Source organism: Ruditapes philippinarum, unplaced genomic scaffold (genome assembly GCF_026571515.1).
Source record: "Ruditapes philippinarum isolate M1 unplaced genomic scaffold, ASM2657151v2 ctg373_1_1_1_1, whole genome shotgun sequence".
In the NCBI taxonomy this organism is placed as follows: Eukaryota; Metazoa; Mollusca; class Bivalvia; order Venerida; family Veneridae; genus Ruditapes; species Ruditapes philippinarum.
Window position 1 is genome coordinate 228,058 of NW_026855566.1, and position 72,089 is coordinate 300,146.

Below are 72,089 nucleotides of genomic sequence, written 5' to 3' on the forward strand. Positions count from 1 at the left end.
CCTCGAGATAATTGTTTAGCTAGAACATAAAAGATTGATTTATATTTTTTACACCGTACCTATGCAAATGTCAAAAGCATATAGACATAGTTTAAATTATATTGGACTTGTCTGAGAAAAGAAATCTGATTAAATGTTTTGTCTTGCACCTGGTTTAAAGTCACAAAAACACCGTAGAGGTCAAACACGACTCTTTCAGAGACCTCAGATGCCCCCAATTGTCCGATGACCTCTACAGGCACTGTAAATCAGGGGTTCGAAATCCGGACGGTGCGGGTCACTTTCGTTGTCATTGATCATGAAAAGTGAGACTCTTCTTTGATAAACTGCTTGTTAGCCTGACCGCACGATGCATTGGCTAAAATGTGCTCTGGTGAATTCATAGAAACTCACTGCCGTGATCCTGAGTGAAAACTACCGACACCACGAACATCACAGACCTCAGGTACCAATTCTGACAATATTCAGGTACAATATCCAACCACTGACCTTCCACAATCCTGATGAATAGCGGAAACCAGAGATCATCGTACATACACGTGTAACTACATTTGTTAACATTTAAAGAATTTTAAATATGTATCTTGTTCCAGTACAATATTTAATAAGATGATGGACAATGACTATCATTCGAAAATGATGTTAACAACAATAAACTACAAGGGTTGACAACAATAAACTACAAGGGTTGACAACAATAAACTACAAGGGTTGACAACAATAAACTACAAGGGTTGACAACAATAAACTACAAGGGTTGACAACAATAAACTACAAGGGTTGACAACAATAAACTACAAGGGTTGACAACAATAAACTACAAGGGTTGACAACAATAAACTACAAGGGTTGACAACAATAAACTACAAGGGTTGACAACAATAAACTACAAGGGTTGACAACAATAAACTACAAGGTTGACAACAATAAACTACAAGGGTTGACAACAATAAACTACAAGGATTGGACAACAATAAACTACAAGGGTTGACAACAATAAACTACAAGGGTTGACAACAATAAACTACAAGGGTTGACAACAATAAACTACAAGGGTTGACAACAATAAAACTACAAGGGTTGACAACAATAAACTACAAGGGTTGACAACAATAAACTACAAGGGTTGACAACAATAAACTACAAGGGTTGACAACAATAACTACAAGGGTTGACAACAATAAACTACAAGGGTTGACAACAATAAACTACAAGGGATTGATAAACAATAAACTACAAGGGGTTGACAACAATAAACTACAAGGGTTGACAACAATAAACTACAAGGGTTGACAACAATTAAAACTACAAGGGTTGACAACAATAAACTACAAGGGTTGACAAACAATAAAACTACAAGGGTTGACAACAATAAACTACAAGGGTTGACAACAATAAAACTACAAGGGTTGACAACCAATAAAACTACTAAGGGTTGACAACAATAAAAACTACAAGGGTTTGACAACAATAAACTACAAGGGTTGACAACAATAAACTACAAGGGATTGACAACAATAAACTACAAGGGTTGACAACAATAAACTACAAGGGATTGACAACAATAAACTACAAGGGTTGACAACAATAAACTACAAGGGATTGAGTTGTGCTCAGTTCTGCGACTCACTAAAGAATGTACTATCCTTAATTTACTATGGCGTTGGAGTTGACATTTTAAGAAACAACGCCGTCTCCTTTGATCTTAACTAGTTGTTCCGATGTGGACAAAACGTTAATTCAAAATCTTTCGTTTTTGAGATGCGGCCAGTCCTTTTTTTCCCAAAGGGGAAACGGAAAAATTTTTTCTTTTTTGGGTAAATTTAAAACTTTTTAACCCCAGTTTTTTTTTAAAAAATTGTTTTTGGGCCTTTTCCCCGGGAGGTTTTTAGGAATTTTTAAACTTTGCCAAAAAAAGGGGGCAAAAATTAAAACGGAGTTTTAAATTTTTTTCCTTCAAAAAAGGTTAACCCAATTATTAATTTTATTAACGGGTATTTTTTACTACTAATTTTAGTTTTTCCAGCGAAAAGGGTTTTCAAAAAGCGGGACAATTTTAAAATTTTATTGCTGAGAAAATTTTTTCTTTTGGAAAGATAGGGGGTTTTAAGATACGAAAAATTTTCTTTTTTAAAATGAAAAAAAAACCCCATATTTTTAGCAGTTTACGAAATGAATGTAAAAACCCAATAGTAGCATTTCTAAGCTATTAAAACGGTAGAACCAAAGATTCATCAAGCACATATCTTTACATTGCAGATATAGCAAGCACCGTCTGGAACGGCGCAACACTTCTAATACAAATATTTTATATTTCCCAGAAGAAAACACAACTGTTTAATAAATAGTCAATTGTGAATAAAAATAACAGAACACAGAAAATGATTGGAATAAGGCCGTGACTTTATTGTGCGCTTTTTTTGTGAAAACAAATATCATCGTCAAAAAATATGAAATGAATGAGAAAAATATGAAAGACAGCTCCCAGCTAAATGCATGGAAAGCTACAATTAGCAACGCAAAGTGCTGAAAAACCTAATGAAAATTTAAGTTTCTGAAAATGCTAAAACCCCCCTTTTTGGCCCCCCAAAAAAAAAAAAAAAAAAGGGGGGGGGGAAAAAAAAAAAAAAAATAAAAAGGAAAAGGGGGGGAAAATTTTCCTTTTTAAAAATTTTTTTAAAAATTTTAAAAAAAAAAATTTTTTTTAAAAAAAAAATTCCCCTTTTTTTTTGGGGGCCCAAAAAAACCCCAAAAAATTTTTAAAAAAAAAAATTTTTTTTTTTAAAAAAAATTTTTTGGGAAAAAAAAATTAAAAAAGTTTTTTTTTTAAAAAAAATTTTTTTTTTTTTTTCCCTTCCCCGCCCTTTTGGGGGGCCCCGGGGGAAAAAAAAAAATTTTTGGGGGAAAAAAAACCCCCTACATAGCAACCAAATTTTAAAGGGGCCAAAAAAAAAAAAAGGGGGGAAAAAATTTTTTTTGGGGCAAAAAGGGGAAAAGGGGGGGGGGAAAAAATTTTTGGGGGTTTTTTTAAAAAAAACCCCCAAAAAAACCCCCAAAAAAATTTTTCCCCCCGGGGGAAAAAAAAAAATTAAAAAATTTTTGGGGGGGGGGGAAAATTTTTGGAAGGGCCCCCCAAAAAATTTTTTTTTTCCCCCAAAAAAGGGGGGGAAAAAATTTCCCAAAAAAAAAATAACCTTTTTAAATTTTTTTTTTTTTTTTGGGGGGTTTTAAAACTTTTCCCCTTTTTTTTTTTTTTGGGTTTTTTTTTTTAAAAAGGGGGTTTTTTTTTTTAAAAAAATTTTTTTTTCCCCTTTTAAATTTGGGTTTTTGCCGGTTTTTTTCAGGCCCTTTCCGGGGGGGAAATTTTTTTTTAAAAAAAACCCAAAAAAAAAAATTTTAAAAAAAGGGGAAAAAAAAAAAATTTTTTTTTAAAAAAAACCCCCCAAAAAAAAAAAAAAAAAAGATTAAAAAACCCTTTGGAAGGGAAAAAAAAAAAAAATTTTAAAACCCCCAAAAAACCCCCCCAAAAAAAAACCCCCAAAAAATTTAAAAAAAAAAATTTTAAAAAAAGGGGTTTTTTTTTTAAAAAAATTTTTTTTTTTTAAAAAAAAAATTTGGGGGGAAAAAAAAAAAAAATTTTTTTTTTTAAAAAAAAACCCTTGGGTTTTTTTTTTAAAAAAAAAAAAAATTTAAAAATTTCAAAAAAAAACCAAAAAAATTTTTTAAAAAAGGGGTTTTTTAAAAAAAAAAACCCCCTTTTTTAAAAAAAATTTTTTTTAAAAAATTTTAAAAAAAAATTTTTGCGGGAAAAATTTTTTTTAAAAAAAGGGAAACAATTTTTTAAACCCCAAAAAAAAAAGATTCCCCCCGGTTTCCCTTTAAAAAAAAGGGAAAAAAAAAAATTTTTTTATTTTTTTGGGTTTTTTTTTATTTTTTTTTTTTTTTTTTTTTTTTTTTTAAAAGCTGCATGCCTCCAGATGAGTCAAAATATTTCAATAAAATCTAACTTTGAGAAATATGTACTATGATTTTAGGAAAAGTAGAATGATTCAAAGATTCAAGTAATATTTTACATTTTAATGTGCGATAAATGACTGATTTTCCAATACTTTACAACTACATTTCTACTGCGTTACATTTTCTAATGCAGTAAGGACTATTTATGCATATTTTTGACAACTTTTTGGTAATTTGCTTGGGTTGTTAGATGCTATTGATAATGTGCAAATTGCTTCCTTTTGGTTAAGTTATTCGAAATATTATACATTCAAATACATTTAAAAAAAAAAAAAATCATCGAAAAATTAGCGTGAATTTGGAGGCGCGCTGCTTTAATATCAAGAATTGTCAAAAGAACTTCACAATGCGCCGTTTTTATTGTTTTTATAAAATTTCTACAACTGTAAAATTTTTTAGGTTGCCAGGCTATTTCTTTATGAATATGCATTTTTTTCCTTTCTTTCTTTTATGTAACTTTAAAATGACTTCAAAATTAACTACGAGTCGACAAACTTCTACAAACTTAAGTTCAGGCCACTGGGCCGCCAACTTCACGCCGCCAGACCGCTGAGCCGCTACTAGGCCACTGGGCCGCTAGGCTGCCAACTTCAGACTCAATTACTTTTACATCTCGTGCATGAAAAGAAATATTTCTACTTGATAATCTATCGAACAAATAAAGTTAATATTAAAGATCAATGCAAGTAATTACCTTTTTACATGAATAGCGTGAATTAAGGAGTCATTTCCATCAGCACATTGAACCATGCCATGCCGCTATCCATCAGCCCATAACATCAACCGGTTCCTTCCTTGATATACCTTTGCTCTGGAAGTATTACAGCACGATTCGAGTTTTCACGTGTTCGTCTATATGTCTATAGACATAGCTGCACACATCAGTCTGTATCAGTAATACTACAAAATAAATCAAAAAACATGTACAATCTGTACACGAATAAATATATTTTCCAAGCTCTGTGTTAAGTTTGTTTTTTTTGTTTGTATTACTTTTTTTAACAATGACTTAGTATCTGTATTTTTAAATCGAATTGTAAAACTTTATTTAACATATAAAATAATGATTAGTCATGTGGAGATAGCCGAGTCATTGTACTTATGCATATACATGTATAAAATTTACACATAAGACACGTGTTCGCGCCCACGCCTTGTGTCGCAACTGAAGATTTGAAATAAGCAATCTTTGCAATTTTTCATGACCAAATAGCAAAATGTCAGTGGTAGTAAACATAAAAAACAACAACATTTGATATCTATATTATATATACCATATCGAACCAAGTTAGCAAATTTTGTGTAAGTTATATCTACACTGTGAAATGCATATTGAAAATCACTGCCATACTAAATTCAAAATACACATCTTTATAAAACCAAAATTAATTAAAATAACATGAAATACTTATCTGAAAGACGAATTGGTGAACACTTGAAACCAAGCTGTGTTGAACTTTTTGAAGCATTTCAAATAACGACAGCAATTTTAATAAGCGATGTTTCCACGTCAAATTTTAAACTTTAAATGCGCAGCCTTTACAATGTACGCACGAAAAACTCGTGCTTGGTAAACTTACGATAACCAGTTTTATCGGAATGTTTTACCGTTTCACACGGATGGGTTTTGAGGCAATTACACATATGCACCAGTCAAAAATTAAACGGGATTTATTTCTCAAAAGAAGATAAATCTACTTAATATCATAACCATTTATTCATACAAATGTATTCTGTAACTCAAGTGTAGATACTACAGGGACATTTACATTTCTGCACATCTAAATGAAACGGCATCATTGATTGGTGCTTATTTTAGAACTTTTTTGAATATTTGTTTTAGAAACATTAGTAGTATTGAAGAATACAAATGTATTAATTTGCAAAGACGGAACTCTGACACATACATGTTCATTTCATACTTTTTATTAAAGTTAAATACTGGAAATATATTCAGACCTAAACGAACTGTAAACAAAGAGTTTGTCTAGTTGTAGTTGTAGCTGTAACAAATCGTGGTATTTATGTACGAATTAAATACTAAATATTTTCCACCGATTTTACATACCATAGTGAAGTGAAACCTTGTTCCATTCAAAACTCACGAACATTTTAAAGTAACGGAAATTACGTTATTCAAAACAACGTGGTGTTTTGAAAACAGGAATTCCAAATGGGCTTCAGATGTTCGGATCAAACCTGCAGCACGCCGAGTTACAAAATAAAGCACATCATCTCAGTCTTCTTGGAGCGAGAAGATTAATGTTTGTTTGTCATATTTAACTTCAAAACTGATTCAAGGAAAATACCAGTTTCTATAGCTTTTTCTCTTGGTAATTAATATATATGTTCCATGAATGATGGATGGTTGTTTTTCTTTCTACGCAGCAGAGAGTGTTTCCTATTTATATACGAAAATATAGAAGGTACTTTAGTTCGGAATGAATTATCAAATCAAACATAAGATTATCTATGACACATAGAGTTTATAAATGATAAATGAAACACAGAAATTACAATGAAAAGCATTTTTTTGTAGGAAGTTGATGTCAATGTATTAGAAGTTACCCTAGAGGGGTCCATTAAATGTTGGAATCACGCGAGAATTCCGAGCCGCGTTATCAATCTGCGACCGCCATTTTCAATATACGATGATATATTAGCTGTGAGTGACAGTCAAGTTGATTGCATTGTCAAACGGTAACATCAATTGTTATATTTGTGTTGTCACACGCCAAGATATCATCTATAATGTCACTTGTGGAATTGAGTCTTGTATATCAACGGTGACACATGTGCCCCCATATAGTCTGCTGCTATAAATCATCTATGAACTGGAATTGTGTTCTAACAACTCCTAGACAATATACACTAAATATTATACGTTCATAACACGTTCCCGTACAATCACGCATTCAGAACGAGATTTTAAGCACAATCCTAGTATCACATTAAATATCATTGATAATTTAAAGGATTAAAAAGAAAAAGAAAAAAAGAAACAACAACAAAGAGTACAAAATAGAGCAAAACAGCCCGGTCAGAATAGGCAGATAAGCAGGTTGGTCGTCTGGCATAAGTTGGTCTTTATCAAAAGGGGTTTATGACATATAATCAGTTTCAATTCTAGAACTGCCAAAAACGTCAAAGAGATTCTATAAATAGATATACATATAATTACGTATGATAGGCTATAAAAAGAACTCATAAATAAAGTGTTTTCATTTAAACTTATTTTTTCATATCTATACAAAATTTTCAAATATGTCAGTTTTTTACGGTTTACATTTTTCCTCAATTTTTCTTATCGTGAGTTGTCTGCCATACAAATTTTGCGCATGCTTAAGAAAATTAGAAAAACAACAACATCCGGTCAAAGTAAAAGGAACCCGATAGTATCACGCACGCACACACGCGTGTTTTGTACCTGATGGAAGTGGTTAGAATCATTTTATTTATTTTATTCTGAAACTAAAATATAATTATGTAATTAAATCCACTACGAGGGAAGACTTTTTTAAACGAACTCCACCGAGGTCTGAAAACCTAAAATATTAAATTGAAAAAAAAAATCTTTCATAACTGGGGCATTTTAAACAGAAAAAATACGAAAATATAATATAGAAATATACATGTACATATAATACATGCACTTTATATGAATTAAATTGCAAATCGATATATAGTGCGACTCTAAGCCCGGCATGTCTGAAGCGTTTTAACGATTTTTCATTTTTAGGTCATTTTGCCCAATAAAAATGATTATTCTTGAGACGCAGAATGAACAAATGTTCTGAAATTTTGCACGCAAATGACCTAAATCAAAAGCAAAAAGTATAAAAAGAAATCTTGAAAAAAATATTTCCAGTTATATCATACCTAAAAACCTTAGTGGGACCAAATAGAAATTTTGAAGACGCGATTTGCATTGCAGTTGACAAAAATAAGTACAATTCTTCAAATCAGCTATACTCCAGATTCTATATCAGCATCCGTGACTAGTTACTTTATGGTTATTCAAGAAAAAACAAAACTGCAATTTTGAAGTACTGAAAATAAACCGCACGATGCAATGTAGCATAAATCAAGAAAAGGGGATATAAAAATGAAATTTATGCTTAAACTGGCATTAAATTCTGCTCTATATCCGATCCTCGACGTAATTTAGATAATTATGACTCTAAGATGGAATTAAATGTTGCATTTGATTTTAAACTGCGCCAGATAGCTCAATGTGAAATCGTGCTTTTGATATTTATGAGCTAAAAATGGTGATTAAAAAGTAAAATTATGGGCAATAAATCCTTCAAACGTTTTTATTGTCATAAACGGAACACACAAGCTTCTGATGTAGTCAAATGATACACTTGATAGGGTATATACTTGTAAAATATAATTTCGCAACAACTTTAGATTTATATCGATTTGAAAGCGTTTTTGTTTTAATTATGCTGTTTTCTAAAGTGGTTTAGAAACAATTATTTCCTCATAATAAGGAATATTTAAACAGGTAAAATACTTGCAGCTGTTACGAGAATAATATTGATGTTTTAAGTTTAGATTTGGAGAAAAAAATGACGATAATAAGTAGGTATAAAATTGAATTATAACATATTACTGTTATACAAATTTATGATGTAAATTTGTTTAAAATGAGCCCCCAACGCTTCCCCCTACTTCAAGTATAATTTTCGAAATATGTATTATTTAATTAATACAAATAATGGAGAGAAACTATAAATAACATATATATAATTTCATTATTTATTATACATTTTATGCATATATTATACGAAGCTATTAGGCGTAGGGTATTTACTGCCGTGTTTGTGTTACATAAAGTACTTTTCGTTACCAACATAATCATTTATTACACGGTGTCACCCGACACCGTTAACTTTATGCATATAATTAAACGTGTATAACTAGTTTAACACATGTTATATTTCTGTCACTAAGTATATGCGAAAACAAATTGCTTATGTTGAAAAGTTTCATACCTCCAGCGTGATGAATGCCGCGGCAGTTGACGTTTAAACAGCGCCGCTGACATACGCTACGTTGATTTAGTTTCTCTCTCAGTCTACGATGACAGCTTGATGAAAGATAACTGCGCGCGCATGATATACGTGTGCCAGCTGCCCGTATTACAACTTCTCTAGCAAAAACACCAATCCATCATGTTCTATGATAATACACAACTAATGTTTTTTCCAAGAATTAAGCATTTTAAACAACCTCAGCTATGGTGTCGACCATAACTCATTCTGCTCGCAGTAAGATGTACAGATGCAACATTCTACATAATGACGTGCCTGTACCGTCTTGTTTGTCTAGCATGTAAATAGATGATGTACTTACTTGACCTCTGCTGTAAAATAACATTAAACAAAGTGCGGAAATCAGTAGAAAATAGACTGTATTTTCAAAGAAGTTGTGCAAGATACCTTTAGTGTTTTATCTCTTTAGAAATAACTTGCACGCCTGTGGTACCAGTACAGAGTCGTAAAAAGTTAGACATGCCTACAGTGCACCTTGACCAGACGACAACATTATGATATCAATGTTGAGGTCCTTTAAAAATAATAATGGAAAGTCCCAAATTCAAAGTAGGGCAAGTCTATCATACAAAATTAGGTGTGAAAGGTAGTTCGTTAGTTAGTTAGTCAGCTAAAGTTAGTTAGTTAGTAAGTTAGTTAGTTAGTTTGTAAGTTAGTTTGTTAGTTAGTTAGTTAGTTAGTTAGTTAGTTAGTTAGTTAGTTAGTTAGTTATAGTTTTTGTTAGTTAGTTTGTTAGTTAGTTAGTTATGTCATTTCCTAATCTAGATCTGTATGTTAGCGTAAAACTCAACTTCCTATTGAAAAAAAGCTAGTAATAATAGTGTAAAACTAATAATTTGATCATGCTACAATAAGAGTGCAGTACAGATAAAGGATAATTTTACCAAAAGTGCATTTATAAATAAACTTTTGTTGTGAAAAAATGGGTTTAAACGTATTAAGGTTATGGTTTGTAATGGGACTTTTGGTTTAACATATTTCATTCGATATATTTACATTATGATGAACAATATTTACATTGGGCAGAAAGCTATGAAAGCTTATGAGTGTCCTGTCCCAGTTTAAACAATTTACATATATACAGTTCATGGCATTATCATGCATGAAAATATATCAAAGACATATTTTTTGTATTTTGCAATTAATAAATAAATATTAATTAAATTAATAAATAATGGGACTTTTTGTTGTTATTCTCCATTATTAAGATCATTATTGTGCATTAAAAATGAAATTTCTGCTCACAATCTTTCATTCATGTTCCAATGTATAAAATTTAAATTAAATTTTTCCAACACTTATGGGTTACATCAACATGTATTACTGATAACTACTTTTTCTATAAATACAATGTAAATTTTCAATTCAAATAATCACAAGCGTCGGTGGTGTAAAGGTTAGCATGGTTGCCTTCCAAGCAGTCGATCCGGGTTCGATTCCCGGCCGACGCACATCTTTTTTATTTTTTTTTATTATTATTCATTATTATTATTATTTATTCAGAGAATATAAAATGAAATTAAAACATTTTGACCAATGACAAAATTTCATAGTAAATGTCTAAAAACTCACTTCACTCAACATTTGAATATATAATTAGAGGAATTTTCTCATGTAACAAGCAATGATTAATTCTTAACAGCAGCCATAAACGGGTATTATACATTTAAAATGAAATGTTTTGTTGACTTTTGCTATACGCAAAGTATTCTTTTTTGGTTTTGTAAGTGGCGTTTTCAGTTATAGCTATTTTGGGAAAAATATTACATGCTATATTCTTCCTATCAAAATAGTATTCTATTTCATCAACCAATCGAAATACAAAAACACATTTGATTTAACCTATGTTCAGCGTTTAAAAGCGTATTTGTATTCAAATTTACCATATAGAATGATTGATTTAAATGTCAGTCAAAAACATATTACTCTACTGCCGGTAGGAGGCGAAAAACAACTTATGACGACGGTGTACCGCGGTTTTACAAATGTCTTTTCGTTCAAACCGGACATTTCAATGTTTTCTAAAGGGGCATCAGATTTCTCGAATAACTTAATTTATCACTGATTATAATATTTATTGCTGATTTATTAGTGTCCTTATTTGTTTGTGTTTGCATTCATCGAGGATATAAAATAAATTACGTATTATATGACGTATCATTAATGTGTCCATAATCATAAATTATACTTGAAATAAATCATGAAGATAGGCTTTTGAGAGTTGGTAGAACAGTCATATTTCATAGACTTGTAATTATACCGTCGGATAATTCATATACACAAATAGCATAAGTTAGGGATAAATGTCCTTAAAGAAGTACTATATCAAGCGAATATTGGATCGGCTGACACTCGTTTCTAAATTATCCCTGCCATGCTCACATAAATAATCTTAATGGGCAATGCTCAATAAGACACAAGTATATATTTGAAATTGATGAAAACTTAAAATGTCTGCTATACAATACCACCATAAAACATTTTCAAATTAAAGTCTGTAAACAGGAAAAGTGTGTGTATGGAAAAAATATAATGTTTATTGGGTCTTTCCATTGAATTGTTTTATGGTTTCCGGAGTGAGTCTGTGCAATTTACTCATTTGTGAAAAGAAATACATGATTGTATAACCATAAATTACATTATAATTATTACGAACTCTTTAAGTCCACATTGAATTTCAGTTCAAACAGAACAAATATATTTCATATATCACTTGCTGATATACAGTTATTATTAATCCGGAGATCACATTTTTATTGTTTCGGGTTCTATCTCTAGAATATTTGTCGAATCACCATTTAAAGTGTATCAGGTGTAATAATCATAGATATAAAAGTGCTATTACCAGCCATGACGTGCTATTACCAGACAATGATGTGATATTACCAACCATTGACTCGCTTTTACTAGCTATTGACGCTATATTACCTGTCATTGACGTGCTATTGACGCGCTATTACCAGACATTGATGTGCTATTACCAATCATTGACTCGCTATTACAAGCTATTGGCGCTTTCTTACCAGCCATTGACGTGCTCTTGACGCACTATTACCAGACATTGATGTGATATTACCAACCATTGACTCGCTTTTACTGGCTATTGACGCTCTATTACCAGCCATTGACGTGCTCTTGACGCGCTATTACCAGACATTGTTGTGCTATTACCAGCCATTGACGCTCTATTACCAGCCATTAACGCACTATTGACGTGCAATTACCAGACATCGATGCGCTATTACCAACCATTGACTCGCTATTATTAGCTATTGACACTCTATTACCAGCTATCGACGCTATATTGCCAGCTATTAGTAGCTATTGACGCTGTATTACCAGCTATTGGCGAGCTATCATCAGATAGTGCCGTGCTTATACATTGACGTGCTATTGCCAACAAGTCCATCAGTCTTAATATTTGAATATATTATAGTAACTGAGGCGTCATTTCGAATGGTCATTACCAAAATCATGTATTGTTGACAATAGCTTCAGTGTACATGGTAAATCACATGCTTAACATTTAGATATTCAACCAAGTATTTCATAGTTTCGTGTTTCGAAAATTTTTGATATCAGATGCTTATATTTTATACAATTTTTATCATCACTTTGTAGAAGACATTTTGTTGTTATTATCAGCCAAAAATTAGATAAATCATCAAATATAGGAACTTTGGTTATCTGACGATAGTCGACTTCCTTGAACAATATCTGTACAGTGACGTGTAAACATCATTATATCTGTACTATAGGTAATCTTTTAGAATATGTAAAACATTTATTTCAATCCTTATGATTATTATCAAAAGAGAACTCGATCCATCACCTACAGGCAATGCGCTTATTTACATTATCTTAGGGATCAGAACGTCATAATATGAACTATTAATGTAGCAAAAAGGTTAGAAAGGCGCCGGCAGATATTGTTAATGTTTCATTTCTCTTCAACATAATACAAGTTAAATTACGCCGTGCACGTGAATTATGCATAAATAAACGTTTGATGTATGGCTCGTTTTTACCTAAAGGTTCATTAATACCCTCTTTAAAAGTCCCATTCGTTCTCCAAAAAAATTGGTATATCTATCAAAATATGTGTACAAGCATTAATGGAATGTGCACGATAATTCATTCCCATGTAATTAAACTCGAATATAAAATAAATAATAACGATAAATGGGTATGGATTTTTTTTTATCCCTATTAAAATGAAAATATTGTTAAATATGTTTTATATTTCCTCATCGTGTAATTATTGCTATCTCCAGGAATGACATAAATTACAAATATAATCTTGAATAAAAAGAAAAAACAGTTTTTTTCCTGTTTAGAACGTTTATATTTTTTCTTATTAATGTATGTTTATTACATAATTCATACAATATTGACAGTTTAAGATGGAAAGAATATATAAAATCTTACGAAAATACACAAAAAATTTAAGGAAGTGAAAACAAATTGTGTTAATGTTGTAAATGTACAATTCTAAATTGTGTCAATGTTTTAAATGAACAAATATTTTATCGTGGTCGTTAAAAAACAAAATGCGTATTTGTTGTTAACATTTTAATTGGTTGTGTCAATGTTGTAAATATACAAATTGTGTCAATGTTGTAAATGTAAAAAAAATTGTGTCAATGTTGTAAATGTAAAAAAAAAAATGTGTCAATGTTGTAAATGTAAAAAAAATGTGTCAATGTTGTAAATGTAAAAAAAATTGTGTCAATGTTGTTAATGTAAAAAAAATTGTGTCAATGTTGAAAATACATGTATACAAAATGTGTCAATATTGTAAATATACAAATTGTGTCAAGGTTGGAAATATACAAATTATGTCAATGTTGTAAACATACAAATTGTGTCAATGCTGTAAACATACAAATTGTGTCAATGCTGTAAACATATAAAATTGTGTTACTGATGTGAAGGAAAAAAGTGTGCCAAGGTTGGAAATATACACACTATGTCTTGGTTGCGAATAGGAAATAAACGGTGTACAGATTGTAAATATACAAATTGTTTCAAGGTCGCAAAGTATACAATCTATGTCAAGTGTGTGAACGTACGAATTGAACAAAATATTGTATTTTTGCAGTTTATTCATAATGTTGGCGTTATTTTTTGTAGTAGATATGTTTACATTGATGAGAAAATGTATTTGTACATGAATTTAAATCATTATTAAGTTTTATATATGTCAAATAATTTCGCTTACATACTCTATAACAAGTAGAGAAATTGATAGCGAACAGCATGGATCCTGATCAGACTGCGCGGATGCGCAGGCTGGTCTGGATCCATGCTGGTCGCAAACCCATTATGTTGGTTTTGTCATGGCGCGGCTCATATATTCTTTTTGACAAAGCATGCATGCATGCATCTATGTATGTTGTTTATTTGTGCGGCATTATTTAGTAATGCTGTTTTAACAATATTTTAACAATATTCTCACGGAAGGCGGTGCGAGGAGGGAGATGAAAGGCCATGTATTAATTAATATTAGATAACTGTAATGATGCGGAGGTAATTTTATCTCGTGTGATCATGATAACATCATAATGAGTTCATCAATCATGAATTTGAAAATGTCAGGTAATGTTTTTTAAAAACTTTTTTTTAATGGATATAGAAAAAAATTATACCCTAAAAACCGCAGCCTGTGTGTTCCATCGTAAAATATTCTTATACCCATACAAAAAGGAATTTTGATTGCACCGTGCCTTTGAGCCACGGGGGTTTCATAATGAGTTAAACGCATTTATGTTACATTTATTAACTTTGTAAAAAACGTAAATGATGAGTATAATCCGTCTGGGAGTTTATCGGGTAACATTATCAAGTGTTATAAAATAGCTTTGTTGATGAGTTACAAAATAACTTATTCCTATGTTTATTACGTTAAATTCTGACTTGAAAAGAAATCATCGTAGCAAAGTACGTATTAAGTGAGAATTGTTAATAAAGATCTTGGATGATCAGCGGTTTTTGATATTTAAACAATTTCCGAAATACCGATTGTTTCGCCTCTATTTTTTCTCGTTTTATTCTAAATATACGTAAACAATTATAATATATTATGTATACATTTTATGATAAAGGCCTATTTAAAATAAGGAGAGTTTTCTTTCAGATTTTACATCAATTCATACTTTAGGAGATCTACAACTTGACCTTCACCAATTATGATTATTCATCACCATCGCAATCTTGATTATCACCATTATATACATCATCATAGCCATCATCGTCGTCGCCGTTTTCATCCTTCTCCTCATTATCACCATCCATCTTCTCTTTAACCTCATTATCACAATCTCCATTATCCACAATAATATCACCACTACCACCATCAGCATCAACATCGTCGTCGTCGTCATAATCATCTTCTTCTTTTTATCATCATCACCATCATCGTCATCGTCATTGTCGTCGTCGTCATCGTCATCATCATCATCGTCGTCATCATCATCATCATAATCACCACCATAATCATCATCACATCGTCAGTACTATCATCAACATCATCATCACCATTATATTCACATCGTCATCGTCAGCATTATCATTAACATCTTCTTCTTCTTCTTCTTCTCGTCATCCTTATTATCGTCATCGTGATCATCATTGTCATCATAATCATCGTCAGTGAGCCTTATAAGGACAAAAAATCAATTGATACTTTCAACGTCAAAATAATTGAAAATAACAAATTAACACGTTAAAAAGATGTCTCCGTGATATCTCACATACAAAGTATCGAATGTATTATGTAGTGTTTTATGTGTGGTCTGTTTGTAACCAGAGGAAACCCTAAACCCTGTAATAATTTCCACCTTGTTGGCGCCACTTATTCTTAGAGCTGTCATTTATTACATTACAAATGTGAAGCTTTCCTTATTTTCTTATTTAGTACCGTTTAATGCTAAATTAGCTGAGTTTTATGGGGATATACTATTAAATTAAAGAAAAGCTAAGATGGTTTATTAGCATGGTTTAAGCTAACTGCCGGGCTGATGTATCGTAAAACACGGGCCGACGATCAAAACCAACCGTAATATATTGCATTTTAGCATGTAGTAATGGAAATACGGCTCATCCAAAGTGCAGAGGAGGATTTAGTTAAGTTTTATTTGATGCATGCGTCAAGTTATATTATTTCGCGGAAAATTGAATGTTGCTACCATAAATGCACTACTTTAATCATATGTAGGTGTATTTCTGCTTTGAACATTTTTAACTTTTGTAATATTGTGTTAATTACGAAACAGCATATCTAAGGCATTGTATTTGATAAAACACTTAATTTAATGATTTAACCCTTATCATGCTAAATATCTTTAATGGACTTGTCCATCTTTCAATCCGGAAAGGACCGTTCATTATTTTTAGGGGAAATTACAAAGTATATACTGAGTAAATAACGAATAGTGCTGACCATTTCATTTAATGGTTTAACCCTTGCCACGCTATATATCTTAAATGGACTTGTCTGGACAGAACCGTTCATTATATTTTGGAAACTTACAAAATATATGAGCCTCGTCATGACAAAACCAACATAGTGGGTTTGCGACCAGCATGGATCCAGTCCAGCCTGCGCATCTGCGCAGTCTGATCAGGATCCATGCTGTTCGCTTACAAACCCTATTACAAGTAGAGAAACTGATAGCGAACAACATGGATCCTGATCAGACTGCGCGGATGCGCAGGCTGGTCTGGATCCATGCTGGTCGCAAACCCATTATGTTGGTTTTGTCATGACGCGGCTCATATACTGACTGAATAAACGAATAGTACAGACCATGGTCAGACGGCACAGATCTTGGTCTGCACTGGTTGCATAGGTATATTCAGTTCCCGCCATCAGCCTAAAAGTTAAACATGCATAAATGTATACATACACAATTTTGATATGTTCATATGATCAGTACATGGGAAACTTTAAATATTTTCTTATGTCAACATTTTATCATTTAAGAAAATTCACGTCATATATTCACACTAAAATGTGAACAAACTTACATGCGAACATCAGTAAATGTTGATTTTTCAATCTTTTATATGTAGACACTTTATAACATTTAAGTAAATTTATGAATTATAGTCTAACATTCAGACTAAAATGTAAATAAATTGACACGTGAGCATCAGTGCATGGGGATTTTTGAATATTTTCACATGTCGACACTAACATTTATGTAAATTCATGTATTTCAGCATAATATCATACTAAAATGTGAACATGTTTACATATGAACATTTTAATATGAGAACATATTAAAATATGAACATATGCTCATATTAATATGCGGACATCTCCGCATGCAAACCTATTCATTTGTAGTCAGATGATCTGTGAAACATAATTGCGTGTGGATAAATTCGCATGTGATCATATTGACACGCGAAATTACGCGCATGTGAACATTTTTAAGTGCAAAACATGTGTTCGTGTGACAATATTCACATGTGAACATGTTCGATTAATTAAGCACTTTTCAATCAGTAACCTAATTTACAAAGCAATTAACCGATGTTGGAAATGTCATCACATGTAAATATATGTTTATATGGACATCTTCATTAAATTTTGGACCCATTTGTCCAGTGATAAATGCATTAAGTTAGTGACGCTGGTGTTGATAATTGGTCCATGTCGTGACGTGTCACGTTATACCGCTCATACATCACGCCGTCGCTCTTTTTTACGACAGCGTTCTATAAACACAATTCCAACATTCATAAAACCGAAATTGAAAATACACACAATTTGTGCACGTTATTCTCGCGATCAATGAAACCTCATTATTCATTTCACTGACAACATTAGTTTTTATTTCTTTTCGGTAATTCGTGACTTCATACTTAACAAAACATTGTGCTTCCTTGCCAATTTGCAATAAACTTCAGTTTAAAACGTCTAAGTTACATTAGAAGCGAAACATAAGTTTAAATTGTTAACTATTTTCGACATTTATGACAAAATGAATGTTGTAATGTTGAAGTAACAAGACCCTTCCCGCATGTTTATGTAAGTATTAATCTATTTATTTTTTGTTAGTTAAGGTCAATTGGTACTTGATGGCACATCACACGTCTTTTCTGACAGATACAATGATTAAAATAGTGCAAGAAAGAACTTATTAAAATGGAGAATATAGCGTTATGTAAAATACGGTCTTTGTCTTCAGCAACATGACGTCATGATAATAATTATGACGTTTATGAGATGATGGTTATATGATCTGAAACATAAATTTAAACTCTAATTGCAACATTAACAGATGTAATTTATGACTGTATTTCATTAATAAGTTGTAACATATTTCTTTCTGTAGAAATGTGCTTTGCATGCATCACGCATACGAAATAAAAAAAAGTGTGTCGAAGCATGAACAGAAGTACATTTAACTCTATTGTATTAAAATCTTGAAAAGGGGAGGGCCCTCGAGAGCAAAGAAAACAAAGTTTAAAAATGAGAATTGCAGACTTGGTTTGATTGAATCTGTTCATGAGAGGAAATAGAAAGTACAACATCTCTGATGGCCCTCTAGCACCGGCAAAAGCATAAATCCATTTTGAACACTATAAAGCATTTAAAACAACTTACCACACTTAATATTTTAAACGGGCTTGTTCATCTTATAATCCATCATTTTTGGGCATAATTTTCAACAAAAATACTGACTGAATAGCGAATGTATGGTCATTATATCAGGTTGTGTCGGCTGATCTTGGTCTGCACTGGTCACATGACTTGGGTAGAATCTATTGGTTGTTGCCTACAGCAGGCTTTCGGCTTTTCTGGCCCTATCAGACCAAAAAGTCTAAACATATACATTCTTTTAGAAAGCAAAGCACTTTATACATGATTGACTAAAAGCTACCAGAACAAGGAAACATCATTTTAAAAAACAAACAACATGTTTATCAAGAGGCCATTTTTCAGGTCACAACTTTCATATTATAGAAATCAACAATGTAGGTATACACTAACAAAGCTAAAGAACCCCGATGTTAACGGCATATTGTGAGAATTGTTTGAATACATTTAAACAAAACTTATATTACATGTGAGGTTAAACAGTTTATCCCGAATGCACACGGAACAATTCTATTCATTTCCAACAATATTTAATCCAATTACACTTAGGCCCAGCAGGGCACACACAGTCATACAATTGATGAAAATATGCGCCTGTGGCCCTTTTTAAGCTGCATGCCTCCAGATGAGCCAAAATATATTTCAAAACAATCAAACTTGGATAAAAAAATTAAAAAGATTTTAAGAAAAGTAAAAAGATTCAAGTAATAATCAATCAATTATCACAATATGCGATGGAGGCTTATAAGTTTTGTTCAGTGTATACTGTTCTTGTAAGTAGAGGCAAACGTAATTCTTATAAAACTATTCTTTTTTCTTTAGTTTAGCCGCCTTTCTTTAACATTTTCAAAGTTTGAAAGTCAAGCTGTATGTTATAAGCTCTGATAAATTATAATAACATTAATATTTATTAATATTCTAACTATGTTTGCGCCATCTGTTTGATCTGGGTATATTAATATTTTACGACATGCCACAAAAAAGTGGCAAGAGTATCAGCTTAAATGTTAGATGGCTTTTACCTCGACATAGTTAATTATACGCGAATATTAAAAAGAAATTAAGACAAATGGGTTGTATTACGGCCTTTATCCTGTGCTAGTTAAGAAGCCTTTGAACAAAATTTGCACAGAAATTGAATCATAACTTATATTACTTTTATAAGTGTATATATAGAAATACAGTAGTATCAGGAGCTTCTAGCTGCCGCAATTACATGCAATGAGATGGGAACTTGGAGTTGATAGGATTAGAAGGGGGATTGGGTAGGATAGGGACGTGGTGGAAAACGGAAGAAATGTTCCATCTATTATCGTTTAGTAAAACACAAAAGATGTATTGAAAATGATACATTTCTCAAACAAAATAATCTATTGTCTATATTTTAAAGTAAAGCTATATATCAATGACAGCAAAAAGTCAATAGTTTTCAATAGAAATTAAATTGCATGTAGTTTATATTGTGTATTAATAAACATTAATAAACATGAATTCAGTATATTTTAGGCAAGTCCGCCATCAAATCATTTCCAAAGAAAGAAAGAAAGAAAGATATGAAAAAAATAACAAAGAAACATAAAAATCATAAAAAAATGCTAACCGTATGTTTGTCCAGACTTGAGATATTATTAATAGCTGGGAAACATTAGCTATAATTGATCAATGTCTTGTATCGGATAGCACGTTCTGGGCACTACATTAGGCCATAAATCGCCTAACACAATTACCTATAGACTACAGTGACGGGTTATATATCCAGTTTCATATGGTAAGCCTCATTCCGACAATACCAATCATTCATGATATATTGAAGTGGGAGCCTTATACGCGATTTATAGCCATATTTCAATTTACTCCAAACAGGGCATTAATATATCGCAGTGAAAATCATTGCAATATTTCGTGTTCGTTCAATCTATTTTGTATTCAACGTATCTCTTCGGTGACTCGTAATTCTTAGAAAATGTTATATTCGAAGCCGCGAAGTCTGTCGGGCGCTTAGATAGCCTGTTTATATGCAATATATCACAAAAACAAGCTTCTCCCGATCAAGACTTCTGGACAGGCTTGTCAAATTTATTTCTCAAGTGATTTACTGAGCCTGTTCTGGTTAACTGTGTTTTCGGATGCTTCATTAAAATATTTTTGAAGGGGGGTATAAATTACGTCATTTGTACTTGTCATACAAACCTCCCCTTCCAGTTACAAACTTTTTCCTTCTTAGACAGCAATGATAAATCATCGAAGAACGCGTGCCAACTCCGTTTGATTAAAGCTGTAAAATTTCATTTTCCTGATGCAAAGCAGGCTAAAATAATGGTTTTAAGAAACAAAATAGTGGCTTCCACCATTCCCGACCGCCTTATCGCTGCGTTTCTTGTCAAAAATGATATGCGTTGGTTAAAGTTAGCCTGGGAGATTTGTAGACAACAGACATGCCGTATTTCATTTAGATGAAAATTAAATCTTTGTTTATAGCCTCCATATTGTAAAGAAATGGGCTTTTTTCTGCAACAAACGCGAACCATTACTGACTGGCGTTCTTTTAAGGAAATGTATTTATGGAAGACTACAATGCAAGATTAATGTGGCGCTATGCGATTTTAAAATGAAAGTTCCAAATATTTCAGAACACATATTTAGAGATTCATCTTGTGTACAAAATTTAGCTTTAAGAGAAACGAGGCTTTTGGTCTGTCGAGGCAAGCTTTGAATAATTATATGAATGTTAACAATATAAAAATGAAACTAAATCTCTTAATAATATTGTTATAAAAAGACAAAACAAACGAGTCTATGTACAAAGTCCAGTTATATAAATCACCGTAAGAAATTCATTTAGAATATTGAAATTGGATTGTAATGGCGGCCATCACTTGGTTGTAGAGAGATCAAAGGTACAATTAAATCTACTTAACCAGCGATAAATGGCGGTAATGGCATGTTATATTGAAGACTATATAATTGAATTGAAGGAGCATACAGCGTATGAAGACAAGATGGCTATCTAGTAGTCCTCCCCCATCATTTGTACACTAGTTTCGGCCGCCTCTTGATTATAGACCTGGTGTTCAGGACCACCAATGTGTCTTTATGTACGATGACAAACCGGTTACAAACATGTCATTATTTGATGACCTTCAAACGAGCCGATTTGACCTTTTGAAAAACTTCTGAACGCGCGCCTGTTGTGTATCCTTAAATAGGATAAACTATGAGTATTGACTTTTATAGGCAAAACTATGTATAAAAAAGTAAATGATTGATTATTGGAACGATAAAGATTGGCGTTCACAGGAATGTATTATTTAACGTTGTTCACAAATTTAAATGCTGAAAATTAACTGTCACTTGTTTAGTTGCAAGTGCTAAAACTCTGTTGGGTTTTTTTTGTATATAGTTATAAATAACTATACGAGTCTCTCAGAATCATGGTAAGAATATTCATCAGAACTATTTAAATATTAAATGAATTAAAACATAAAAAATATAAGAAACAAAATCAACAAGGAAAGTTGGTATTCAATGAACGCATCCCCCCAGCACGATCCGGCAATATGAGACCATAGGTAAAGAGCCCAGCGGCACACCGCACAAAATTATTATAAATATCGCAGGTACCTCAGACGGGGAAATACAAGGTAAAGGTAATGCGTTAATTAGCATTAAAAAGCAATGACGTAAATAAGAATGATTTAGCGCTCATTTGTCAAGAGCAAACAGTTGTAACTTTGAGTTCTAATTAACACTTTAACCAATTGTTTTGAATTTTCATAATAATTATCTCGTTTTTGTCAAAACTAATTTCACCCAACAGCTCGACATGGTAAAAATCAGTTATTCAACTTCTTATTATACTTTCCTTACAACAAATTACTTGTTTATTTGTTTGGTAAAGAAAATCAAAATAATAACTTTAAACCCATTTGTATTGTATTTATATAACCAATTCGTCAAATCTATAAATAAATATCATAAAATAAAAACAACAACATTTTCTTTGGTTTACTTCTGTTACCGAATGATTTGAGAGTAAACAATCTAGAAAAAAAGGGATGATCACTCGGATGCAATGAAAACAACAAAGGTATTTGACAATTTGAAATTCTAAAAATGCAACATCTCTCACGCCCTCTAGCACCAGCTACGTTGCCAGGACTAGGTTACTTTACCTTTAAGAACGAATCTGATTAAAATGACCAACTAAAAATGGGATTCCGTGTTACCAGAACTGTGCGTACATTTCCACAGCATGATATTGTTAAAACAATCATTCTTTTTGCGTAACGCTTTCTCGTGCTAATCACGAATTTACTGAAAGTTACATTTTCCCGAAAATGCAGTTGACCACTGCGACCAGTGCCGACTATTTCTTGCCATCGGTGTTCGCTATTCGGTTATTAGGGACGTCTGTGGCCGTGTGGTAAAGGTCGCTGTAGTGAAATAATGCACGGAAGGAAACGCGAGGACTTCCTCCACCAGTGAAGCTAGAAAGTAAGTCGCTATATAAGACCTCTACTGTGTTTGTGCGAAGTAAAAAGCAATAACAACAACAAAATAAGTCAGTACATATGTGAAATTTTGTCTAAAATTATGAATGGTTTTGTCCAGAATTAAAAATCAATTTAAGATTTTGGCGTAGTAAGATTTAAACAAGTCAATATCTTAAAATGTGGCTTGACTCGCTCCTTATTTAAGATGTTTTAAGTATGAAATGTATACTTCTTCATAGGTATTTTGGGAGGTTATCAATTTACACTACTTTGATACTTATGGTCATTTCTCAAAAATGTTTTTAAATGCCGCCCTTCCTTGTTGATCTGTGTTCTCATATTTTGACAAAGAGAGTTATTGTTATTTATAAACATGACTAATATAAGCAAACAGTAACAAATACCCCATTGGGTTTAGCGATAATTTCACGCATGTCCTTTCGCCAGAGACTTGTATTACATATAACTCTGTGCGTTTGCGAATGACTTAACAAAATATCATTACTTTATATTGAGTTCTCTGGTAGAGCCCTTTTTACGAAACTAACAATTAGTATGTCAATTTTGTATAACCGAAATACAGCTTTAAAGTTATACTCTATTTCATCATTGTTTAGGTTAAGATCTTTCCAGTAAAGAGGGTTTTATATGGTAATAATGCAAGTTTTTAAAAAAACAAGTCTGCATTTTAGAAAATAGGTTAACACTTACCCGCTAATCCTTCATAAATTAATCAAAAATTAGCGTTTTGTTCTCCTACCCGCATGCGTCCTTATTAAAGATGCGGGGTTTGCTTGTTCTTTGATTTATTTCAGTGTGTAAGAACAGCCACCTGCCTGGCAATTGTGAACAATTTTATCATGAGCAATTTGCATGCAACTTTTCAACTAAAGGTCTCATTTTTCACCGCAGCTAACAAACCCTAAAATACAGAAATCTATTTATAACTGACACACACGTCACTACCAGCATGAAAGATGCACGATGGCGACTGTACATGTGAATGGATGTGAATCGGCACACTTTGGCTTTGATCGTGTCATCAATATCAGAGACAGAATGCCAGTAATCATGTGACCTTGTGTCATGTTGAGGTGTCAACACGTTTATAAGGTGAGCGGAGGCATGAATAAATGACATCACGTAACATTTTGGCGCTGAATGAAGACAGTTCATTGGGTAGTACAGGCACCGGAAACAGGGATATTGAACACGTGACGGGAAACGAAAATTCGCTAGAAAAGACATAAAAACGCAGATGTTTTTTTTAATTTACCAGATTATTAGTGATAAAAGTTTTTTAATGATGATAAGTTACAAATAATTAAAATTGGTTACATGGTTATGCATCTGGAGTTTTAAAAAAACATTCATTACCATTGAATTGTCATCTGACATTTAATACGAAATGTCAATGTCAACTATTTGAAATCAAATTTAATTGCGAAAGTGGGTATGTTTGCGATTTTCTTTTCTCTTTTGTTTTCTTTTTTTTCAAAACGCACAAAAGCATAAAAATTATTCAAGGAAACCTGACTACAAGCCGCACATATCAGCATACATTATATAGTCAACGTCACTTAATTAAGTTCACGTCATCACTAATCTCAGGGTAAGGTGACCGTTGTTTACATTCGTCAAAATAGAGAGAAATAAAGAACCCATAAAGAACGCCCAAAACGACAAAATTGAAAATGTTGCAGGCTCGGTTTGATTGAGCCTGTTCATGGACGGTAATGGAAAGTGCAATTTTTACTGTCCACGCCCCCTAGCACCGGCTTAAACAGAATTCAACATTTAACCATGAAATTTGGAATTTTGAAACATCCGCAGATGTGTTCATATGGCAGCTAAAATTGAAATGTAATACTCATATTCTTAGAAAACGAAATCTTTCAACACCTGTTTCTGAGAAAAAGTCCCGAAAGTTCGTTACAATTTTGAGTGTCTACAATAATCATCAGATTCTAATTGTTCTTGAGATGTCTTCAAAATGTAAATAAAGTTTCTTTTCTACCTATCTAGAACGTACATGTATATCATTTAGAGATTTTAGGGTGTTGCTAGGGGCGCGAACGGTGGGTTCAAAATAGTTGATAACAATTATGTGTATAGTAAGTTCATTTTTTTCATTCTATTTGTTTTTTTTAAAGATTACTGCTACATATAAGCTACACCTGACAAAACACGTCCAATATTCTACAGCCACTGCTGATTTAAATATTTGAAGAATGATTAAGCTTATTTAAAAACCATATCCATGATTGAACTATAACCAGTTCCAATTTCTATCAAGTTGAGGTATGCTTAGGTTCATGAATAAGCTATACCCGGTTTAAATTCAAAAGGTCTAAGACTGAGCTAAAGCTATTTTTCAATTTTCATGTTTTCCATGATTGGACAGGAACAAAAACAACAACAGTAAACCATGTTCAAGTTTCAGCGAAATTTCTGAAGTTTAGTTTGGCTTTACGGCGAGTCGACATAACCAGTTATTATACCAACGTCATAATAGGTGTTAGAATATTTGATTAAATATACGACAGGTTAAAAACCAAAGAATATGAAATATAGTCTCCTGTGTACTTGATGTGTTATAAATCATATTTATAATACCTATCCATACATTATATATTTATTTCGTTTGAAGAGTAATATGTTTTCGTGTTTTCTATTTCTGAGAGACTTTTAACAACCGCACACAGCTGCAACTCATCTCTTCTAAACGATGATGTACGGCAATAACGAGACTTTCTATGATTTATGTGACATTATTGCACAGTTGCTTATCTGCATTCTGTACAATTAGAGGGTACACGGAATTATAAATGTGGGCCCTGCCAGAAGGCTGATAAGGAGGAAGAGCTAATGAGGTGAGTTGGGTGATTGACGGGTACTGTAACTATGCGGGATAAAAACTGTTTATACACATCTCATCTGCTGTTGATATCATAACTTAAAAGGTTTAAACCTAAAAATATTCGCTCACATTTAGTTAAGTTCAAGGGAGATCTCCAGTGCAAAATTGTGTCTAGGACAGCTAATATAGATAAAACGGAAACCGTTCATGGTCGGCTGGTCCAGTGGAAGCTATCTACAAAGTTCCCGTGTACCTACTTTGTTTGTTTGGTTCTACGGCGCACCATCTTAATTCAGGTCATATGGCACCGAAACAGGAAAGATGATTTTAGCTTCCTCGGGTGTTACAAACTAAAAGCAACTGCGTCACATTCTGGAGCTAAGAGATGTATAGATTCCAGTCATTCGAACCCATTTAGTCGCCTCTTACGATCACGTAGGGATAAACGTTAGGTGCAATTCTAATGCCTCAACTCCTAAAGGCAACCCCAGCCAAAAGGAGGTGGTGATGTGCACCTTCTTAATCAGAACCTAATATTACTCTATAGAAACACATCTTTTTCATGCGATCGCAACAATGATACAAGTTGAATTGCACAAGCTTCCAATATATTATAATACAGTGATCGGAAGTAAACGGCGCTTGTAATCATAATAACCAACGTACAATAAAACGTATAGGCTTGCAGTAAATGATGCAGTGAGTCCGTTTCTAGTATAATTTGAAGTTTCAAAACATCTACTTAATCAAACAATGTGGATTATTCGGTAATTAACGAATGGCTGAAATAGTACATTTCAATAATGGTATATTTTAATGGTATTTTTCGGCCAGTAATGTTGGAAAGAGACCATTTTACCTCAGTTTTGGCCGCGTGACGTCAACGCAACAAATTAATATAATAATGAATTGATTTAAAATTAATTTAACATACACATTGTATAGGCATGACTTTAATTCGTTTTAAGAAATAACAATATTCAACAAAGTACCTTAAAAATGGTAGAATTCTATGACGTCATCGATTTGGTCAAATATCCTCCCAAGAGACAAATATAATTATTGAATTTTTCCATTTATTTACTTCCATAACTATTAAAAAACAAAAAACAAAGCAAAAAGCATACTGGTATGTTTTTTAAAGATTTGTCATATCATATTTTTGTCTTATGGAATAAATTTATTTAAATTTACAGAACTGAGCTTCGTCATTGCAATGCAGGTGTTTTGAACCTTGTATCCATATTTACATTTGAAAATGAATATGACATTTTGTTTTCTATGTTCTTTTCCACACCATATCTGCTGGGTTTTTTAAACAATTAAAAATTAAGTGTAGTCACTAAAGTGGATTGTCACAAAAAGTGCTGTATGACAACTAACTACTGTGGGAACATTTGAAGACTGTAGACCCACTGTTTTCTTTATTATTTTTTTTTTACTTTTTTACAGTTCTTTATCATGTTGTGCTTTTATATAAATTAATTAAATAGTATATTTCTTAATACAAATTATACCACACAATATAATTGTGATCTTGTCAGATCTGAGAAAGCTCTTGTCTTTTGGATTAATGTAGTACTTGATTAAAATATCATCCTTGTTGAGAGCTTTTTTACTTCCAGTCGACATTGATGCTCTGTCTTGAAAGTCGAACATAATTCTGAAATTAACACAAAGTGCTGTAAGCTACAATGTTAATAAGTCGGAAAGTGAGATAATAATATCGATATTAAACACAGACAAGATTGAAAACATCTACGTAAACAAGATATCAAGGATTTAGTTTCAGTCAGACAGACATTGTTGTCATTATTAAAAGAGTGAACGTTCAGAAGAATTTCACGTTAAAGAGACATTTTTATCCTATTTATGTCTCGATCTTAGAAATGCTGTACAGTTGAATGTCATTTATATAACATATTTGTTATGACAATAGAAAGAAGTAATTTGAACGGAAAAGCATAGCCAATAATTTCGAAATATTGAAGATTTTTTTTTAAAACTTGTTTTACTTGTGCAGAGGTATTTTGCCAAACTTAGATAAGAAATGAAAATGCGTGTTTTCCCAGCTAGCAACTATTCTCCTCATCAAAAGATTGTTTAGATAGAAAGTATGAAGAGTCTGGAGTACAAATTGTTTCCGACGATTTACGAGCCTATCTGTCTAGATAGTCACTGTATGTTGATACAAACCGACAGTTTAGAGTAACTGATATCTCTTAGTGATAGTTCCTGTCATGCGCAGTTATCAGTTTCCTGTCAGAGCCGCAGATTCGTAAGGGCATCAAAAGATACGAAACTACTGAAAATTGCAGCGGCGGCAGATTAGTGGTGATTGAAGCGGGTTGTTTGTCAGAAAACGGATGCCATTCATCATGGCGGCGCACATAGATCATCTCAATTAGGGTGTCAATGAAGACAGATGCGAATAATGATAGAGTGTTCCGCATAGAATTGCCATGCAGGGTCGACGATACACATACTTTAAGAATGGTGATTTTAGAGAGTAAAGACCAACACGATCATAAACCAATGTCATGTTATTATTATAGGCTTAATTGTGTAACTCAGTCTCATGTATTAGTGACAGTGACTTAAAATGCAAATATCAAAATGTATCTTTCTTTTCATTGCATCTTTATCCTGCTGCCTTTGTATTTTAAGTGTAAAATGTCAAAAAAAGATAATTTGAGGTTTTTTTTCTTCTCTAACTTCATTTATAAGTATCGAATGTGGTATAAATAATAGCTATAAGTTTTATTCCAGAACGAATTTATAAATTATTGCAATCATTTATTCTCATATCTAGATCCATATGTACTAGACAGTAGACATTCTGTTTTCAAATGTTATTCATTCTTCTTTTTTTTCTCATTTTAAATTTCAAATTTATCATATATGCGTTAATATCTACACGTATTTCACGATTTTTTTCTGTTCTTATCCGTTGCATCGAATATGGTTTTAGTCGTACGGTTTTGGAAAGAATAATGTTATAAATTAATGCTGAAATAGAAAAGAAATGAGACATCAATCTTCTAGAATAATACCAGTTCAACAGTACCCATATGCAGTAGGCGCCTTCACTTCCATCATTGATTGATGTAGCCAGAAATTGTAATCTCCTTCTAATACATCAAACTCTGTTTCTTTCTTAAATTTCAAGGAAAGCAAAATAATTTACACAAGTCCCATGTGTTTGGAACTAACAGAAAGTTTTAAAGAGGCCATTATTTTGTTGACATGTCAGCATCGCTTTGACATTTCATCTGTTCGGCGTATATCAAATTAAAGTTTATTTCTTGGAAAATTTCAGTTTCAATTAACCTATCTCACGTCGTAAAACTTTTTCATGATTCTATGAGCACTCACGACCTTTCATGGCACTTAAACCTGTCGCAGCAAGACTTCAAAACTGTTTAAAATGTTCCTACATTTTAATAGTGTCTTCCTATGGAAAAATGCTCCCAAGAGGATGACGTGGCTCCCCGATAGCTTTTTGTCTTTTACCTCAGCAAAAAAACACTTATTTTATATTAAACTTCGGTTGTCATACTTACAATCCAATATGTGTTCTGTGTGGCCTTTGAAATAGAAAGAATTATATGATAGATAACTTCAGTTCCAGAAAGTTTACTTACTTGATGCTTGGAGGGACAATTTGGTTTTGTTTCACATTGGTCTGGTGAGTTTGTATGACATCAATATGTCTAAAGGTGATGTTATGGGTACTAACCTTAATGAACGACTATATTATAATGGCACAAATGTGGAAGGTTCGATTTGATTGAGTTTGTTCATGCACGGAAGTAAAATGACAATATTCTAATTGTTACAGGTTCGATTCGATTAAGCCAGTTCATAGACGGAAGTAAAAAAGTAAGTTACGACCCTTTCCCCCTAGCACCGACTTACGTAAGTTAAACATGAAATGCTCTTTGATTTGGAATTTCGAAACATTCGCAGATTTGTTCATTTGACGGTTGTCACAATACATTAAAAGTGACCCTACCATGCCATGTAAGGCATGGAAATGACTGTAAAGATGGACCACTCACTGATACTAGTAGACACCACAAGCTTCCAGTAAATAACTGACTGATTGGTGGCAGGACACTTACCACACTGAACCAATCTTTTGAATAGTACCTGACACTAATTTGAGGGGTTATATGACTATTATAGACAAGATGGTCTTTTAAACGAAGGGCACAGTAAAATTCATACGACATTATCTCTGGCACACGCGGACATCCATCTTCCTTCCATAAGCTTTAATTGGACTCAAATTGAATTACAATTTTATGATTTTAAACTTAAGGACCTGAGTGGAGCTCCTTTTAGTCCAGAATATATATTGGCTCAAAGATCAAATTGCTGTCCATTTACTTAGGCATTGAACATTTCTATCATTTCCAGTCGTGAATACTGTCTTTTTTATTGGCATGACCAGGCCCCATGTTCACTAAGAAAAGATCAGGATCAGGATCAAGTGATCCTGAATTTATTTTCATTGTTTTATGTTACTAAAATTAATTGTGTTTTGCTAGAATTAAATGGTAAATATTCAAAATGTATTTACATTGCTGATTGGCAAATAAACCAAACTATTTTGGGATAAAATTAACAAATAACAATAAAAATACAAAAAATATTCGGATCAAAATAATGATCAATTTTAGGATCAGGATCAATATTTAGATCAACTGTAAAATGCCCATATCTTGCAAAAATAACAATAAATTTATTCTAAAATTTCATATACTTGCTATTGCAAGTCCAGTTTTATCATATTAATATTAGATATTTAATCTGTGAGGATAAACAATGAAGATTAATAGAGTTTTAAAATTTAATCCTGATCTTGATCCTGATCCTTAAATCTTTGTGAACACGGGGCCTGGTTCTCAAACCAGGACATTTTTTTTAAATATGTATTGCTATATTTTTCGCAATATCTCGCAATAATTGCTATACATTTCCATATATCTTTAATCCCCAGCGTTGTGATATATTTACTATTAGAAATTGAAAACCTCAACATTTATTGTTGTTCTGGTTAATTGTCAAATGGTTTACAACCTTTCCATTTTTTGTGGCATAAAACATAGACATAAGTAAACGTTATTTATGAACATTTAAAAACAATATGGTAGCTAAAACATGTCTAAGCTTTATTAATTACATGTTTAATACACAAGTAGAGATTTTGATGCTAAAGCATCAAGTCGCCGGATAGATATATGATTGTATCATCATAAATAAAAAAATCAGTTCAATGGTTCTGGTATAAAGAAAAGAGGAACAATAAGTTGAGTAATGTTTATTCATAAACACGTTTTCATTTACTTGCCACGATTATATATTTCTTGCTGAGAGTTTTATGCAATAAATTTATGTTATGTTATAATAAAACATCATATTTGAAGCAAACTTGCCTAGCAGTTTTGTCAAGAAACTGTTATCATTATTAAATAACCAAGTATTGTTTTGCAATCACTAATTTTCGGGAGCTGTTTCGTTTGCTGTTTCGTTTGCTTACATAACTTATAATGATTAATGTTAACGATTTTATTGTATAAGTATAACTACATGTCATATATCAATTAATACTGCTTGATGGCCTGGTGGTAAGTATGGCGAAGTTGTAACCTACATGTAGTAGGCGCAAGTTCGAATCTCAGACAAATCCTGTGTGTAGTTTTCATAAATTGATTTTTATTATATCTTTTAACTTTATGAAACATAAGTTGATAAATCGTGTGTTTCATTTCTAGCACTTTTTTATTTAAATAATTTTGATAAACTGGTCAAGTTTTGCAAAATACAAAAAGTATTATAAAGAGAAAACATAAAGATCACTTAATTGAACCTACAGTCTTAAATTTGAAACTAACTTAAAATCTAACACCTTGTCATCGAGGCTTGTAAAGCAAGTGATATGATTATAATTCTACTTGTAATTCTACTTTATACATATACCGTTGTACCATATATTTGAAATCCGTATGGTTTTTTTCAGCCTCCAATAATTACCGACAAATTATTACCGATCATCGAATATTTGCAAAGTGACTATGGAAATATATATGCTTAATTATTGCATAAAACAATGCAATTCTACTATAAATGTGGTGTCTGCATAAAAAAATTCTTATGCACTATCGAAAAAATATATTATTTAGCTGATATTCCTGTTAATTGCCTTTCAGTGCGATAAACTATCAACACATGTATTCTCTTTGTATCCAATACGATTCCGGCCCCTACTGTCATAACGAGATTTTTCATACAAAATTACTTTGATTTGCACTTTATCAGCTGGCAACCATTCAAAAGTTACCTGTATATCTGTCTTACCAGCCATTTGTTACTATTAATAGATTTTATATCAATAACATACAACGTGTAGTCACGTGATTCTGGGAGAAACTGTTTATAATAAAAAAATAGAATAAGTCTCATAAGATTCAAACAACCAGATAAATTAAAAAGTGTCATTTCAAATATCATGCATGATTTATTTATCATAAAATAGCAACGCTTAACACTTTAAAAAAAGTAAAATCATCCCTAAATTCAATGACTGGTTCATAGGGATACGTCATTAATTCATTTTATAAAAATTGTAATGTTGCTTTTTACGATGTCAATATTTGAATATTTCATTTCATTGAGCAACATTATTGTATGTTTGAATTTTTGAGATTACTGGAAACAATTGTAGTCTTTAATTGTTCAGTAATTGATATGCTTTTATTTACAGAAATTAATGCCTTCTCCTACCATAGGTATAATATTAAACTGTTACAAATATAGTCGCCGGTTTCTACCGGCGACTAATAAAGAGGTTTAAATCAAAGAAACGCTCGGATGTAGTGCTTTCTTCCAGACAGTAGAATGCTTGATTTTTTTTCACACCACGGGAGTTTCTGGTGTCCTGTCACAATACATTGTACCTTGTTTTATTTACACCTATGCCTGTGTCAAATGCCCTCGTCCTGCTGTGGCAGTTGTACACTTCCTTGGTTTTTCTATTCAAATTCAGAAGCTCGAGTTGCTTTAACACTGAACGGTGCATCATCATCAAAAATAGTCCGGCCCTCCATCTGTCACGAAATATCAATGCGTGTTATGTGAAACCTCCTGACAAATTAGCCGCTCTTAAGTGGTAATAACTGCTGACTAGTGCCACAATAACAAATGGATGTTATCCCCTATACACAATATCATCAATCAAGTTGTTTGGCTCGTTTGTCGCCGTGTAACACAGCGTGCTCTCAAATGGTGACAAAATACCGTGCAAATTTTGTACCGTAAAAACCGATAGCTAGGTTAGCGATGACTAAATTTAGATTAAGAACATAAAAAACAACATCATAAAATGTTATGATCATCAGAAGAAAAAGGCCTCTAATCTTTCTATTTTGACAAAAATAATAATAATAAAATATAATCCAAAACGATATTACAATGATACAGACGTCTATGTGTAATATAAGAACTCAACTGGAAACATTGAATTTTTTTGAACTTACTAAAACGTCAGCTTTTATTTACAATTTTTAAATATACTATTATTCTTCGCCAGTTTTTGAAACCACGACCAACCACAACGGATAAGATTGCGATCTTATCAATGATTTAATTGGTAAGATTGACCACCTATACATGTATATAATGTACATGTATATGTTTACATCATATTTAACATATTTTAATACATTTTATTACCTTTAATGTTTAATGTTTCCTGAGGTTCCATACGGTCACGTTATGTTGGGTTTTTCATAATACACGTTTACGAGATTTGTCAGTAAAATTAAATGTTGCAACAGGAGGTTGACATGAACATTACGGTAGTCGGATTTCTTAAGACTCTTCTGAAAAACAACACGAACCACCGAAAAGAAAGGATACAAAACAAATTAAACCACCTATAAAGTAAATCATTAAAATTCTTTAGGAAACAGTGCTTTTGGTGGGCAAAATATGATTCTTCTTTCAACACTTGAAACTGGTTTCCTTTATTAAAACAACGTTTTCATCGTATTTATTAATTAAAAGCCTATAATAATGCATAACATTATTTCAAAAACATTTGAAAATTACATCACATTCGTTATACATATCTTTTTGTAAAACGACGAATCACAACGGATGTATCATAAATCTTTCCTGACTACTACGATCTATAAATTCTGAAATATTGCCAGAACTTAATTTACAAGTAACATGTTATAAATGATTAAATTATTTGTCACGCCTTTTATTGAAGATGGCGCCTTTTTCAGCAAAACCAATATATAAGTCAGTTCCCAAGTAACATGCTTCAAACTTCTCCAAATCCCTCCAGAGGCGTGCACGTCGCGGAGAAGGCACACGGCAGGTCAAGGTCAAGTCATCTCAAGTACCAGAGGTGATTGGTTGACCTGTCGTGACTAACTCTGGAGGGTGGCGCTAACAAGAGCCGTTTTATGTCAACCGCCTGTTTGCAGCCGTCACGGAACTTGATGCTTTTCCGGTATTGTCTTTCCTCCACTGAACGAAGAACAGGACTTAGGAAGATCGGCATGAAAAAGACGTCCCCGATGAGACTACTAGAGTGGACCGGCATGGACGCTGAGATCTCGGACATATGGAATTTCCGGCGCCGAGCTAAAATAAACCGAAAAACACATGCTTCAAACGGTGTCAAATAGCTTTTAAGTCGGCAAACATTTACTCAATTTACAATATGTGATAAGATCTTAAAGAGATTTCTGTCAGGGTTATATAAGATTGATACTAGAGGCAAAAACTTGTTGCAGTTCAGAAAACAAACCTCTGCAAGTGTAACAGCATCCCCATTTCTCTCTCCCACCAAGGCTCTTATATCCGCTATATGCTAATAATTAAAATTGCGTCAATTTATCATTTCACTTCGTTCCTAATGACAATTTACAATTTCGAAAATTACATCAAAGATTTTGTAAATTTGTTTGTGAAGAGCCTCTTAGAGTTTATCAGCCATTAAACATGTTTTCCCTGTAATGTTTCCACTTACGATGATATATTTACACGAAGAACGCCTGCGAGGCATGTTTCATTAGAACATTAGGGAGAACATGTATACACTAAAATCTTTACTAATGACTGTTTGAGGATCTGAATGAGCCGAGAGTAAAGCAAGAGTAGTTGAAATGATGACTACAACAAATATACCTAGTTCATTACATCGTTCCTTTTTATTCATGATATATTTGCACTGTTATAAAGGCAATAAATCACTGATTGACGGCACTTAACGTAAAAGCCATTTTGGTGCAGTCATATATCATTTACCCCAATGATACACTGATCTAAATTTATCATTAGCTGAAAATATCACCATGAAATGAAAAGATTACATAGCTTTCGAGTTTATCTAAAAAATAATGTAGGCTAAAATTAACAAATATTGAAATAAAAAATGTCGTCCAATAATAGTGGTATATCAATTCACAGATTATATGTATAGATATAGATCGAAATCAGATTGTTTAATAACAATAGCATTCAAAAGTTAATATTCAGCTTATGAATATACAACGATGAAAATATATTTGACTTTTAAATGCTCGTATAAAAATTCATTGATTTAAACTGAAAAGGGGTTTTTATTGGCCATACGTCATTTAGTCAGATGACGTCATCATTGACTTCGATTTAAAATTGAACGGTAAGTAAGATATACACTAAGACTTTTTACATATTCAGTGTTGACTAATAGCTTATTAAAACTGATTTAAAAAAAAAGTTCCAGTTAGTAAAATAATAATACATGTAGTATAAAAACAATAAAAAAACATACGCGCGGAGGGATATATGATTAGGAGGTTTTGTAAAAATACACTTACCTAAGAAGCACCATGAGCACCGTCAAAACCGATGCATTCAAATGGTTTTCTTAAAACAAAGTAATGCTTATTCCAAAAATAACAGCAGATACCAAGTGCTGCGTGACAGCTGTAAAAAGTTGCCCCGTACTTCACTTCAGTGTTGTTATATTTTTCTGGCCCTTCGGGATCATTGATTCCAACACTTTTAAGTGTTGAAAATTGAGTACCCGCTCAAGCCGGTGCTAGGGGGTGTGAGGGATCTTGCACTTTTTCATTATCCCTCATGTACATACTTTATCAAACCGGGTCTGCAGTTTTCATGTAATTTGTTGTGATTAATGCCTTCCGATGGATCACACTTTTTCCAGATTTTTATCTATAGAGTCATGTTTGAAAAGACCGGTCTACAAATCTAAAAATTTAACAATTGTTGATAAGTCATATCCAATAGATAATGTGACACTTAAGTCAAAGGTTCTTTCATTTATTGAAACACCATATCTAAAGAGAAGTATGCAATTGACTAAAAGGCCCTAACCTTTGTTGATAAGATAGTTCTATATTTTACTATAATATTGCCATTCGTGGAATTGCTATATTAAGAGATAAAGATGTGATTGATACTCAGCATAAATGTACTGTCATTTGTTGATGCATACTATCTAAATCCAAAGCCCTTGTTATGCATCCACTTGACTCATAAGTCCCTGACATTCGCTGTCAGAATCATACCTAAAGATAATATTATAGTGAACTAAAAGGTCCTGGTTGTATGACAAACTCTTACCTAATTTTAAATGCTATATTTAAGTTTTACAGGTAGTGATTGTGTTGGCAAGTCATAACCAGAGATAATACTAATCTCACCTACCGTACACCGTCTGGGAATAGTCATATCTTAAGACAAGACAATGTAACACGCTGTTAAAAAGTCATAAGCAGCTGTTCTTAGATCATAAGCACTTATAATAAGATAAAATGTAACCAATGGTCCAGGTAATCATAACCAGATTAAAATGGAATCTATATGAAGCAATGGTATTTGAATATGAAGTTTAGCTATTTGTTGTAATAGCAGAAGACATGACAACACTCGCGCTGTGTGATGAGACAATTAGTGACTTTGTAGGACAGTCATATCATTTCAAAACAAAATGTTAATCCGGTATCATGTCAGTATGAATATGTTATATCTGAAGATGATTTTAGAAACTATGTTCGAATGCCAGTACTTGTTGTGCCGCATCTATAAAGAATTTCAATTGTGTGTGCTGTTATGTCAAGTCTAAAGAAAATGTGAAACCGTTACTCAAATGCCTTTGCTTGTTTGTCATATCTACAAACCATTTCAACTGGGTGTGCTGTCATGTCATATTTATGGAAATGGGAAACCGTACTCAAATGCCAATGCCTGTTTCGTCATATTTACAAAGCATTTTAACTAGGTATGCTGTCATATCATATTTATGGAAATGGGAAACTGTACTCAAATGCCTCTGCTTGTTTTGTAATATCTTCAAACCATGTCATTTGCATGTGCTGTTATGTCATGTCTAAAGAAAATGTGAAACTGTTATCAAATGCCAATACTTTTGATGTCATATCTACAAACTATTTCAATTGCGTGTGTTGTCATATCATATTTAAGGAAATGTGAAACAGTACTCGAATGCCAGTACTTGATTTGTCATATCTACAGACCATTTCAATTCCGTGTGCTGTTATGTCATGTCTAAAGAAAATGTGGAACTGTACTCAAATGCCTTTGCTTGTTGTGAACCATTTCAATTGAGTGTGCTGCCATGTCATATTTAAGGAAATGTGAAATAGTACTCGAATACCAGTACTTGTTTTTTTCATATCTACAGACCATTTCAATTCCGTGTGCTTTTATTTCGTGTCTAATGAAAATGTGAAACTGTACTCAAATGCCAATGCATATTTACAGACCATTTCAATTGTTTTGTCATATTTATAGATCATTTCAATTGTGTGTGCTTTATTTCGTGTCTAATGAAATTGTAAAACTGATTCATATTCCATTGCTCGTCATGTAATATCTATGAACCTGTCACCATTTTCACTTGATCTCAAATGTCATCGATTGTTTTTGATGCCATTAATATCAGAAGACGATACTTACCTTACCTCGAATGCCATTGAATGTTTTATTATTTCATATCTAAAATATGAAAAGCAAGATCAATAAGGAAGGGAGACATTCAATGAACGCATCCTCCAACACAAGACCACCGGTAAGGAGCCCAGCAGGACACCAAAAAGGACAGGGTACATAGGCAAAAAAAACCCGGACGGGATGACATGTTATGCATGTTCTTAATTAAAAAAATCAACTGATGTTGATCGTTTTGTTATGTCATATCTAAGGTCAGTGTTAAACATGTTATTGTTTAAGTTGTTGTGTCATACTTAAATACAATCAAGGCAAAGTATTACAAAAGTAGAGTTATATTGATAAATAAATCTTCTAAAAGAGTGTTGTCATATTTTTACAAAACTTACATACTCATGTCAAATTCCCATTGACTTAAGCATGTTAAGAATATACTGCATTGTTTAAACGTCTTGATAACAATGAGTGACGTCATAATAGATGCAATAATATTTTTTCACACTATTACAATGGCTAAAAGTAATGAATTCTGGCAGACTTAGATGTTATTGTACCAAATTCAAATGGTAATGGTGGTAATGATAAATCTACTTTATCTACGCATAATGTTTTGTTAAGAAAACGTGTTTTGATTAATACGTTACGTCAACACATCTTGTGTCATATATCATCGAAAAGTCAGCGTTTACTTCAAGAAATGAGACCTTGAATTAAATTGATATCAAACGGTTTTGCTCCAAGCCAACGAGGACATAAATTGAATTTCACCATTTTGTTCCAAGCCCATTTTGAAGTAAATGATATATAACCCGTCTGCTGTAAACTATGATATATAAACGTTTGAATATAAGCCCATGATGAATGGACTATAGATGAGATAAAGCGGTTTTGCTCAGAGCCCACGATGGATTAAATAATATGTAGCGGTTTTGCTCAGAGCCCACGATGGATTAAATGAGATATAGCGGTTTTGTCTGAGCTCACTATGAAGTAATCGAGACGAAAACGCCCACGATGAAGTAAATAAGATGAAGAGTCTGTTACTCTTTGTAAGTCCACGATGATGTAAATAAATACAGCCATTTTGCTCAAATTCCGTGATAAACAAATGAGAATCAGCCGTTTGGCTCTTAGCCCATGATAAAGTAAATGAGGCATGGTCCGTTTGCTTTAAGCCTACGAAGTATGTAAGATATATATCTAATTGTTCAGCTCTTAGCCCACGATGAACTAAATGTGGTTTTGCTTAAGACCTACAATGAAATAAATGTAGTTTAAACGGCTGATGAAGTAAATGCAATGTAGCGGTTTTTCTGTAAGATCACGATGTAGTTTATGAGATATAACGTTCAACCAAATTCACGATGAGGTAAATTAGAATTTATCATTAAACACAAATCCTGTGTAAATGATAGATAACCGTTTGGCTGTAAACGACTTTGCTCTAAGCCTACAATGAAAACAAAACAAGAAGTAACCGTTTTGCTCTCAGCCAACGATGTAATAATGAACAATTCTATATAAATGCTGGAGACAGTGAAGAACCTTATACAAATCATGAGCGGGCCAAAAGTCTCAGCTAGCATTAATGAATCATGTCTGAAAGTAAACTTAGTATTATTACCTCTAGTGTCTAGACAAACGTTGACAATTCTTATTTAGTAACAACGGGGGACACTGTTTAAATAGGAAATTAATCAAAGGCTACTTTCAGCTTTCTCTTCCATTTAAAGCCCAAAAGAAATGTTGCAAAAGAATGCTCTAAAAGAACATTTAGAACGAGATATACGAACCCAAACGTTCGTGACGCAGCAGTAACGTCAGTTCCGTTATGAATTTTCTTTCTGTTTTGCCACTTATGCAGTTTTGCAGTATTTTGGAACCTGTTGTATTAAACGTATATCGTTATATGGTATGACTACTGGGATTGGAATGTGCTTTTTTCTGAAACAAGCATTTTAATCATCGATCAACGTCACAATTTATTATGTGTCGCGCTTGCTTAATAGCGCCTTAGTAATGTTCAAATAAGTGTTCCATAGGTGATTCCAATGTCCGTCCACGTAATGCTTTTCATTAAGAATAATTACTTTCATCATTTACGTTTAAAGTATGTATTATACTATCTCCCTTGTTTGTATCATCATCATCAACACCGTCGTCGTCGGCACCGTCAGTTGATGAACGTTATCATTAAAATAACATTAATTATCAGACGTTAATCATTGTTATCATAATTATCGATGTTGTTTGAAGATGATTGCTATCCAGTCAACATTCATTTGACGTTATTATTATCATTACATTTAAGGCGATTCGGCATTATTTATCAATGTACGAGTAAAAATTATCATCATTACATTTGATATTGCTATTATTGCCATTACATTTTACGGTTATCTAAATGTTGTTATCAATATACCAGTAATAATTATTATTATAAACATGACATAAATATACTTAATGTTGTTATTATCATTACTTTTACGGTTATTTAATTGTTGTTATCATCTTACCAATCTACCAAATTTTATCATACATTACAGTCATTTGATATTGTTATTATCATTACATGTACGATTATTTGTGTATTATCACTAACCGAGGCAGTAAACTGATTATTTATATATGATGATATTATCATCATTAATTATAACTTAACGATTTTTTGTTATAACCACTACAGTCATGTCTGTTAATGTTGCTGTTATTATCATTTACTTTTACGGTAATATGTTTGTTATTCATTATACCGCTCCTTCGTTTATTGTCATTATACACATATTTCATGTTATTATTATCATAACTAGTAACTTTACGGTTATTTGATGGTTGTTATCAACAAAAACCGTCAAGTTATTCTGACCAATATATTTATTTGATGTAATAGTTATCATTATCTTTATCGGTTATCGTTGTTATTCACCATAACATCCAAATGAAGTATCATTAGAGTCATTTGATGTTGTTATTATTTTCTTTACGGTTACCTGAATGTTGTTATCACTTTACCAGTCCATTGATTATTACCATTTTTTATATTTTATGTTATTTATTATCATATCTATAACCTTTAAGGTTATTAGGTTGGTGTTATCTCTAAAACAGTCAAGTGACTATTATCATTACAATCAGTTGATGTAATGACTATCATTACCTTTCACGGATGTTTGTTTGATGTTATCACCATCCAGTCAACTGATAACAATCATATAGGTATCTTATGTATATATAGCACTAGCTTTACGGTTATTTGACGGTTGTTATCACCAAAATTAGGAAATGATTATCATCATTACATTCAGCTTTATTTGTGGATATTATTATCATTACCTTAAAAGTTAATGATTTTCCGTATTATCATTGCAGTTTTTTATGTAATCTTTAATATAATTATTCCTCTTGTTTCCAACACCAATACAGGCACTTTGTAACCATTACTATCACCATTATTACGGGCAAATAAAATTCGGTCAATTTATGCTCAATTTATCATTATTATCACATTTAGTTAATCAGCAGAATTATCATAACATCATTCATGTTTTGGTCATTATTATATTTACTACTTTTTCAGTTTATTTTCGTTATCAAATTAATGAATATCATAATTATCATTGTATCCCAGTTACTAGTATTTAATAGGCGTTGTTATCACCACCATAGTCGTTTGGTAATTATCATAAAAAAACCTTGCAATTATTTAGATGTTCTCATAATTAACATGTATCTTCATAGTAATTTTGTTACAAAATTATCATAACGATAACTGGTTGTTATCATTACAATTGAATGTTTATAAAGTAATGATAATCATCACGGTCAATAGGTAAAAGTCATTATTTCATAACTTTTACCCGACATAAAGAAACATCAGGCCTTGGGGTCATGAAACTTATTTTCTGACCTTATGCTTTTCATTGGTCAGTATAATTTCTTTAACGGTTTCTGACCAATCAAATTCATGGCATCTGGGTTTAAGATTCAAAAATTTCTTTATAATTTCAGACTCGGGTCTATCTTGTAGTAATATTATCATTCTTTATTCTCTCTCACAAATATACTCGAAATGTCGCTTTTTAGGTGGTTAATATTTATCTATCTAGACAGACAGACGGACGGGCGGTTTGTAATGAAAAAGAGAAGCTGTTACAATTGTTTTAATGATCAACTAACATGAAATAAATAAATGCGTTTTTCTATAATTGTAAGTTTACAAATAATGTGGATCATAGTGGACAAATTATTGCCATGATATATGATGAAACTTCGTGTGTAATTCAAAACCATTAATCATGTCATTTTTTGTTTTTAAAGTTCGCCACACCGCAATATCATTTTGATTTTAGATCTCCCTTTGTCATTAAGTAAATATCAACAGTTGCATGTAATATTCGCTTGTCAATTCATTATACAGTTACTTTTGTTCCGGATGCTTGTATATTATTATGTGCACGATAAATATCATTATATCATGTCGTAAAATGCAAACACTATATTTCATTATAAACCACTCAACATATTCATAAACTGAATAATTATAAATGTATTTTATGATAGTACAAGGCATGGGGTAGAGGCGTTCCAAAGTGGAATGTTATCATATCTAGTAGTCAGGTATAAAATATTCACAAACACGTATTAAAATCTGATATGCCATCACAATACACATATATCATTATGTCTCGACGATTTTGAATTATTTATGTTATATTAGCCATGCATGATGCAAGGCATTTGAAAAATTAAAACCGTGTAGATAATGTGATATTTGCCCTTCAAAACAGTATAGTGTTACGGAACGGGTATGATACGGGTTTTACACATGTCGATATGAAGGGTATCTGTCACGGGGATCATGCTATGCGATAGCCTCGCTCAATGCTTGATGATATATAAATATAAATGATACTGGATCATCCCTAAGTCTTTAACACGCAATTCGGCTATAAATTAATTCGGACGTATAATTGTCCTGCCTAAATGATACAATGTTTTAGTACGACTGTTTACTTGTTTGTTTTTATACTTGTTTAGTTGTTTTTTTAATGTGACGTTTTGAAACCTTTTAAGAACTATATTGTTACTCGGACTCTCTTACCTGAGAAAAGTTAAGTTTGTTAACTGTGTATTAATATCCCTCTTTGTTCGATTTTTTGCCAGCTATTTGATTACCTCGCTTACTTAATGTCATTTGTGACTTATATCTATAATGGATTACATCCATATTTTAATTATTTGTTAATAAATGTTCAAGTTTTGACAGATAAATGTATTTTAAAATGCGAACTTTCCGTCGGCACGTCACGGCATCCTGGCAAGCAGTGACACTTTTATTGTAAAAATGGTTGATAAACATGTGCTTTTAAACGGTGGCTGCTTTGATAATCAAGTGAGACAAAAATATCAAGACATTAATTTAAACCTAACAAATATGAGCCGCGTCACGACAAAACCAACGTAATGCGTTTGCGACCAGCATGGGTCCAGACCAGCCTGCGCATCCGCGCAGCAGTCTGATCAGGATCCATGCTGTTCGCTTACCAACCCTATTACAAGTAGAGAAACTGATAGCGAACAGCATGGATCCTGATCAGACTGCGCGGATGCGCAGGCTGGTCTGGATCCATGCTGGTCAAAAACGCATTACGTTGGTTTTGTCATGACGCGGCTCATATGTGTTTGCAATGGTTTAGTCATTCGGTGTAAAATTCCACCATTGCACGCTTTATAGAACATGTAAACAGTATGATAAATGATAATGTTGTAAAATTCACTACCTTCAATGAAATATAATTAATATCTGTTTAAGGTACGAACATAAATGTTTTCCCCTTTCATTGCCTTTTATAATATTCTCTCTCTTAGATAAGGCTTTAAACATTAAAATTGTTAAAACTTGTTGACGTTTTGTTGTTGTTGTTTTCTTTTTATTATACCGGTATATATGAGAAGAAACGAAATTCTAGGAATATTGTCTTTTTATGTTTTGCCCAACAACTTTATGACACCTCTTTCAGTCATAAAATAGGAATACAAACAGACATGGTCTGATTGTCGTAATCTTGTCGTATTTACATTGCGTCTTTCTGCACTTGCAGATACGCAGACGACAAAAGATTTAGTAAAGTATCTAAAAATGTACAAGTCAACAATTCAGTCACACTGGGTGATAAATTAAAACTTATGTTTAGATATTGCCGCGACTGACTTTTGACAAAAATAGAACGATAAAAGACACCTGCACGATATTTATCTATGTTACAAAATAGAAAATGTATAGAAAGTAGTTGCCCATGAATCAATTTTCTGTAACTATGATTCACACATAAATAATATCATAGTTGATATTTTTAAAACATGGACTGGTGACGTTAGAGCTAATTTTAACATATTTATCCTGCACTTTCAACTCTATATTGCTACTTTTTTTATTTACAAAAATATAGCGATTTCCAAACAGGTGAATATGTCACCATGACATTTATATGATTTTTACTATTTTATTGCAGCTAATTAGAGTTACATGCTAGTTTCGAAAAATAAAATAAAATTCAATATTCGAATTGAAATTAATTGGCATATTTATTAAAATTTACTGACTATGGTTAATAGCATCCCAAAGTAAAAGAGACACAACTTAACTATCACACTATTCAATTCAATATTGTTTCTAAATTCAAAACACGAATCTAAAATTGTATTTTCTAACTACTGGTAACCTTTATTCCTTTTATTTTAATACCTTTTAATCATTCGATATTCATGCTATTTATAACTGTTATCGTCATCAAGCCCACGAGACCTAAATATATCAATTTAAATATATACCTATGCATTGGATGTGCACAAATAAAACAAGACCCAAACATATATATTTCATCTTTTAATAAATAATCAACACATCAACAAAAATTTATATAGTAACTATCAAATTTTACATAAAGTCAACAATTTTGAACCATATATAAAATGCAGTAAGACTGAAACAAATATACGAAATATTACATCATTTATTATGTTTTAAATATTTTTACCAGATTAAACCATTAAGTATCAAAAAGCTGCATACCGAACAGTTATAAATTTACTACAAAATAAAAGCAAATTACACGTACTTTGTAAAACGTTACTAACGGAAAATAATAAAACAGCTGTTTAACCCGCCATTACAAATAGATTTACCGAATATTATACATGTATATTGGTAAAGTAATAAAAACATCTTGTCTTACGTAATTATGATTTAATTTAAAGTATTTTTTTTACTTTTGATGATGAAATTTTATGCTTTCCAAGAACAGGGAAAAACACAAAGAAGTTTGTATCTCTTACAATCTGTAAATACTGAAAAGATCACGCCATTTTATTATCGTAAAAATTTAAAATTGCCGTAATTTTATTTTTAATATGCAGTTTCACAAATTTTATAACATATTTTTTTACTTACATATAAAAATTGTATCATTTGAATAAAGAATATATCATGATGTTGCAAAATTATATATAAACTCAATGATAAACTCATTCCATTTCGTGATTTTTTTTTCACTTTTGTGGTCTTTAATTCCGACAAGTCTATCCGTTATTTTGAACGTTTTGTTAAACAAAACATATCTAAGATTAGAGTCTATATAAGACTATAGCACTGTTATTATTCTATGAATGTTTCTTTTCCAACATTGTCAGTTTCTAAATGGATCTAGTCATGGGACAGCGGCGGCTCCAACTCTTTGGCCATAAATGGAATACGGAGAATAATAGGGACCTAGTGTGGAAAGTGGTTGTCCAGGCTGCAGAGCAGTTGGAGCACTCGGAAGTGGCGACTTATATGGATGATATCTACTTCCGCTTAACACACTGCTCAATGGGCTCGGTATTGTTGGATATGCCCGTCGAAGAGAATTTGGGCTCAAACCACCATGCGCCGGCAGTGGCCCGTGAGGGTAACCGCTCAGACCAAGTGGTGGTGGTAGGCCAAGAGCAGCATAACTGGCTAGAGACGAGGCCGAGTCTGAGCTAGATGTGTGTGTACGAAGATGTTGAAGCAATTCCTCGGATGTGGAATAACGTTTACCACAATAATCATTGCCTGATACCCAATTACACACATATGGCATACCCGGACTGTGTCCAGTGACGCCACCGAGAAGACTGTGAGCGTATAAAGATGATGTAAGTCCTGGATAAGATGATAAACCTGATGGTATTGAGGGAAGTGAACTCTGCATTGAAAATTGTGGCAGCATAGAAAGTGACGATGCACCTGCCATGCCTAGCGCACTCAAACTTTGTAAGGATTTCTCATGAGCACATTGTGAGCAACCAGGAGCTGTACATGTCGAACTGACATGACTGTTCTGGATGGTCAATTGACAGTTTGTACAATATGGATCCCTGCATACAGGTACAAGCGTGGTTGCACCCGATGGAGTCCTAACACGAGCATATGACACATAAGGAGAAAGTCCTGGTGTTAATCCAGTTTTAGAAAGTGCAGCATTTTGTGCAGCAAGTGCTGCAGCTGCAGAAGCACTAATACCACTATATCCAGAGTGTGCCGCGGCCAGAGACGACGCGTATGCTGAACTCACGGATGCTGGATCCAGCGAAAAAGCATGTCCATATAAGGATAAACCTGGATGAGATAATCCAGACCCGAAACCGTTCAAACCAGGATGAATTGGTGCAGGGATTTTGCTTGTTGAAGAAGAGAAATGGTCGGGACTAGATCTGTTTGGTTTATTGTCAGAAGCATTGTCTCTATTTCTATCACTTCTTTCGCGTTCACTATCGCGATCTCTTTCACTGGATGTTGTACTAGTAGCCCTTGCGCTACTTGAATTATGACCATTGTTCGAACCTGTAGATGACACTGGTCGACTTACTGAGGTTGTGACTGTTGTAGTTTCACCGACTCTTTCTGAAGAAGTTCCTGGTGCTGGACTAGATTTGCGACTTGAAGAGCTTGAGATCGGTACGAGAGGTGGGATTTCTTTTGGGGGAACTGGTTTGTAACCGGATTTTTTCGTCGAATCTCGACCGGATTCGTTACCACTGTCATTACTCGGACTTTTTCTGCTTTCGCTAGAGCTGTTTTTGTCTGAGGATTTTTCTGATTCTTTTTTCTCCTTTTCAAGAGGTGGTATGATTGGTTTTGAAGGAGATGGGTCCTTGCCTATACTGCTGCAAGTTTGCGCTAGCAGGGCTAATGGACTCTTTTTTGCATCCAACTGAAATGAAAATTAAATAAAAAAAATTAAATCACAACCAGAAAGCAAACTGTTAACATCATCATAACTTATCTATATCAATTATAAAAATTATTCGTTACACTCCGCTGAGACGTCTGCCAAGCATTTTCAATAGAATATCGCATAAAAAGCAGACTTTTACATAGATAATTCATGCATATTTCTGAATATTAAATGACTGCCTAACCTAATCATGCCATTTAACATTCATCTTTATTCCAAATAAAAAACGTGTTGCATGGTAGAACAATTTACCATATATATGAAATATAAACAGAGACAACATCCGTGAGAGAAACAAAGAGCAGGCAGTTCTACGATCAATAAAACACTCCAAATGATTATAGAATTGACGCCTAGCCATCAATATCACCAATATAACATGGACTCATTTACAAATTAGTTGAATCTCTCCGCTTGTAAATGCCTTAATGGGCAGGAAATCGATTCTGCCGATACAATTAGATGGTGCAAAAAGTCGGGCGGTGCAAACAAGTATAAAAGAGAAAATAACAAAATAAACCATCGCTTAACAAGCTTAGGCAAATAAAGCAGACAACATTTTTTTTATCGGTAGATTCGTATTCAAGAGGAGATACCAAACAAAAAGAAATAATTCTATTTTAAGTAAGATATTGCTTCTTCTATTTTTACAGATTTAACTCGACTACATTTTCAACAAAACGGGTAATTACAACAATACAAAAGATACACGATTTTAATTGTTTCTAATTAATTTACAGGGAACAAAGACATGTAAAACCTTAGAAAACTATAAAACACGAACAAATCTGAATACAAATTGATCTTAATATGATGTAAAATGCCAGGATTCCATAAAAAAAAATCCGGAAAAAAATAGAATGAAAAAAAGAGGTAATAAGTATAGAGAACTTACCGTGGTTGGAAGAGGCTGTAGATAATCCGGGTGGAGATACTGGGCCACACTTGGCGACAAAATACTCGACATGTTAATTGGAGTACTTTCACTCTTTGACTCATTCATTGTTAAATTGTATTAAATATCCACTATAAAACGAGTTTTTTTATCAATAACAATATCCAACAAAAATATTAAAATATCCACATATGATAAGCACAATAATATGAAGAAAAAAATCCGTTCAACGCATCAATTCGTACAATATTACGTTTTAATCCGTACAATGTATATACACATATTGGTGAGTTATTCTCGTTATCCAGATGTAAGACCTGCTATAGGGAGAGACACCTCAGCTTACACTGAATTCAACAGTCTAGTAGTTGGCTGTCAATCATTTCTACAGCTTTACAACAGTCATTTATCTGTATAACATACTCATACCGCCCAGTGAGATCCACACACAATGTCTAGTTTGAACTACGTGCAATCTATAACCCGATAAAACATTACACCTCGTCAGCCAATACGCGCTCAGTATCGCCTGTCACTTCTTCGCCGTCAAGAGTTAGCTCCGCCTAACTGTCACAAGAAATTAATGAGTTTGATGATTGATAACGATCCACGGCGCCTCTACCAATGAGAAATAAAGACTGTAATTGCTTTGGCAAAAGGCCAAAGGCTTTGGTATGGTTTCAATCCATCATGATGATATGCTGCCCGTCTTGACTGCTTTATGTCATCCCGTGTTGTTAATGTACGCTACCTGAAGGGAAAAATGAAAAGATTAAACTGTTCACCGATAGCCAGGCAAACATTTGATAATAAATTCTACATTATCACACTATCATCCGCATTGTGTTTGAAAACTTACATACACAACAAAGTTTCTTTTCCAACTGATTACACAGAGAAAAAAAACCTGATAAGAATTCGATCTTGAAAAACAAATCTTGTGAGAAGTAGATTTTGTTACCTTACAGCTCGAGGTCACGTGGCTTTGACTACATACATATCACTGGAGCTGATCAAAAGCACCGGCACATTATTCAAGATCAAATAAATCAATGTGCCTGTAGGTTGTATGACTGATAAGCCAATGTGATTGACAGATTGAGTACTGGCCTGTCTAAATACTTTCATATCGCGTTTATGAGAACTGATTGAAACTAACAAGTGAAACAAAAACAAGTTATAAGTTGAGAAATTTTATCTCGAGTCAATACGTCAACTGACAAAGAATTGTTTTCGCTTTCTTCAAATCATGTGACGCCAGCGTTTAAGGCCTTCAAATAATTTCTCCTGTTGAACAAAAACAATGGGGGAACAATATGTAACATTAACTAGATCTTTGACCACTTATGGGAGACTACTTTTCTGTATAAAAGCAATTATTTCAAAGTAATTGTGCACTTAATTCAATTAGAAACAGATAATAGTTACTGTAGAAGGGCCAGCGGCTCTTTTTTATATTCCGGAAATCACATAGTCTATGAAATTTGTCGTAGGTAACTCACTAACATACACTTTTATCCCCAAACATGTCATTTATAATATGTTTTAAATGAATGTTGTTTTCAAAATTAAAGCAAATTGGCCCATGGGTTGCGTTCCCGCTGTTAGATATATGCTTTAGAGATATTTGTATGCAAAAAGTGAATAAGTAGCGGATGGACGAGGATGTGTTATCACTAAACGCTGCATTATCATGGAGACATAAGGCATATATTTATCATGTTCACTTATTCAAATATGGTAAACGTCTCATTTATTTGTCCCCCTGTATAATCTTTGAAACAGACTGGCGGGATTTAAAAGAAAATTTGGAAACAAATGAATAATTAAACATGTAAGGTTATACCCTTTATTTCGTTTACGACAAATGCATAAATGATAACATATTTATTTCTATATTTAAGCTCCGAGCAAACAATTCAAAAAAGATATGTTAACATTAAAAAATGTAAATTTCCGACGAAAACGTCAATCTATTTAAATTTTAACACATTATGGTTTAAATTTCCTACACTTCCGGGCAGAACATGTCAAATCGATCTAAATAATATTCAAATATAATTTGTTTTATGCCTCTAACTGCTGAAAAAAGAGTGTACTAGTCACTAGGGACGTGTTTAAATATATCAAGATATGTATAACTGATTGACAGACTTGCCTCGAGTCACATCAATCAACTAATACCGATCGTTATCTATCGCTATCCGACAATATTGTCACCCGGCTCGAAACCACTCAATAGTTTTTTAACGCTACAATATATATACACTCTAATAGCATATAGCAAATGTGCATAAAATAGTAATGACAAGTTGAAATGCGTCTGTAGATTTTTTTTTTACTTGCTATCTGTAAAGTAAATGATAAATTTTGTAATTTACGGTGCAAAAACGCTCGTCAGTGCGCATACATCATCGGGCAAATGGGAGATTTTTAAAGTGATATTTCAGTTTGATGTATAACGCCATTTAATGTTGATTGCACGTAATGGCCAGATCAAAGATACACGTGAATACTATATTGTTTCATCTAAGCAATGAATCAAACCCATAATGAGACTTGCGATGTAGAGATGTCTATAAATTTCCATTTACATATCTTTAAAGGTGGATTGTCAACATAACAGACAAAACGTATCGTAACTCACACAAATGAATATATGCATCTTTTTACTTAAAATACCATTATTGTACTTAAAATACCATTATTTTACTTAAAATACCATTAAGTCAACTGACAATGTTGGTAAAATGGCCAATGCAGATGTTGCTGAAAGAGGATAAATACATAAATAATGTAAAAATAACGATGCAGAAACAACTAAATGTAACACGTGGTCTAAATATAATATAAATGTTTCCATGTATATCATTAGTTATAATGATTTTTTACAGGTTATATGGCCCTATATAAACGGTTGTTTGGAGATATAATCCGAGCCACAAACAACCGTTTTATATGGCCATATAAGCTGTCAGGAATATTTATAACGAATTTATAATACAGCAAACTTTCCTTTTTGAAGTGAGGTTTCTTAGAAAATTGATAGCAGCCGTGCATATAAAACTATATAACCGTCAAGAGTATCCAATTAAAAGCGACGTTACAAATCTGCACTATTATAAAGTATGTATATATAGTATGTTGTTTAAAAATGGAACAATAAGTCAATTTACAAAAAAAAAAATAATAATAAATAAATAAATAGTTCAAAAATGGAGAATCCTTTTTTAAAAAGTTCAATTAATAATAATGCGGGACATTGAAAAACAAAAGAAATTAATAATGTTCCCCAGTCTTACTTTTATAAATACATTTACTGTTCCTGTAAGAGCGAATAAAAAAAAGCACAGATAATGTCGAAACTTTAAAATGATGCAGCAGAAAATAGGGAAGAATGCATCGTTTATTTTACATCACTTATACATTTTTATATCATTAAAATCATATCTTTGTATTTTATCTTAGTTGAATCTAAATTGGCAACCGTCTGAACATATGATGTGCAATGCCTTCAAATAATGTTTCCTGCATTACAAACCTATTAATCAGTTTTGATGAAAAGATTATCTGTAGTGATAAGGCCCTGCACATATATGATATGGTTTATAGATAGGGACCGTTTCTGCAATGATAGATGCATGAATCGCATGCCGCCCTACTACTAGAACGTGTCCGCTTGCAGTATTTTTTTTCCACAGCAGTATAATCACCCGCCGGTCTAATGTTAACATATGATACCAAACACACAAAACATTACACATAACAAGCATGCTGAACAACAAGCAAAAAAAAGAGAAAATGAAAAATGATACATCTCCACACATAAAGTCTTCCTGAAAGGTGGTAATTATTCAATTTGTAGTTGTTGTCACTTGAAACTGTTACCATGACAACAAAAGGCCGCCAGCGACAATTTCGCGGTAGGGTTTGGTGAACGAGTGACAGTGATAAGTACAGACGACAAACAAGTTGACAAGGTGCAGGTCGGATCTGAACCCTCGTTTTATATGTCATTATGACAGTAAATGGTAATCACCCATCAAAATAAAATGGCCGAATTGTCACGTGACGTGCGATAGGTATCAAAATCAATCAACATGTGCGATATTTATTATGGCCAGAAGATAAATACTTCTTATTGTACCTATCATTTATCATCAGTTCGAAAACAGATGATAAAATGACAATAAAAAACGACAGTAAAGAATGACGGTTTTTATAAGATATAAATACATGTAAATTATTTGCTTCAGTTTTACTAATTTATGGCCCGTTAGATTTTGACTGATAAACTTTATAATGGTGAAATCATACGCTTTCATTTATGACTTTAGTTGGCTATTCATCAGTCCATTGTTCAAATTAAACAATCTAATGCCTCTATTAAATAACGATAATGCTTGTGAATTGAAGAAACTGAGAGTAGCAACAAAGGTAATTAGCCTTGTCACCAGTATGGAGTATAGAGCCAGGCCAGCCTGCAAGAACGGGCTCTATACTGTTGGTAGCTCAATTGTTTTTGTATTTTGATATTTTATTCTCATAAACTTTGATTAGATTGAATTGTATTGTTGTTGTTGTTTTGACACGTTTTATTGTACACGGAGAACTCTCAGACTGTTCCAAATTTAAAGCAGTGCAAATCAATTATACAAAATCAGCGTTAAAATCCAATTGCTTACATGAAACTACAATTACTTATTAGAATTGTATTTATTTTTATATATCCATTATGCAAAAATATAAATCCGACAGTACAATTCGTAATACTTAAAGGAACTCCACTGCTCAAATGTCCAAAAGCATTTTAAAAAAAATGAATTTCTTACAAAGATCAAAACAGAAAGATATGCAAAAGATAAATAAGAAATATATAAGAAAATCATATTTGTGCTACTACAAGCCCGATTTTGGTGAAAAGAGTCACCACGCTTTTCAATGTTTGGTCATTTTTCGCAGTAAGAAAAATTATTCTGGAAAAAATTATACGCATGTTTTTGGTCTAGATCTACATCAAATGGAATATTTATATCGAAAAATTATTCCCAGTCTCTCTCGTCATGTCAAAAAACCTTTGTGTAGTCCCTTTAATGTTCATACTAAACCATTTGCAATCATTAAATAAACATTTGCACTATTTTGTTAACCTATTTAATGAGACAAAATCAATTGTTATTTAATCTATAATGATTTAAAAATTTAAAGATGAAAGCTTTTTTTCTTAGCAATGTAAATAATGTGATATATGAAAACAACAATAAACAAGAAAATGCGTCATTTATGCAGAGACATAGATAACATAATGTCTCTGATTTATGTAACTTTTCCCTTCTCAAAGATACAAGAATGTTTCTGATAACTTTGATTTTTATACAAATGATGAATATTTACAAAGACACGGGGTGAGAATCTAATAGAGGATGAACTCCTATAATTATGTTATATACTTGTCATTTTATTGAAGCTTGGTATTTGATAATATACGATTTTCTTTGGTTTTATGTTGGTTGTGTTTTTTTTATACAGAAAAAATATATCGAACGACGACTTTTTACGTTTTTGTTTTTCATTTCCGCAATATTGTTTAACTCAATAAGATATGGGTTATAAATTTAAGGCTCACTTAAGGAGAACATTGCACCTGAGCAAAAATATTTTAAGAGTTCAGTTCACATAATGACTGTGCAATTTTAAAACTTCTATTGAACGTATGTTTTCACTTCCTGTCCTGTTCCATAGATATCTGTCATTAAAAACTTATTGATCCTCCATTAAAAATTTGTTGATCCTCAGCCCCGTCAAACCCACATCCTCCCTCCTGACATACCCCCCCCCACCGCCCATCCCCGATATTATAAAACAATCATTTGAATACTCAAATCACCATATAAAAATGCATTACAAAGAAAACTTATATGAATTGTTCTCGTAAAACGTTAATGCAGTAATCTATTTTAGACACATGTCGATAATGTGAGTCATTTAAAAGAACAATGAACATTTCATTAACAAAGACAACTATTCATTAAAACGGTTATTCTTCACTTATGGTCTCTGTCTCTTTTACAACCTAGAGACATCCTTCATGAGAAGCCATGCTTGCCTATCCATCATTTACTTATGGAAATTGAAAATAGAATCTGAACTTTGACAGACAATAATCAATTTTGAATTGGATTTTGAATGACGCCATTCACAAATCTGTCTTTTCTTTATGTCAAGGTGTACATAAGGGTGAAGTCTTCTGGCGCATCTTGTTCATGTTGTATTAGACTTGATTGATTATATGCGGCTAAATGAAACATATTTTTATAGATTATCAAATACATATACTTTATATGTCAACTAAATAGTGATAAAGCAAAATTTTCTTATACATCTATCATAGTTGATTAATATATCTAGTGTTTTTTGTTTGGTGAGATTGTCTTTTTTATTTCTCCTTGCGCAAAGTAAGACAAAAAAACCCTGGCACTATGCATTATTATTATTATTACAGGAATATCAGAGTGTATTTACTATTAAGTGAAAAACAATCAATTATTATATATGTAGAAATGTGACAATGTAGGTAAACAACTGAACGGGTGTAATATATCATTGTTTGTTAAGAATGCAACATATCACTTCGCTGACACCCATTGTCAATTTTATCATACACTCTAACAAAACAAAATACTATATCAACGTCGAAACTTCTTATTTTAATTGACAACTTGTCAATAAATTATCATTTTATTGCAAATTGACATTCTGATATTCGACTCGTGGAAATTTATTGCAAAAAGTAAACAAAGCAGAACAGGTAGATCTATATACAGATCAGGAAGTGCCCAAAGCGGATACGTTATTGAATCTGGATCATAAATAACTTGTTCGATTCTTAATTAGAGCGCGTGTAAATAATCTATTGTGCCAACATGATACATCAATAAACAATTTATGTTTATCAAAGTCCTTGTGAATTCTGTATGAAGAAAAAGCGACAAATCCTTACAAAGGCTCGATTTTTTTAATTTAACGCTTTATTACGGCCACTCGGTCCCAAGTGTTCAAGATTATAGTAATTTTTCATCATAAGAACACAGACAAAATGACAACGCTTATATATAAACACTTTAACATAGCACTTGAAACTTGTTAGGTATTGGGTTCCAATCAATCATTGGGTATATAGGGCTTTATTTCCCTTTGAGGCTGATAAAATTTGTAAGAAGTTTAAATAATGCTTAAACTATTTATCAAACGGCTATTAAGGCAATATTGTGTACATAGTGAAGCAGGCATGTGAAATTTACGATCGGTGTTATTTAAGGACTCTTAAGGAGATTATATTTGGACTCCTTCTGCCTGAAGATTGATATACAATCAGGCAACTGTCAAATCTCTTCATGATACCCGTCGTGTCATACCTGAGCTGGTGTACTCGAATGTGTTTGTAGTGAAACATATTGAAATATGGGACCCTCCTTTGCTAAATGATTTAAGTCTTTGACTTTTAATCATTTCACGTACTTCTAACCGGACTTTGTTGGATATCAATCCAATAAGAAGGGACCCTGAATTCTTTCATGTAAGCTGATAGAACCAGGTGCAAGAATGTCTTTGATTCAACTCTGGAACGGGCTTGAAAGAAGAAATTTATTAGATTTTCTCCTTCCTGTGAAAAGAATACGACCTATATGGTATAAGTGCGACCTTAACCCCCGACCCTCCATCCCGCAAAAAAGTTCTCCAAAGTCAAATACTGAATAAATGTTCGACCTCATGACTTTCGTGGCTTATATTATCTAAAGAAACATGTACTCTTGCATTGTTATCTATACCAAGAAGGACATTATCATAAAGTATAGAAAGAACAATACAGGACATTTGATAAATACCAGATTGACGTTTTATCTTTATCAATCAGCCCAAAGTTCTTATGTTATCGCATTTATCAGCATAGGCCCACTGATTGTGACAAATTGGTGTGAGCTGATGGGATCAGTGAAGTTCAACCCACCGGTTCTATCTGCATGTATCAGGTTTCATACAGTGCCATGTATCTCTTGATGGATTAACAAGCCAGCGTCGGAAGTGACCCGCGGATTGACGGCGGAATTCTTTGATGTGAAGGAAGGTACATTACGAAGTATACGATAGGTTATCTTCCTTGTACAACTCTTCAGCGGGGGAGCGATTAAAGAGTCGATACTGACGTCAAGGTTTTTTTGGCTTGTATGGCTACAGTAGTATGTATATTACAATAAACAGTAATCCTAGCTTGCTAAAATAATTTTTAACACGCTTTTGGGAAATTACAAGCTATTCTCCGATTTTACGATGTTGAAATTTTTGTATTTCAAAATAGTTCTTTATTCAGATAACGTTTTAAATGCACAACATACAAAGTGATCTCAACACTGACACATAGGTAAAAGATTATTAAAGATGAGCCCATTTGTTTGTAAGTATCTGGCTCAAGTATATACATATCATTCAATGTCTGACTCACATCATTTAAATGACATTATTACGAAGGTATTACAAAAAACTCTTGAGAAGACGGTATAGTACGGTAAAGGGACGAGACAGAATACGAGAATTATCCCAGGTGAGAACCATACCCCGCTTGTCAATCAAACAACAGATAACATCAAACATATCTTTAATGAAGTAGAATATTGACGATGTGAAAAATGAGAAAATAACATGAAGTTGGTTCAGTAAAATTTTTCAATGTAAAATTAATGGTTCATGAAAAGGTGCTATTGATGTATAGTCGTGATTTTGCCTAGTTTATTTTATTTATGCTCCCAGGCTATTTATTAAACTGCCGTACTGATAGGATAAGGCGTATTAATAGGGACGAACACATTTTGATAGGAATCTTCTATAAGATTTATATGATCGCCTTCAGACAAGTGAGGCCATAAAATAGAATTTATTCATGTTTTAATGTCCGTTTGTGAACATAAAAGACATTGCTTTCCAGGTCATATTTGCATAAAAAGCCCACCGACATTGATGAAGTCTTTTTTCTTGGATTAACATTCATTGTATGTATCCAAGTGAAGTTTGTGCAGGCTAGGAACCATCCGAAATTCACCTTCAATAAAGTTCCTATCAACTCAATACCCTAAAATATTTCCCAGGTATATTAGAAGAAAAACGATGATATGCAATCATATGATCGAAAGAATGATTTATTTCCGTAATACGAGTGGATTACCTGATACGTAAATTATCATTTATAACAAAGGAGAGTGATTATTTTAATATTCAGCATTGATTTAAAGCGGACATGAACCACTTCTATGTATTTCCTAAGCTACTTCTTAAAGTTATATTACTGGCGTTTCTTTTTTCGCAAGCAATACTCTATTAAATAAACCATGCTTTACTTAGGCTTTGTAAAATACTTCTGAAACGATGTCATGTGTATTAATATTTCAGGAAAAAAAACACGAAATTCTGCCTGATTTTAGTTTCATCTTTTGTTCAATCTGGTAAACTTTTGTTTGTTATAAGAAAAAAGAAATACAACATTGTATAGCTCAAAGAAATTTCCGGAACATTTTTATGTAATTTGTGTAACATATGCACCAGTAAGCTAATGTTATATCTATTGATTCCCGCAAAAGCCTTTGTTTTAAAACAAGCCGTATTATTTTTTTCCCCGACCATACCATATGACACTGAACGTGATGCACGAATTCTTGTGTAACTTAAACAGGCGGCGATATGTGACCCACTTGCATCGAAAGGCCGGACTATTTTACTTTCTATTTGTAATGTAAACCTAGACGTATAGAGAAAATTGTGAATCAATGCAGTGTTTGTGATAGCGTAAACAAGCCGACGTAATCAAACGTGGTGACGATGAGTTTCACAAAGTTACCCTTTGTAGACAGCGAGTTATCACGTTCATTTTACACCTTACAACCCTTTATAACACCATCTCTCAGACCGTGCAGTTTAAAAGGACAATCCCTTGTGAAATCGTCACGTCATTTGTGAACAATTCGATTAAATATTGATGAAGCTGTCAATCAGACTCGACAAAGTGCAAAAATCACAATAATTCAGCAAGAATGGAATAGCGGATATTACAGTTTCAAAGCGTTAATGGGTGTAATAAATTATTCAGTTTAATAGACAGGTGGACTCCTGTTCGTTGTTTTGTAATGTAAATAACCCTGCTGGTATAACAGGAGATTTATCTAAGAACATCGTGTCCTGTACACTTAAAAGACAAGCGTCGACTAAAAGCGGCCATTTTGGAACATATCACATAAACTGAAAGTGCAATCCATAATTAAACAGATCATTGAGATTGGCTGTAAGCATTAAATACCTCTTTCATACCAAAAACAGTGAACCCACTGAACGGCATAAATTAGATCTGTTTTAATTATCACGATTGTGATACAGTGGCAATGAATAACTTGAAATGTTCTCTTCTGTTCATATAAACCATTGCTTTGTTTTCAGTTTAGAGCTGTCTGTTGTTATAAAAACTTTTAAGCCTGTTGAAAACAGGTTGGTACGAATACCTACTGTATATATTTTGTCAGGTATCAAACCGAAAGTCGTCACTCTTTTATACGTTTATTATTATTTCGAGAAAATATCATAAAATTCAAAAAATTAACAGACGACAGTATAAGATACGTACATTTTCTAAGCATGATTTTCTATATCAAATTTTGAGCAGCCGACAGTATGGTCTGGTGAGCTATAATGCAGTCTGCACTGGCTCTTTACTGCAAATACATGTCTAAGCAAGATATACTCGCCTGTTGCATTCACCAGAGACATAGGTAACATGTTATCTACATCTCTGCATTCATATATATTATGATGTCTTGAAGTATAGTTATAGTCTCATGTACAGACTCAATCAAACCGAGTCTGCAATTCTCTTGTAATTTTGTTGTGATTAATGCTTCCGAGGGATCACTTTGTTTCCAGATTTTTATGAAAAATAAGCAATAAAATATTGTATTGATTATATTAATTTTGTAACATGAACCCCAACAAATAGGTTGCAACTATACTAAGTGTTGATTGTAAATTGTATATTATGATATGGTAATTTAATTCAACGAAACATCTGCATTGTGTCATTTAGAATCCTGTAAAAAAATGGCCAAACCATTGTATAACAAATCTTTTACATAAATATATAAAGTATATACACTTATATTGAATGTAAATTACTAAAGTAACAATTTGTACTTTTTTACGACCTAAAGTTTCCTGGTGCGTAAATCTGGAGTCTTTGTAAAACATTACATCAATAAACTTTGCCCGTCTGCATTTACTGGAAATATAACATCAATCGTTCGTTTCTCTAAAGGCCTCTTATTGTTAATTCAACACGAAGTTATCGCTTACTTGATCAAAAGATTGACTTCGACAAAAACATAAACTATGGAAGGCCTGGTCTATCTGGTTTATGTCAGAAATGGAATTAAATTCTCTCTGACAGCCCGTGCCTTTGACGTTGTTATGTGTTTTATGCAGCCTGAATGCCTCTCAAAGCTGGTGTTGTATTCGGGATGAATGGAAATAAATTATTAGAGAAAACCTCTGAGGATTCGAGTCACTGCACTGGCATAGACTCGCTGGCTACTGATCTGTGAAACTCCCCACATTAAATGCACGTTTTTTTATTGGCGCGCTAAACAAATTTTGTGTAATGGTGTAATTTTTTCTTCTGCGAACTGTTTTAGATACATGTATTTGCATTTCAAATATAACACCCAGGTTGATGTTTTTAACCTACTGTATATAAAAATATCACTGGTAGCAATTAACATCAGCTTTACTCTGTCAACATATTGGAATGAAAATGATATTGAGCACGGAATTTACGGGGATCTGCAACTGTTTCATGCACGAGTGTCTAGCGCCAATATATTTCCGTGAAAGAACGTGCTGTTTGGTTGGTATCGAATGGAACGACAATGGGACCTAAGTAATCATTGTTAAGAATTGTTGTAAAAAAAGAAAGAAAGAGAAAAAAAACAAAGAAATAAAAAAAAAACATTTAAAAGACACAAAACTGATTACTTTGGAGGCATTATTTTCTTTTCGTTCAGCACTTTTATAGTGAAGTTCCGACGCTAAAACAGTAAAATAAAAAAATAAAGATATTTCCTTATTTCTAACCAACTTGTTTTGTGCTTAAGTTAGGCAAAAACAGCGTCCTTGTGAAATTACAAAAGTTAGTTAGGTTTAATCACTTTAATAGTATATAAGTCGTTTTCGAAAACGGAAAGGTGTTTGATAAAAAAAAAAAGTTTCTTGTATACTATAGACGACTTTTAAACCATCATTTTGGCGGGTTTTGTTTGTAGCTAGTATTAAAAGCCAAATGTTTGGTTATGTGTGTATATATATAAGAATATTATTGCCATGTATGTATATATTTTTATTTGTTTGGGTCGTCAGACCAAACAAATAATGGTAGCAAAATTTCAGACCCCGATGCTGTTAATTGCAAGTGCCGAAAGAAGTCCGCTTTTTTGAAGCGGTTACTTCCCGTTATATGTACACTAACGCCGAAAAATTCAGGGGAAATCACTGCGTTAAGAGACCAAAATGACAGGCGCATTAATTTTCAAGCAAAATAGTTCCTGAATGGTCGAATATTTCTAAAATTGTTTTATTCTATATATATATAAATGCTTATAAGTAATCGTCATGATTATTTACATCTGTGTTAAACAACAATTATTTCATAATTCGCTACGCTCAAACGTAAATAAATTATTTATCCCATAATAAAGGCAATCGAAGGAAGAAAGAACAACAAATACATAAATTCATATTTAGGATTTGTTATCTGCATTGCCGTATATCGAATTCAAAAACAAAGAACGGGTGCAATGAATCTCTTTATAATATCAAAAAATTGTTCAATGTTGTATATTTAATATTAATCAATATCAATATAAATATGTATTTCATATTTGATTTCTAATACAAATAAAATTTCTATATAAATAACTCTCGCCAATCGGCGCTTGCCACTGCCAATCGGCTGGCGTACCACACAAAATTATAATTTAATAAATCTCGTCATCGTTTTTTTAAAAATAAACGAACTTACTCCATGTATAATCCATTATTATATGATAATGTAAGGGTTATAATTGTTCACGTCTTTGGCTGTAATATGATTTCACATAAATGATTCAACAACTTATATTATAAACAGGCACTTAAACATAACTGTCAATATTTAAAGAGAACAATATAATCGGTTAGCTGAATTTGTCAGATAAAAAAAAAAAAAAAAAAATATCTACTCAAATATTGTACCAAAATATCTTGTCTTGTGGTAAACTCAAAATATCAAGAATGTATATTCTGGGTATACTGCTTACTAAACAACATTTGCCAGAACGGTGCTGATGGCAAATGAGGTACAATTAAAAACTCCGTAACCATCAAGTTATTTTCCCCTGACCAATTAACTAAAATGGCATCGACTGTTCCCGGAACGCAAAACAAAGAATTAAATCTTTTAACTTTACAATTATAATGATTACAAATCGGTAAACCGAGAAAAGTCCTGTCATATCATCCAGAACATTGAAAAAATTCTGTTCGTCATAAAAAGTTACTTATTTGATCTGTAAACTGATTTTGGACCATTTGAACCCTCTCTATATGTGAACGTATACCTTTTAAAGTACAAAAATAAAAAATGTTAACAACAAGAGAATGTAACTTTGGCTTCAAGCTTCCTACACTGTTTTGATTGTCGGTACACCATCGGACTCATTTACTAGAAATAAACAATACGATACTTTGTAGAGCAAATTATATAGCAGACAGCTCTCGCCATGTTGAACTCTTAGTTTTTTCATACTCGACCATTTTTTATTATTATTATTATTATTATTATTATTATTATTAAACTCCCCTTGACAAAAGAATTATGTAATTTGAATATGTGGTTATGAATAATACTTTTCTGATACTCGAAATATAGAAATCCATATCTATGATCTGATGATAACGAAATATTTTGTACAGTTGAATAAATCTATAAAATCATACTCATCTTTAACATAGCGTTCATTTTGAATTTCTGACAGTGTCCGAGTCTTTGGTCTTGAACCAGTTTTTCTGGAACGGCAGACTGTGTATCTGGCTGAAAACCGCTGAAGCCGGAGAAAAACCGCTGATAGGGCAATTAACATCCGTTGTATTTGGACTTCAGCCTGGAAGTGTCCCCATCCTCCACATGCGAAACCCATCCTTCTTGTTAACGCATGACCTCGATTTGAGTAACCAAAGAAGAACTAGGAGTATAGTACAGGTTACTAGGCGTAGACACTGGTAACGGTCTTTCCTCGCCCTTTGTTTACAGCGCGTACGACTTCCACTTTATGAAGGTCGTCGTTGAAGTTGATTGCACTTCCAGCCTAAAATCTCCCTTAAACGATTTGAATTGATTGTCAAAATAGTGGCGATACAATCAAACAATTCTGTGTTCGAATCTCGTCTGCCGCTGAAAGTGGTTGAATTACTCTCTCGTTAATTCTTCGTTGGTAGCCATTAATATTCAGTGCACGATAGAGTAAAATAAACGTGTGTAGCAATGCAGAAAACCTCGAATGATATACACATCTATCCGACTTTATTATATATTACTGACGCACGAGAAAATCGTGCGTATCATATTCAATGATTTTCAATACAGTAAAACTTCGATTACCTTAACCTAGGATAAATATATTTAGCGTCGAAATAATAAGGGTTACACACCCTAATTTAGAAAAATATGGTTTTCTTCAGACCGTTGATATATAACCGTGGCCGAGGGGTTTGCGCGCTCGCTTAGAAAGCGAGAGGTCTGGAGTTCAAATCCCAGTTAAGGCATCTCTTTTTTTTCAAGTTGTTTAAGTCAAATAAACATTGAATTGAATATCAGTGTTGCAATTAGTCTTATAGCCAATTTACTACAATTTAAACGCTGGAAAGCATTGGTGGCACTATACAAAAACAAATTGGTTAATAATCTCACAACCTTCACCTTTCTGACATTTTTAGACCCAAACAAAGTCAGCACCTTCTGTGCTTTGATTTGTATATGTCTATATGCTGTACCATGCATACGACTAAATAAAGCTTCTTTTCTGTTCTGTTAAAAGAATGAAGAAGCACGAATAATTTCAAGCTTACTAGGAAGCTGGAAGGGAGCAAATGGTGTGGTAGACTGGTATTTTTGGTATGTAACATAGAGCCATGTTGAGATGTGAAAAGTCAAAACAATATAAAGGTTGAAGCGTTCATAGGTAGTATTAATTTACCAGGTGACGTGCATTGTATTGAGCTAAATCTTCCAAACCTATATTCAATAGAGAATAATCAAACATAAAAAAGAGTGTTAGGACAAATAGACCTTATTATGTACATACTAAACATATCATAGTTATATTATTGTTCAATTGCAAGTCAGCTGTTAAAAAGAAAGCAAGTTGAAAGAATGAGGGTAGCTACTCTTGCTTAACTTTGCATAGAGGGAGATAATTCTTTTGTTCATCTTATATCTACAATAGTGCAGCAGTTCCAGATAATGTTGACTTCTTGTGCACGGATTCAGAGGAGGTTGGGTAATAGATTAGGGGGTCATAACCTCCCTTCCAGGGATTTGACTAGTATGTGGAACCACTCCGAAATTTGGATATTATGTTTGTTTATTTGTTTCTTTGCGAAAATCACACAAAAAACTCGGGAAACTCGCAATACTTCTGGAAAAGTAATAAATTGTCCCTCCGCTTTGACATGTGCATTGCTTCTTGTCGGAAGTTTGGGCCCCTTGTGATTAAAAAACCTGGATCCGTGTCTGTAAAGGATAACTATCGAATTGTTACATTTATGAATTAAAAGCCTTATTGGCAAAGATAAAAAACATGTTGGTAAAACATGCGAAATTAAGGATACGTACCCGTTTAATTGTTTATTTTTATTACAAAAGCACCTTTTAAATAACTTATTCGTTCAAAAGGTGTTAGTTGATGAAATCTATTTTCTCTGAATTGTAAATGTTAAATCGCATCTTCCAAAAGTGGTTGTCTAGTATACATGTATATGGTATGTACTATACTTTATTTTGTATACTTTATACGATCATACCAAAATTATTATCGCATGCATAAAGGTTATAAATGATGTTATATGAAACGGAAAATTGCAATATAAGGGACATAATAAACATTTTCTGTCTAGAAATTTCCACGAAGGACTTTTAGCGGCATTTCTTATAAACCACACGCTCGTAAGGTACATATTATATTTTTGTCTTGAAATACCAATTCAAATAATTGCAAAGATGGTGACTCTCAGTTCTAACCTAAGTTAGAATTGCGAAATGTTGTTTAGATCTGATTACAACAGGGGCTTACACAATAATCACGTGCACTTGACAGGACTGGAAACTGCAGCGGTCGGCGAAAGTTGTAAATCATTTGTGAAGAGATTAAAATCGACTCATAAAGCAAATGCCTTGCATATGTAAGCTGATCCCTTTCCACAGTACAAAAGCTCTTTGACTTTTCAGAGGATGAGTTATTACTTCGGAATCAATTAAATCCATTTGAGGTGGAGATTTACGACTTTATGTCTGTCATCGACGACATCTTGCAAATCATCCGTGCCAAAGGAAAATGGTAATTTCATCGTTCTAGCTACTGAAGTCCCAGCTCTCTTGAGGCTCGTTTCAAAGGGGAGATTTATTTGTGTTTGAATGCAAAATGAAATATTAGTTATCCCCGTTGTATTTCTCATCCATCAAAGCATCTCAGTTTCACAGCGCATCGCTCATAAACAAATGCTGGCTTTTCACTAATGCATTTTGTTAATGCCGAACGTCACTTGTTCTACCGTTATATGATATACACAGACGAGTGTGCCACTAAAAATGCTTTGTTTAGGTTTGATTGATTTTCATAATAATTTCAGAGACATTTATTGCAGATTCCAACATGAAAAAAATTGTTGATTTTTCTTTTATTTTCGTCGAGAAAATAAACCTTATTTTTAACTCAATATTTCCTCAATTTACATGGGGATATAATGTTCGTGTTAAACGACGGGTCTCCGTAATTTTCTGTGATCTATGTTGAAAGTCGTCGTTAACTTCCGGTATGACGTAGTAAGATATACAGTCAACCGGAAGTGTTAAATTATTAACGCCTACTCAAAGAAATTAAGCGAATTGTTTACAAACAATCTGTCCATATTTCGAGATGTTTCCAAGGAAAATAAAGCCCTACCCGCCGTACAGACGACACGGAAAAGTAATTATTTTTCAAAGGTATTTTAAATGAGTTAGCATACAAGCTGATGAAACATTTCTGACAATTTGTTGATGGTTGCCTGTTTGTACGAGTGGTGATGAAAGGGGGAGATTACGCGCCATTGACAGATACAAATGAGCTAGGATAAACCAATTTATACGTCTTAGATAGTACTTAAAATCATATCTTGAATCGCTTCCATCACTAAATCTTTTTTGATATGTCTTGAACATCTCATAGCTTATCACTATTAACTCGTTGATAACTGTGCCACTCAGCTAACTAACGCCGTTCAGTTTATTTTGCGTTTTTATCAGAGCAACAAACATTCAGTTTATACAACAAATGTTGTTAAATATAAACTTATTTCCATGAGTGTCGAGGTATTTTCTGTCCATTTAACAAGGAATATATGCTTTTTATTAGATTGCTACTACAGTATGTATCAGTTGTAATCGTGGCTTACGCGAGGATCGAACCTGCTATTTCTGACTTAAGAAGTCGGTGTTTTAAATATGATAGAACATGTATACTGATGGAAGGCGACTTTCGGATTTTGGAAAAAAAAGTTTATTGATGCTATTTAGTTCAACATTGAGAGGGGAAGAGGGGAGGGAAGTCATTCGAAAGAGCTTCTTGATTTAACCCCTCGCGGTTCTTTTGTGCTGCTACGCTACTGTAGTGTCCAGGGGTAGTTACATGCTGAGGACAGTTCATATTCTCAATACTCAATTCCGAAACAATTGTAACTGATTTTGTAGTATTTTTCCATCAAGAAACACAAATTTCTTTATTTTTCGTTTTAGTATATCTATGAAAATTGATTACTTTACACATATTTTTGAAAGTTTTTTGGTCTTATTTGAATTCCATCAAATGGTAGCGCACTTATTGTTACCCGTATGCATATACAATGTAGATGCTGGATCTTTGCAAATGGAAACAAGGACACAAGAAGTCGATATCGCTTTAAAAAGCTGCTTTTTGCCACTTAATGAATATGACTATAGTTAAAAGTTTTGAATTTCATCTAGAGCATGAAATTCTTTACAGGGAAAACCAGTGAAAACCAGTATTTTTCAATGTTGGATACAATTTGCAACATGTGGTTCGCAGCTTTTCTTTTTTATTAAGTTTTGAGCGTGACAAAACTGCAACAAGCGTTTCATATACCGAGTGCAATATGTTGCAAAACTAAAACCTCTCGGCTGCATACCGATTTATCTTACTGATTATGATTGACGATGACAACGATATTGTCTATAGAATAAATGTGAGTGTTTTATCCCCGGCCATCAATCAAAGAAAAGAAGCTGTGGCCTTTCCTATAGGCACTCTCTGTAATCATCGGTGATGTATGCACCACAGATGTCTATACCATACATAAAACGACAACATCAATTATTTTAAATTGTTAAACCGTCGCTATGGTAACCCATTTGATATTTTGTACTCGATTGATGTTTATTAGAACTCTAGGTTTATTAACGTGAAATAAGAGGAAATCATGATGTATTTTCACGGAATTATTATTTGTGTGGCTGAAACAGATGAAGAAATATTATACAAGTTTCATATATTTCTTTTCAAAAGTAATTCAGAATGTTTAAAAAGACACATATCCTTGATATGACAACGAGATGTTTATAAAGCCAGCTTTCAGTGAAATTAAATGATTAAATTGCATCCTTTTCAGCTATGAAAGTTTAAACATATATACCTGCTTCAATTAAGAAACATTTAATGACATATAGAAAGCTATAGCTTACATTTTCAATTCAAATTTAAAACATCTGTCAATCAGCTCATAATTTCATATACCGATTAATTTAAAAGCATATACCAGCAAATCTACTCACCGGAAGTGCTGCGTCGGGCGGAGCAGCATCCCAATAATCAACCAAAACCCTCACAAATTATAATGTTAATATAGACATCTACCTGCTTTCGTTACTTCCATATTTTAATACAAAGTTCATTCATTATATTGATTTTGTTAGGGGTGGAGGAGGAAAAGGATGGGGGTGGGTGGTGTAGGGAAAGGGGATTTGGATTTCCAATTTGAATTAGGCTGATTGACATTGTATAATTATTAATTGACTAACATATATCTAGTGGTAGGACACGTGGTTTTGGATTTAGAGATATCAGGACAGATGATTTCATTGAGGACACTGCTTCCCTTTGCTCGTTTGTTAATTAACATCAGATAGGGCGGTAAATTTCCTCGGCACCATAAAGTGGTCTGACATAAGCTGTGTGAAAAATACTTCAGTCAGATCAACGATTTTGGTGCAAGTAGCCATGTGACCAGTGGTAAAAGTTGAAGAGCGGCCGCAGTGGTCAAGTGATAAAACCCTTTGACTACACATCCAGGGACCGCAAATTCGATGCCCAGGTATTCCAACTAATATTTCTATTACACAGAAAGTCTTCCGGTTGTGAAATTAAAAATTGAGGTCCCGCTAGATGGTGCTATACACATTTCACTTGTCGTCCTGTAATTGAGTATTTCTGTATCTGTTGACTTTACAAACTGTCTTCTGCACTGAGTCGTCCATTATGTGTTTCCGGTAGTCTAAAAATCAACACATGCTGTTAATTTGTTTGGGTCGCTTTAGAAGCGAGAGGTCCGAAGTTCAAATCCCAATTCAGGCAACTCCTGTTTTTTTGTTGTTTTTTTTGTTGTTTTTTTAATTGATTAAGCCAAATAAACATTGAATTGAATATCAGTGTTGCAATTAGTCTTATAGCCAATTTACTATAGTTATAACACTGGAAACAGAATTTGGTGACACACTTTACAAACAAATTGGTTTATAATCTCACAACCTTCACCTTTCTGACATTCTGAGACCCAAACAAATTCAGCGCCTTCTTTGCTTTGATTTAAGTATGTGAACATGCCAATAGTGTGTAACATTTGAATACATTTACATTGCAAACCATAAGAATAAAAAGGTAAAGCATAATGATTTTAAAGCAGCTTGAAGGCAGATATTATACCTGGTAAAATAGTAAAGCTTACATATAACTTAGAATTTTTGAAATTCAAGCTAAGCGCGAACGACATCTAAACAGGACCAGTGAGTTTTTAACGAAAACGAGGTTGTCTGCATCGAAATGGCAATTAAAGAATGAAATTAATCTCCACCGACATTTAACCTTTGACATTGAAATAATAGTCCTGTTAATGGCTGCTATTAATTAAGCATATCTTCACTTTAATTAGTTTCCGGTGGACCGAATCTGTTATAATACATTATAATACGCCCCGTTTCGTGAGCAACATCTGCGAGCTGAGGTTTCTGTTCTCCTTAGTAAACATTAAATATGCATTTTAAATTGCAATTTATCATAACACCTATATAATTATGATGCAAAAGTTTGCACGGAATGTGTATTTAATGACATCTGCACAATAGTTAATACATAGTGTTACCTTTGATGTTTTTATATGTGGTTTTTACAAACGATTTATGAAATTTGAAGATTTCCAATCTGTTTTCCAGTATTGAAATCAAACTCGCATTTTCAAAAATATTTGAATACATCTTATTTATTCTTAAATAAAGTTAGAACTATAAATTAACAATACACGAATCAGTAAAAGTTTATTGAATATTTTCCTGCTTTTAGAACAGATCCAATTCTAGGCTTATCCAGGAGTAACACTAATTTGAAAGGAGAAAAATATTTATAGCTTTATTGTTTCAGATATTTAATTTGTTTTTACGCTTATTTTAAATCAAATGTATACGTTTAAGGCAGACTGTAATGAAAACATTATACTTACAAGACCAACTCCTCCTTCCTAGTCCCTAACTAACCAGTGCCGGTGTCATATATAAAAGTTAATGTTTGTGGCCACAGAAGAGCTCGGACCCATAATTGATGGGGTTGAAAAACGTTACCTGACCGACTCTCCATTCAGAGTCTTCAGTCTTGTACCTACCAAAGATTTTGTACCAGTGCCGGTCTCACTTTAAAAAAAATGTTACAGAAGACTTCAAACGAATGATATTTTGGGATGAGAAGTAAAGACTTTAACCACTAAACATCTCTTGCGTCATTGGGCTTTTTTTTAGCTATTCATGCGATCTGGTAAATGAGTTTGTTAAGTAGTTAATTAAAAAACATGATTTATAACTTTCATTGTCAATAATGACTGAAAAGTTCTTAATATTTTTTAAATAACTTATGGATAGATTCCATATCTTAAAACCACGGCCACGTATATCACCTGGCACAAGTTAACTAGTTCATTAAATAAAGTTATAAAGTTTAGGTCAACAGCAGCTGACTCGAATCTTTCTCTTTTTGTTTTCCAAAACTTCCTTTCAAATCATCGCATTTCATGGCACCTCTTATGAATTTAATAGGAAAATTCTACAGAAAAGTGACGATTTTGAAAATGGAAAACCTATCATATCGTTCAACAATTTTTTATAATGTCATTTTGAGATGCAAGTACGCAAGTTTGAAAGTAATTTCGGAAAGGTGATAGGAGGCAGCTCACTTGAGGAAAACAATTGATTTAGCGAGAGTGGCGCCGCTGTTTTGTTTCTACAAGCTAAACTTGTCAATGGTCTGTCAGAAACAATGTGTTAGAACAAAGAAATATCATTAACAGAAGTAATTAAGATCGCACAGACAAACACGGGGCTTCGTTTAAGAGGATAAAGAACACGAGTTTAAAGTGAATCAAATTGTAACTAATGCGTTTTGTCCGTTTATCTATACACGCCTGCCTTTGACAGACGAGAATTGAAACATTTCAAAATATTTGCTCTTGTTCATTTACGGAAATGTCATTTTTTCAAATTGACTTTTCTGATGAAGAAAAGCAGCAGAGCTTATGTTCAGTTGAAACAGTCAAGTTAGTTATGTTGTAGGTAACAAAATAACTTAATGGGAATAACAAAGAAAAATGAGTGCCGACATGTGAGACCGGCAGCATGTCTTTTTTAAAAGCTTGGAAAAGTTTCCAACCTAAATGAAAGTATTATATTTCAATCAACGATGGCACGTGTAAAGTCATCGTTTTCGTATTCATTATGCAAGCGTTCAGTTGACAATATTTGTTTTTGTGCGGGTAACAGAAACGCTCATTGTGTCTTTATAATTTATAGAAAGTGACGAAATATACTGCATTTCAAGGAAATGTGATGTGACAAGTACGTACTGACAGGGAAGTGTGCTAATATATTTAACAGGCCAAAGTTAATGCTTATTAATTCATACAAGAACATTCCATAAGCCATTGTTTGAGCAACGCCCCCTAGCATTAGATTTGCGTGCACTTTTTCCTCAAAATATTAGACAAGCAGAATGTCTCTTCAAAAATACATAAGTCATGCTTCCGACGAATATCCGTATCAGTCTCGACTTTAATCATCACATTGAATTATTTAACAGTCATTTATGTAAAATACAGATATATCGCTCAAATAAACGTGCTGTAAAATTGAACTGCGTCGAGTAAAATTGAATATAATTCGCCATAAATCATACATATTTAAATTCCTTTTGTAGTGAAATATTGTTTTTCCCAGCACATATTTCATCAATATGGCCACTATCTGTCTGCAACGATAAACATCTTGAAACATTTGTCAAGCGAATATGTCACTGACGTGTGATGTTACAATAGATACGACATTTTACATTCATTGTAATTGTTTATTAATAATGTTTATGTCGGATTTTGACATATATGAGGGGGAGAGACCTTATAACAATAAGCAGATTGTTGTTTTATGAGTAGTTAACAATGACAAGCCGGAGTCGCTCTGGTGCCGCTCACGGGAGGGGCAACCGCGGGAAACTGCTACATTCTTGCATGTTATAAATATCCATGTAAATATATAATCCATAGATAGGTCTCATCATACCGTTTATTGGTTTGTCAGCAAAAGGATACAAAATTACATGATGATGAATTGTCCATGTACATATGTTGTTACAGCTTTAAGTTATCTGCAAAAAATATATGATAGTAGAGAAATGACGTCAGAGGGCTCTCAACAAATAGAAAGCTGTCGCAATGACAAGGGTTTTTTTACAGAAAAAATGGGATATAATTATGAACACCATGTTAACATGGCAGCCTAGACAGTAAAGTCATATTGTGGTTGCATTAAATAATTGGCCAAATGTTCCAAACTTTGTTTTTATTTTTGTTATTGTACTATTTTAGTGACGTCACTATATTTATGTTTACACAAATAACAAGGGATAGGTTTAGATTGCCTAAAAATCACAGCGTCAATACATTAGCAAAACCTTAACATAGTATTACAATTTATTGTCAAATCTTTCCATAAGCACTTGTTGAATTTCCCTTTTAGCCCTGAACCTGCTGAATTTCTTCATTTTTGGGACTGACCATTATCAACTTTTAGGAGATATAATGTTAAAGCGAGCAATTAATGAATAATCAAATCAATCAGTTGAATAAAATATGCGAAAATGGAAGTCCTCGAGATTCAAAAATGTGCTTTGTGACCACTATAGCTAACCATCTTTTACTTCTCTTGCATTTTTGAATTTAGTACAGTTATAGTAATAAAATATCTTGTATTGAAATCAAAA

The 72,089-nt window shown here is 32.8% G+C and overlaps 2 protein-coding genes and 1 non-coding gene across 3 annotated transcripts; 1 reads left to right on the forward strand and 2 right to left on the reverse strand.

Moving 5' to 3' along the window:
- Positions 1-10,456: 10,456 nt before the first annotated feature.
- On the forward strand, positions 10,457-10,528 carry Trnag-ucc (transfer RNA glycine (anticodon UCC)). Its single transcript has one exon. It is a non-coding gene; the product is annotated as a tRNA-Gly (tRNA).
- A 4,741-nt stretch (positions 10,529-15,269) lies between these two features.
- LOC132743714 (nucleolar transcription factor 1-like) lies at positions 15,270-28,582 on the reverse strand. The gene is made up of 3 exons (XM_060732267.1): positions 28,527-28,582; positions 27,558-27,703; positions 15,270-15,472 (listed from the first exon to the last, which is right to left on the reverse strand). Exons 1-3 carry the CDS (start codon positions 28,580-28,582, stop codon positions 15,270-15,272), a joined length of 405 nt encoding a protein of 134 aa, XP_060588250.1.
- Positions 28,583-45,597: 17,015 nt separating this feature from the next.
- Positions 45,598-48,874, reverse strand: LOC132743723 (zinc finger protein Noc-like). The gene is made up of 2 exons (XM_060732275.1): positions 48,190-48,874; positions 45,598-47,270 (listed from the first exon to the last, which is right to left on the reverse strand). Exons 1-2 carry the CDS (start codon positions 48,295-48,297, stop codon positions 45,744-45,746), a joined length of 1,635 nt encoding a protein of 544 aa, XP_060588258.1. The 5' UTR covers positions 48,298-48,874; the 3' UTR covers positions 45,598-45,743.
- Positions 48,875-72,089: the final 23,215 nt, after the last annotated feature.

Excerpts from the sequence above, each read along its gene's own strand:
- LOC132743723 (XM_060732275.1), bottom strand. The coding sequence starts at position 48,297 with ATGAATGAGTCAAAGAGTGAAAGTACTCCAATTAACATGTCGAGTATT. Across the intron at positions 47,271-48,189 it reads TACAGCCTCTTCCAACCACG|TTGGATGCAAAAAAGAGTCC; the intron begins GTAAGTTCTCTA and ends TTTTCATTTCAG.
- LOC132743714 (XM_060732267.1), bottom strand. The coding sequence starts at position 28,582 with ATGACATTGGTTTATGATCGTGTTGGTCTTTACTCTCTAAAATCACCA. Across the intron at positions 27,704-28,526 it reads CTAAAATCACCATTCTTAAA|AATTATGTTCGACTTTCAAG; the intron begins GTATGTGTATCG and ends TGTTAATTTCAG. Across the intron at positions 15,473-27,557 it reads GATCACAATTATATTGTGTG|AAGAAGATGATTATGACGAC; the intron begins GTATAATTTGTA and ends GATGATAAAAAG.